Source organism: Chiloscyllium punctatum, chromosome 17, assembly GCF_047496795.1.
Source record: "Chiloscyllium punctatum isolate Juve2018m chromosome 17, sChiPun1.3, whole genome shotgun sequence".
Taxonomy (NCBI): domain Eukaryota; kingdom Metazoa; phylum Chordata; class Chondrichthyes; order Orectolobiformes; family Hemiscylliidae; genus Chiloscyllium; species Chiloscyllium punctatum.
Genome location: NC_092755.1, coordinates 99,570,732 through 99,642,820, shown reverse-complemented (window position 1 = coordinate 99,642,820; position 72,089 = coordinate 99,570,732). Strand labels below are relative to the sequence as shown.

Genomic DNA, 72,089 nt, shown 5'->3' with positions numbered 1-72,089 from the left:
TCAAAGGTTTTCTGGAAATCCAAAACGATCATGTCCACTGAGAATCGAGTGGAATAGGATAGCCTTTATTGTCATGTGCACTTGACTCAGTGCAGTGCAGTGAAAAGTTTGTAATGTCGCCTCTCGATGCAATCTTAGGTACAGAATACCTAGGTACAGATACTTTAAGTGTTGTTACAGAATTGAAATAGTAGAAAAAATAGACTCGTGTGGGAATACAGTGTTTAAAAAGTCCAGAATGAGAATAAAAAGTATCTTTAAATTACTCAAGCTGTTGTCCTTTCCACTTGAGTGCATGCTCGCTTGACTTCAGAACATGAGACCTTGCTGTCTCTTCTCACTGCTCTGTCTGGGACTCATCCCTCCAGCTGGCCTGGGATTGCTCCATTCCTTCTCTGATCTTTGGCCCGGGACTCATCCCCCTGACCAGCCTGGGCTTGCTCTGCTGTGTCTCCGGGCTCCAGCTCATAACTTGCTTCCCGGACTCGGCCCAGGCTTGCTCTGCTCCCGCTCCAGGCTCCAGGTCACGACTTACTTCCCACTCCATTCTTCATTCCCTCCATGTTGGGAAGTTTAAGAAGTTAAAACTTGGAGTGGTGGGGGAAGATAAATAGCAGCAAAGAGGGAAAAGAGAAAGTAAAAGGAAAAGGGGACTGGCGAGCAGAGGAGCTCTGGCTGGAGCACCTTACTCTGCCGTCACCTTGCATACTGGATCTTGGTTGTCTAACTTGCTCATTACCTCCTCAAAGAATTCCAACAGATTTGTCAGGGCATGACTGCCCCTTGATTAAATTGTGCTGACTCAGTTCTATTCTATTTTATTTCTGACTGACAAGACAACCCCAGCCTCCTACCCAATCTGCCTGTCCTTTTGATAGGACACATATCCTTGGATATTTATTTCCCAGATCTGATCCGCTTACAGCATGTCTCTGTGACAACCATAACATCGTACCTAGCAATTTCAATCTGTGCTACAATCTCATTTACCTTGTTTCGTATATTGTATGCATTTAAGTTCAACACCCTCAGTGCTACATTGACTGCTCCCCACTTCTCATAGTTGTCCCCTTATTTGCTGTGCCTGAAGTTAGATACCTGACCTTTCCCATACTCTCTATCCCACTATTTGTTCTGGAAACTTTAATAACTTTACTGAACCTTTCTGCTGTCAATTTTTGCTGTAACTTTCCATACAACTGAGACCTCCCACCCTGCTCCTACATCCACTATTTATTTTAAAACTCTGTCCAGTTTTGGTCCATTGGTTGATTAATTGAAGTTGAATTGAGGGTAGAATAGAAACCAATTGTATCGCTTTTAGTCCTTGGACCCCACGATGGGCTGAGCAATGACCCGTGAGTATTCGCTCTTGCAGTTCTGGAACTGAATGCAGTGATCAAGATGTTGAATCCATGAAGTGAAAAATATGAATGCCATTCAGGCCTTTTGGTTTGCTTCATAGTCGACAGGTTGGTGTGGTTTAGTGCCTTGGCTCTTTGAACGTTCTAATGTGTGTTTTCAGTTCTACATACGGTTTGCGACAGCAAGAGTTCACATCTAATGTTTTGGTTGCTATGATCAACTTGGCCCTTGGTATGATAAGTGTTATCTGGTTTGCAATTGTAAAGAGGTCAGTCACATTTATGTAATGACATCCACGGGATTATAAAGTTGAATATGTTCTTGAATATGCTTATGGCCAGCCATCCAGATTTGAAACTCCTGTGGATGACCCTTACCCCAAAATCAATTTTAAACAAGATCATGTTATGCTGTAAACTGCTAGGACTAAAACTGCCAACATCCGTTTTCTTTGCAAAGCTTTCAACATGCTCAACAAAACGTTCTTTTGTTAACGCTATGCTTGAGATGGCTTTAACTGCATTGCTCTGCCAAGTAGAGTGCCAACTCCAATCGCAGAGTTTATTGGAGTCACATCTTTTTGATATTAGTTTTCCATTCTTCCCTCTCATATTCTTCTTTAATCTTTTTCAGCGTTTTTTTATCCAACCGCTCCATGTGTTATGTTTAGTATTGAATTCAACTTGAATTTCTTTGACATTCACCCTTCCTCCAGTGCCTTCAATGCACTGTATTAGATTTTTAAGTTCTTCAAAGTTAAATTTTCATTTTTGGCATGGTTATCCATGACTTTAATCCACACTTTGCAGGCTAAACATGTAAGAGGCCTGGATTCAAATCCCACCTACCCCAAAGGTGTGTAATAACATCTCTGAACAGGTTGATTAGGAATATATATGTAAAGTGAATACAAACTAAAATAGTAAAAGAAACAGCAAATAGAAACAGGAGTAGGCCATTCAGCCCTTTGAGCCTGCTCTGCTATTAAATCAGATCATGGCTGATCATCCTCCAAAATACCCTGATCCTGTTTTCGCCCAGACCCTTTAGTACAAAGATCCATGTTTAACTCCTGCTTGAAAAGATGCAACGTTTTGGCCTCAAATGCTTTCTGTGGCAGACAATACCACAGGTTCACCACTGTTTGGGTAGAGAAAGTTGTCCTCATCTCAGTCCTAAATGACCTACCCTGTATCCTTAGAGTGTGATGCCTTGTTCTGGACTCCCTGGTCATGGGAAACATTCTTTTTACGTTTACTCAGTTTAATCCTGTTAGAATGATATAAATCTTTTTGAGATCCCACCTCATTTTCCTAAACTCCATAGTCCAAACCAATTCAGTTTAACACAAGCCCACTCCAATGTGCATCTTCAGTGCATCTTGTTTTGCCTCTAACTACAGCAATAATCCAAACTTCTATTTCCCAAACCTAACCAACACAGGATTAACTTTCAATAGGCTCAGACATTTTATTCCTTAGTAATTTTTATTTGAAACATTAAACACCAAGGATGTTGAAATATGTGCATTGTTTCAAATCAAAGAGATTGGTGTGGGGACAAAGATTGTTGTTGACTTATCAAGTTATCCCTCTCTGTCAGCATTGAGACTATGAGGTGCAAATTGCAAAGGCAAAGAGCAAAATGGATCAGGAGTTTGTATTGTTGATGAAGGCACAGTATTGGCTTATGTGGAATCAAAGTAAGTGAACAGTCTCCTATTGCACACTCTACATAATACAAAGTAGCCTCAATCCTTTCCATAATTTGTCCTCTCTGTTTATGGTTCCTTCTGCAGCCTGAATAGTGGCCCTTAAAGGGACCATATTTATAAGTTTGCTTTCTCCTACAAACTTTGCCCCTATAGCCTTCTAGGGCCTTCCTGAGGACTGCTTCTGTCATCATAATGATCTCCATTTGGTCCAGAGTAAGCTCGTAAGCTGTTTTAGGAATTACAAGAGGGACCTTCAACTTGGCAGATACTGAGATGAGATATCAAGCTCAATTTGTACAAGTCTCGTTTGTTTAGCTTCTGGTACATGTGAATACAGTAAACAGTTAAGGCCTGAAAAGGACCCTGAGGAATTTGTGCTTCCACATGAATAGATTCATATCCTGCATTTAAATTGTTCTGACATTATGCAAAACTAGTGCTACTGGTGCTAGTTTTTGACACATGGATGCCATGTAATTGCTGTAATATGGATGTTCTGGGTTTGAATGAGGCATGCAGCCATGTCGAATGTGTCTTCCTAGACAGTGGACCGGTAAATTCAAATAAAGACAATATCCGATTGTAGTGAGTGCAGGAAACTGTTTCGTGGAGTCTGGCAGAAGCGTGAATGTTATTCATTATCAATGCAGCTACACCCTGCATCTAACTTGTAGCAGAGATAGTTTTGGATTGTTTGATGAAGCAAATGAAAGAAGCATTAATCTTCATCTAGTCTATGTTGTGCCACATCTGGAAGCCATATTGGATTGTAAAGACAATTTGAAATTTTAACTTTGCTAACTGGTTAAAATCTACTAAAAGCCGTAGAGATCGAAAACATATCCCTGTAGTCATGGCCAGCACATGCATATCATATTATAAAATTTTATACGTGCTTTTAAAAATTGGAGACAACAAGCTGCAAAAATGCCTGTCACAAATAATGTGGCTTTTATCATTTGGTCTATAGACAGTACCAAATCTCTGACAAAAAAAAGCAATAAAAAGATGGACATAGTTGAGAGATTCTCAACTCATCTGATTGGTTATGGATGCATCTACACCTAAAGACTGGAGTTTCTTGACAGCCTATCTCCATGTTTCACACTTGACAAAAGGGAAGGTCAAAACTCTTTAGCCACTGTTAGCTTTCCGTTGTATTATGTTAACCTTCCCACCCAAACTAGACTGGGTGTTCCCCAAAAAATGTTAACCACATGGACATGTGATCAAACCACATTTAGGAACTGCACCCTAATTATTTCAGGATCTAGCAGATCCACCAGAACTATTAGTCATCAGCCTGTCTGAGAATCAGGTTCTGGAACTAGATACAAGTCATTGAGCAGCCAAAATACTTACCTTTTCCAATTTTATAGTTCATTTGCAAACCAACAACTACATTCAACTACAAGAAATCCCACAACCTGCTGTGATTTGTTTTGCTTTACTAGACCCTCATTGTAACTTTAGAGAATCAGGTCCTTTCAAGGAACTACAGGTCTATCATGTAGGAGACCAGAGATCATAAATCAGGGGTGAAAGAATCTGTAATCTGTAAAAGTGCCCTATTTATCTGCATCTAGTCTTTGTGAGTGAGTGAGTGAGAGAATGAGTAAGAGAGTGAGAGAGAGTGAGAAAATGAGTGAGAGAGTGAGAGAATGAGTGAGACAGTGAGAGAGAGAGTGAGAGATCAAGTATGTGACATTGTGTGGACATGAAGGGCAAGGGTGTAACAATGACTTTCCTTTGATTTTAAATTTACACAAGGTTGTTGCTGAATACGGGAAAGGCACAGGTCTTTCCATGCAAAACACACTGATTTTGGACAGTAATTGAGAATGAGCATTCAGTCCCTGATAATATAGGGCTGGCTATATTCTTGAAGGTATCAGACACAATTTTAATCTTTGCATACATTTCAGAGTGATTGTTATAACTTGTGTTGAATATTGTAATTTTCGTTGGTGTTGCATTGTCAAAACATTAAGAACTGACAAGGCTTGTACCATACACAGTGTAGGATGCTGATGCCCGCTATTTCAAAATAATTATTTGATGGAAGTGATGTCATGCTGGCTTCAAACTGTCTATTGTGGTTTTGCTAAGACCTTATGGATTGAATTTTGTTTGGTAAGAAGATTTAATTTTTTTTAAATGTTTTCCATTTGATAATTGCATTTTGCACAACCATAATGAAGTATTTTACATACTTATTTACATTTTTCTTGAACTCAGTTTGTAAAGCAGAATCATATTTGGAAATTGCCGGTAATACTTGTGGTTCCCAGATAGAGCAGACACATAAGTTATAGATCGAATAAGCTCAAATCCATTGTAGCTTGCACTATTTACCATATATACTCCAGAGATTCAAGGCCTGGTCCTCCTCATTCAGACAAAGTAATGGCAGATCTAAATCAATTGATCATCCCTCCAACTCTACCCTCACCTTAACATATTTCCTTCAGAAAGCAGTGAGTCATAGTCATAGCCACTTTGTGGTAGAGTCAAAGGTCAGTGTCTCCTCATTCGCTACGATGTCATCAAACATGTCTGTGGGTCTTAGTGTAAACACCTGTCAATGATTGTGGAGTTTTCTCTCCTCAGGGTCAGAGAGTCAGAATTGTGCCGACTGTTGCTGGGACACTTGCTGCTCCCTGATAGCATGGGGGAGAAATGGCCACCTTGGCATGAAACTCAGCTTTCTTTCCACATGCAGTGGGGTGATGCTACAGAATGAAAGTTCACAAGAGGTGGCATGGTGGCTCAGTGGTTAGCACTGCTGCCTCACAGCACCAGAGTTCCAGGTTCAATTCCAGCCTCGGGTGACTGTGTGGAGTTTGCACATTCTCCCCATGTCTGCGTGGGTTTTCTCCGGGTGCTCCGGTTTCCTCCCACAGTCCAAAGATGTGCAGGTCAGGTGAATTGGCCATCCTAAATTGCCCACAGTGTTAGGGTCATTAGTGAGAGGGAAATGGGTCTGGGTGGGTTACTCTTTGGAGGGTCGGTGTGGACTGGATGGGCCGAAGGGCCTGATTCCACATTAGGGAATCCAATATAAATATAAGCAGATGTGCAGCATTATTTCTAAATGCATAGCCATCAAACAGGAGGGTTGACTCCAAAACCAATTCCCAGTGTTACATCAGGGAAGACAGGTGTAGCTTGAGCCTGGTATGATTTTTGACACCGCTGTAGTGATTGTAATGAGGTCAGCAGGTGGACCTCATACAATATGAGTTCCCTGATTGGGCTGATAATCTGGTCCAATCAGGGAGCCCTGACTAACAGGTAAGAACAAGAGTGACAGACATTCTGATGCTCTGAGAGCTGGCCCTGAGCAAGCTGCACCACTGTGAAGGACTTTCCACATGTAAATAATGGGAGCCTTGGTGATGGTATATCAGCCTCTGTGGAATTAATTCAGTGGCAATGAAAATAAAGCACACTCCTGAAGAAATTTGCTCATAACTGTCATCTTTGGGATGAGGTACTTCTGGCATTATGTTGCCATTTGGGAAGCTTGACTCATTTGTCTCTTACCATCGAAGACTGGGACCACTATGTGCAAAGAATGTGTCATTTTGTTTCTGGGAAAATGACGTTGGGACAGAGAAATTCTCCAGAACAGCTTGTGGATCTGTAGCTTTTCTCATTGTTAGGAACATGACTTTCCCGGAGGCAGCAGATAGTAAAACCTTTCAAGAATTATTGGATTTAGTTAAGGAATATAATGAACCCTAGCCTCCTCTAATTCTGAGACATTGTCATTTTTATTCAGCAGTTTGAGAACCAGGGGAATCTGTATCTGGATTTTTGTCTAGGTTAAGATGACAGGCAGAGGCATGTGACTTTGGTTTAACATTAAATTAAATGCTTAGAGACCAGTTGATAGGTGGGATAAATGCTGTAATGATGCAAAATCACCTACTAGCTGAAACCCAACTGGATGTCAACCAGCATTATCAATGGAAAATGAGGCAAGTGGAGCACATGAGTTGCAGGGTATTCCAATGGAAGTGGACACTGATGCCACTCTGACTGAGCTTGGGGAACACCACTTGAATGATGGCAACTGCAGAACCTCACTCTGAACATACTGTGAGCAGAGGGACACTAGGTCAGCCCATAGCAAAACACCAAAACAAAGCCAAGCCTGGGCCAAACAGTTAAATTGTTCTTCAGGATCTGGGCTAGCAAGCTATTGTAGTTGCTGTCAGTATGCAGACTCAAGACAGCAGAACAGACCCAAACTGAGGAAGAGAACACATAGGTCGTATCCAGGAGATTGCACAGCATGGGAAGTCCATCAACATTTGATTTAGGACATATAAATTGCTTAGCGACATCCTAACCAGAACCAGTAAAAAAAAAATTCTGATTAAATAGTCATCTGGTTCTAATGGAGGTTAATACTGGCGTGGCCATTTCAGTGACTGCAGAAGCAATCTTTAACAAAGACTGAACTCCAACCCTTAACATTGTGCAAGATATGAGACTGCCATTTGGAGCATTGTCAGTCTGTGCAATTTTTCAGTGAACAATGAAAACATTTGACAAGGTCTACCTGAGGTTGTCATTAATCTAGCTGAAGTGCTAATAACAGAGAAGGCCAATAAGGAGTGCTTAGAAAACTTGGATATGGGCCTTAGATGTTTCTCCCAGGTGGGTGCGTGCCAAAGAAGGGAAAAATTAGTTCCAGACACCCCAAGTAACCTACATGGGCTACAAAGTTCACAAGACCAGGCTACACCTGTTGGAAGATAAAGTGAGGGTGATCAAAGATGCCCTTGCTATTGCATCTGTACCAGACCTTAGGTGTTTCCTTGGGCTGATCATGTGGCAAGTTCATACATAACTTGGCCTTCATTCTGACACCTTTGCATTATTTCCTAAAAAAGGGTCAGCTTTGGAAACGGTTGTGTAACTTTCAGAGAAGTGAATTAATAGCTACCTTCCTCTAAAGTGCTGGCACAGAATGATCCCAATCCAGATCTGGTATTGGCATGAGATGCCTCCCCGTCCAGCATCGGGATGGAATAGCTCATGGGTGGCCGAATGGAGAGGAATGCTCAATAGTGCATGCATCCAGGATTTTAGCTAATGTAGACCGTAAATATGACCGGATAGAGAAGGAAGGTTTGGCAGTCATATTTGGAGGCAGGTAGTTCCACCAATACCTTTATGTCTGTACGTTCATGATAATAATGGACTACAAACTAGGTCGACTTAAAGAAACAAAGTTAAAAATCACAAAACACCAAGTTATAGTCCAACAGGTTTATTTGGAAGCACTAGTTTCAAAAGTTGTTCTTCCAAATAAACCTGTTGGGATATAACCTGGTGTTGTGTGATTTTTAACTTATTTCTGATTAAGGGTTTTTGCCCGAAACGTCAATTTTCCTGCTCCTCGGGTGCTGCCTGACCTGCTGTGCTTTTCCAGCACCACTCTAATCTAGACTCTGGTTTCCAGCATCTGCAGTCTTTGTTTTCACCTGATTTTCAACTTTGCTCACCCCAGTCCAACTCGGGCTCCTCCACATCATAAAGAGGTCAAAGCAGCGCCGCTCATAGCTTCTGGTCGAATTCAGCGCTGGGCACTAATACTAAATGCAACACTGTCTGGGAGATCAAGTATGCATGTGGGTGCATTAAACCACCTCCCACTGGCAGATACACAACTGTGGTGGTCCTGCCACGGGAAAAGTCCATCATGATTTTACATTTTCTAGATACATTTCCAGTCATAGCTGACAATATCAGACTTTGGACGCAGAAAGTTCCGGTCCTGGCAAAACTGAATCAGTTGGAGGTGATGGGGAAACCAAAGTGCTGTCACAACGAGAATTGAAACCTTTTTGGACCTAGTGAAACCAGATCACAGTCGAGGATGGCATATTATGGGGAGCAGGAGTGATCGTCCCAAACAAAGGTCGCTGCCAGATACTGGCTGAACTCTTCCAGGGTCATCCAGGAGTTTGCAAAATGAAGATGTTGGTGAGAGGTTATGTCAGGTGGTTCGGATTGAATGCAGACATGGCCATGTTGGTGGGGCAGGACCCAGAGTGCCCACAAACCTGGCATCGGTTGCACGTATCTATGCAGGTCCTTTCATGGGTTCAATGTTCTTAGTCATTTTGGACGCCCACTCAAAGTGGCTGTAAATGCCTATAGTTCATTTCTCAAACACGGGGACAATGGTAGAATAACTGCGAGCATCTTTTGCAATACACAGGCTCCCGGATATGTTGGTCACAGAAACCAGGCCATCGTTTACCAGCAGGGAATCTGAGTATTTCCTAAAGTCAAATGGCATTCGATTGTTATGGACAGCTCCATACCTTCCATTATCCAATGGTCTGGCAGAAAGACCAGTCCAAGCATTGAAGGCAGGCTTGAAGATTCAGCCTATAGCTTCACTTGATACTGAACGGTACTGGATCCTATTTGATTATTGGACTACCCCGACAGGGATATTTCCAACAGAGTTGCTGATGGGAAGAAGACTCTGCACCAGGTTAAATCTGACCTTCCTGGACCTGGGTGGAAGATGAAGATCAGGAATGCTAATGCCAGACTCTGCCAAGTGAGAGGAACAGTTTACTACAGCAGATAAGTTTTGGTGCAGCAACAATGGAAGTGGCCCTGCAGGGGTAAGAGGCATGGTTGATGCGAGGTCAGGGGCAGTGACACATAAAGCTCAGGTCAGTGCGACAGTTCTGAAGAAACACGTGGACCACGTGAAAGCTGCAAACTCACAAACCATACAGGAACAAAACCTCCCTGGCTCCTTCAGTTTTCTCAAACCCATAAGTTCTCCCTCCCCACCATTGAAGAGACCTTTAAATCTGATATGGACATGATGGATATTGCTGCAAGGGTGCCTTTGCTGCTGGAAAAGGAGAGGGAATTTCCCCTGAGGCACTCTGTGCACAAGAGGCGAGATCCTGTGCATTACATATCACTCATATCAGAGGAACTGACCCGGTGCTAAAACACCCCAGGAGGAGCTATAAATAAAAGGGGAACTGGCCTATGTCCTTGAACACAGTTGGGGAGGGATGTACTGATTTTAACTCGGTACTGGATTAGTGGTGCTAGAAGAGCACAGCAGTTCAGGCAGCATCCAACGAGCAGCGAAATCGACGTTTCGGGCAAAAGCCCTTCATCAGGAATAAAGGCAGTGAGCCTGAAGCATGGAGAGATAAGCTAGAGGAGGGTGGGGTTGGGGAGAGTGTAGCATAGAGTACAATGGGTGAGTGGGGGAGGAGATGAAGGTGATAGGTCAGGGAGGAGAGGGTGGAGTGGATAGGTGGAAAAGGAGATAGGCAGGTCGGACAAGTCAAGGAGACAGTAACTGAGCTGGAAGTTTGAAACTAGGATGAGGTGGGGGAAGGGGAAATGAGGAAACTGTTGAAGTCCACATTGATGCCCTGGGGTTGAAGTGTTCCTACCCTGATTTTAACTCGGTCAGCCAGGAGGACCTTATAGAAAATGAATTCATTAGGGCTGTTAACCTGCTCCAATCAGGGAACCCTGGCTGACAGATATAAACAGAAGTGTCAGACATCCTGGAGAAAGTGAGGACTGCAGATGTTGGAGATCAGAGCTGAAATATGTGCTGCTGGAAAAGCGCAGCAGGTCAGGCAACATCCAAGGAGCAGGAGAATCGACGTTTCGGGAATAAGCCCTTCTTCAGGAATCCTGAAGAAGGGCTTATGCCCGAAACATTGATTCTCCTGCTGCTTGGATGCTGCCTGACCTGCTGCGCTTTTTCAGCAGCACATTTTTTAGCAGTGTCAGACATCCTGTTCACTTTGAGAGCTGACTCTGAGGGAGCTGGACCTGAGTCAAGGACATTCCATGTGTAAATCAAGGGGGACTTGGTGATAATATTACGGCCTCTGTGGAGGCATTTCAATAGGTTATGCTTCTCGACAGGTGACGCACCCCTTAGTGCAGCAGCAAACCTAACATGGGCATTAGTAACTGCTCCATTTTGATTGGCATGCAGGCACCAAGTACAAGGGCCAGTGCACAGAGAACAAAACAGCGAATAATAAGCACAGAATCTGATGCAGTGAAAGTAACACAAAGATCTCAGTCAGGAATTTGTTAACACAGGAATGACCTGGAAAATGCCTGAGACTGGCTTCAAATACCATAATCCCCTTCAGTCTTTGTATGCACACTGAACGCCAGTATACAGATGGCAATTGTACAAACAAAATATTAACAGTGAATTGGCTCATTTTTGTGGAGGCGGTTTGCTGATGCTGAACTATCAGGTCAAACCTCCAGTCTCCATCAATGCAGACACATGTTAACTCAAATAACACAACTCCCAGTGTTTGAGGAGAAACCTGGAGAATGTTGGCTCTGTTCCAAGAGGCTGGCAGTGCACCAGACCACACCAGTGACTCCTCACCAAGAAAACAAAAGCTAAACAACAGGCCTAAAAGGGACATTTATACATCCACAGGATTTTGTGTTAGAATATATTGAAGCCAGAGTGAGTTAATTTCTGAAGTAGAACATATTTTAGAAAATAGCCTTAATATTAGCTCTTGATTTCCATTCCTCTCTGCTAATGGTTGCAGGTCTATTGTTGCTGTTTTCCCTCCAGTCTCTCCTCATTTTGCATTAATAAGTATCAACAAGGCTATGCAAACCGTACAGCTGAGCCCAATCCAGTCTGTATGTGAGCAGTCCAATAATAGCCACTGACTAATGACCTGAAGCAAGAATGCTTTCTGGTCCTTCCTTTGCCAGCCCAGGGATACCGAAATCTATTGCAACACCTCAATTGCAAGTGACTAAGGTCAGCTAATTTGAGACAAGCGTTACACTGAGTGTAAGACTGGGCAATACACATTTTACGATGGAGCCCATTAAAATATTTATCATGTCTGTTGGAATTGTTGGTCAAAATACTAGATCCAGCTGCTCCTGGTAAATGTCACAAAGCTGTCAGTTATTGACTTGGACATCCCACACAATCGCTACCTATGATTGAAGGAGTAATGAAGGATGTTGTGATGCTGTGGCAATGTCCCTGCCTCTGAGCCAGGACGCCCGGTTTCAAGAGGTATGTAATAAGATCTCTGAACCATTTGAACGGAAAATATTGAAAAGCTTTGACAAAGTTGTGACCAATCAGCTGTTTGGTTGCTGCTCGCGTCTGGATGTATTGGCTGTTATAGCTTTACCATTACATTTTATTCATGTCTTGTACCAGATCCTTCACTCCCTATGATCAGTGTGACTCTATATGCCCAGTCTCTGATGTCATAGCATTATCCAGATTGATTCTTCACCTTTGCTAATCTTTTGGTAACTCGATAAGTCAGAAACTCACAATCTGTCATACACTGCAAGTGGTAGAATAAATATTCTTAAGCCATGATATAGGCCAAATATTTTGGCATACATTTATTACAAATGAGAGAAAAATTAGGAACAATAAGCCAGATAGCAAATAATTCACAGAGCACATCTGTCCCTGCCCAAATGCAGTAAACTAAATAGAAATCACTGCTTCAGTAATTCCATTGGCCAATATTGGGAATGTTAAATCCATATAAAGCAAAGTTAACCAATTCAAAACATCATAGCGTCATACAGCACAGAACCACACCATTCGGTCCAACCAGTCCATGCCAGCCATAATCCCAAACTAAACTAGTCCCACCTGCCTGGTCTTGGCTCATATCCCTCCAAACATTTCTTATTCATATACTTATCCAAATGTATTTTAAACATTGTAATTGTTCCTGTATCCTCCACTTCATCTGGAAGTTCATTCCATACACGATCCACTCTCTGGGTTAAAAAGGTTGCCTCTCATGTCTTTTTAAAATCTTTCTTCTCTCACCTTAAAAATATGCCCCCTTGTCTTGAACTACCCAAGGGAAAAGACACCTGCCATTCACCCTGTCTATGCCCATCATGATTTTATAAACCTCTACAAGGTCACCCCTCAACCTCTTACCATCTCAATCTATCCAGCCTCTCTTTATAACTCAACCCCTCCATTCCTGGCAACATCCTGGTAAATGTTTTCTGAACCATCTCCAGTTTAATAATATCCTTCCTATAGTAGGGCGACCAGAACTGGACATAGTACTCCAGAAGAGACCTTACCAATGTCCTCTATAACCTCAACATGACGTCTTATGCCCTATACTCAAAGGTGTGAGCATGAAAACAAGCATACCGAATGGCTTCTTAACCACCCTGGTTGCATGTGATACAAACTTCAAAGAATTATGTGCATATCTGTTCTTCAACACCATTCAAGACTCTACTTTTAATTGTGTAAGTCTTATCCTTGTTTACCAAAATGCAAACATTTATCCCAATAAAACTCCATCTGCCGCTCCTCAGTCCAGTGACCTAATTGATCAAGATCCTTTCGCAATCTTAAATGATCTTCTCTGCTGTCCACTGTACCACCAATTTTGGTATCATCTGCAAACTTACTAACCATGGGAGTTATAGGGAGAGGCTGAACAGGCTAGGGCTGTTTTCCCTGGAGCATCGGAGGCTGAGGGGTGACCTTATAGAGGTTTACAAAATTATGAGGGGCATGAATAGGATAAATAGACAAAGTCTTTTCCCTTGGGTCAGGGAGTCCAGAACTAGAGGCCATAGATTTAGGATGAAAGGGGAAAGATATAAAAGAGATCTAAGGGGCAAGTTTTTCACACAGGGGGTGGTATGTGTATGGAATGAGCTGCCAGAGGAAGTGGTGGAGGCTAGTACAATTGCAAATTTAAAAGGCATTTGGGTGGGTATATGAATAGGAAGGGTTTGGAGGGGTATGGGCCAGGTGCTGGCACGTGGGACTAGATTGGGTTGGGATATCTGGTCAGCATGGGCAAGTTGGACCGAAGGGTCTGTTTCCATGTTGTACATTTCTATGACTCTATGACTCCATGCCTTCTATATTCTCATCTAAATCATTTATATAAATAATAAACAAAAATGGACCCAGCACTGATCCTTGTGGAACACTGCTGGTACAGGCCTCCAGTCTGAAAAAGAACCCTCCACCTCTGTCTCCTGCCATGAAGCCATTTCTGTATCTAATTGGCAAGCTCACCCTGAATCCCATGTGATTTAACTTTACTAGTTAGTCTACCATTAACATTATCAAAGGCTTTATTAACTTCCAAGTTAATAATGCCCATTGCTCTTCTCTCATCAATCTACTTGGTTACTTCCTCAAAAAAGTCAATCAAGTTTGTGAGACATGATTTCCCTCGTTCGCACAAAACCATGATGAAAAACGCCATCATCTTGTGGAAGGATGGCAAGGCCTTGAAAAAAAAATGCAGACCATCCAGAGGAGATTTCTCAGGCATTGTACATTTAAGGAAGTTACATGATATCATGACATGTGATATTCCAGTAAAAAGGAAGTGCAATTATGCAGAGAGAGTGGAGAAGATGCGATCATTATCCATTAAACAGAGAAAGTTAAGAGTACATTTGTATAGAAATGTTCAACATCGTGAGGGCTCAAGGGAAAAGAAATAATAAAAATCTCTTTACACCAGAGGGTAGGTCAGTGATTGTCAAAAGATTAGATGGAAGATGGGGTGTATTGTTATGATCTGGAATATACGGCCTGAAAGGGTAGTGGATTTAGTAATAACTTTCAAAACTCAATTAGGTATGTACTTGAAATAAAATAAATCACAGTCATTGGCAAACAGCAGTAAACAGAACTAATTGAGTTGCTCTTTTCTAGGAGTTGCAAAAGACATGATGGGCTGAATAGCCTCCATCAATGCTGTATCACACTGTGTGGCATTTTCTTTTAACATTTGCAATATATGAACCTCTTTGTCTCTTCTTACGACCTATGTGTAATTTTTATGTTGATGGTCTCAGAAGAGTTGATGATCTGGGAACATGTTCCCTGAGATTTATCTTCTGAAGATAGACCCTATGATGTAAAACAAATCAAACTGTCAATCATGTCATAATTACAGCGACAGGAAAAGATCTGCAGTTTTTTGCTCTACTTTCTGGAGCATTAACATTGCTTATTCAATTGAGGTTGAGGATGAATTCATTCATTTGTGACTCAGTTGTAAAACCCATTTAGCTTAATTGACCATTTACTTGAACAAAGCAGTACAGATTGAAATATGAGAATATTAAAATCCTTCCAGATCATCTAAATGTCAGTTAAACTCTGATTCTTTCTATCTATTATGTAACTCGCCAAAGTAGCTTTCGGAGTAAGTAAATAACTAGAATGGACAAGTTATGTTTTATAGATGAGTGAGGGATTATTTGGTAGCCATGTATACAATCAAAGGACAAACAACCTTCCTGTGGTATCCCCTGATGCACAGCAAGAAGGTGGGTTTAATTTGTAGAAAAACTCTTTTAAACTGGTTCTCAAAGAGAGAAAATAGTTGCATCAAAATTTAAATTGGAATGGGTTTTCTCTGCTGTGAAATTTGATGAGATTCATTATTCACCACTGTATCTGAGTAGCTATCTGCACATTTATGAGAGGGATGGAGATGTTACCAGCCAAAATGAGACTTCCCAGCTGTAAGGAAGGTAATCCTGCTGTAGCACAGCATAGTGTTCTAGCATTTTGCTGCATTGCTGTAGTTCACAGAATCATATAGCCTGAAAAAGGCCATTTGACCCATTGTGCCTGTGCTGTCTTGGTGAAAGCTTTATTGATTAGTCCTGTTGTTGCATCTTTAGTCTTTTTCCTTAGTCCTTTAATGTTGTTTTATGGCATAAATTCAAAGCACTTTTAAAGAAGTTACATGATATTATGAGGTGCGATACTCCAGTAAAAAGGTACCCACCTTTAATCTCTCCCTCTTGAAAAAGCATAGTGACATCAGTCAGTCAGTTTTACATACATAATGTACAGTAATATCAGTAAACAAAGAACCAAGATAATGTGTGTAAATATGTGATATTGTAACCTTTTAAATAGTTAGTAGTACAAATAAACATAAGATATCTGACTCACCAAGAACCAGACTGTGTATTTGTACATAGATTAACATATCAAAAACTCACAAACTGCATAATGGTGGCAGTAAGTGGACATGAAAAGCTTGTGATGACAGCTAATTAGTGGCAGAAATGGATGCTCAAGGCTGTTAGGGAACAACAGAGTAGCCATTGAGAAGTCTTTTTTTCCTAACAATCATCCATCAATCTGAGTTTAGACCAGATATTAAAACTAAAACAAAGATTAAATGCTACAACCAAAACTAAAACTATAAACCCTACACTGAAGCACAATAAGTACTTTACCTTATTTGTCTCTTTTAAAAAGGGTGCCTTTAAAGTGCTGAAGTATTCAAACCAAAGAAAGTGCTGTTGGATAAAATACAGATGGAAACACTGAAAAAAAATTCTACACGAGAGAGGCCTTCCTCTCTCCGAATAGTAAATTCTACCATTTCCCTTTCACAAATAGTGAAATGGTTTTACTGGGCGGTGGTGGTGGGGTGGGGGAGGGAGCGTAGGGAGGCAAACTCCACTTCCAGGCTCAAGCTTGCCATTTGTATAGACACAACAAAATATAATAAAAGAGTGAGAAACCAGCAAATAAAAACAGAGAAAGTACCACAGTGCAATAAATACTTGGTATGCAATTTTTAAAGAGCATGAAGCTTGAGAAGCAAACATCTCACCACAGATTGGCAATCCATTGACATCCTGTCAGAAATGCAATTATTTTGAGAAGAAAATAAACTCTAATGTAATGAGAGATACATCAAATTCCAAGGGATCGATTGTGTTAGGGAACTCTCTAGTCCGAGGTACAGACAGACGTTTCTGTGGCCCGCAGTGAAAAAGCAGAATGGTGTGCTGCTTCCCTGGTGCCAGGATCAAGGATGTCTCAGAGAGGGTGCAGAATGTTCTCATGGGGGAGGCAGACCAGCAGGAGGTCATTGTACAAATTGGAACCAACGACATAGGAAGGGAAAAGAATGAGATTCTGAAGGGAGATTACAGAGAGTTAGGCAGGAAGTTAAAAAGGAAGTCCTCAAGAGTAGTTATATCTGGATTACTCACAGTGCTACGAGCTAGTGAGGGCAGGAATAGGAGGATAGAGCAGATGAATGCATGGCTGAGGAGCTGGTGTACGGGGGAAGGATTCACATTTTTGGATCATTGGAAGTTGCTTTTGGGTAGAGATGACCTGTACAAGAAGGACAGATTGCACCAAAATTGGAAGGGGACTAATATAGTGGCAGGGAGATTTGCTAGAGCTGCTCGGGAGAATTTAAACTAGTAAGGTGGGGGTGGGAGGGAATCCCAGGGAGATAGTGAGGAAAGATTTCAATCTGAGACTGAAACATTTGAGAACAAAGGCGAGTCAAACAGTCAGGGCAGGCAGGAACAAAGCAGAGAACAAGGTAGGACTGATAAATTAAACTGCATTTATTCCAATGCAAGGGTCCTAACAGGGAAGGCAGATGAACTGAGGACATGGTTAGGAACATAGGACAGAGATATAGCAATTACAGAAACATGGCTCAGGAATGGACAGGACTGGCAGCTTAATGTTCCAGGATACATATGCTACAGGAAGGACAGAAAGGGAGGCAAGAGAGGAGGGGGAGTGGCGTTTTTGATAAGGGATAGCATTACAGCTGTGCTGAGGGAGGATATTCCCAGAAATACATCCAGGGAAGTTATTTGGATGGAACTGAGAAATAAGAAAGGGATGATCACTTTATTGGGATTGTATTACAGACCCCCTAATCATCAGAGGGAAATTGAGAAACAAATTTGTAAGGAGATCTCAGTTATCTGTAAGAATAATCTGTAAGGGTAGTTATGGTAAGGGCTTTTAACTTTCCAAATATAGACTGGGACTGCCATATTGTTAAGGGTTTAAATGGAGAGGAATTTGTTAAATGTGTCCAAGAACATTTTCTGATTCAGTATGTTGATGTACCTACTAGAGAAGATGCAAAACTTGACCTACTCTTGGGAAATAAGGCAGGGCAGGTGACTGAGGAGCACTTTGGGGCCAGTGACCATAATTCTATTAGTTCTAAAATAGTGATGGACCAGGATAGACCAGATATAAAAGTTGAAGTTCTAAATTGGAGGAAGGCCAATTTTGACGGTATTAGGTAAGAACTTTCAAAAGCTGTTTGGGCGCTGATGTTTGCAGGTAAAGGAACGGCTAGAAAATGGGAAGCCTTCAGAAATGAGATAACGAGAATCCAGAGAAAGTATATTCCTGTCAGGGTGAGAGGGAAGGCTGGTAGGTATAGGGAATGCTGGATGACTAAAGAAATTGAGGGTTTGGTTAAGAAAAAGAAGGAAGCATATCTGCAATATAGACAGGATAGATCGAGTGAATCCTTAGAAGAGTATAAAGGCAGTAAGAGTATACTTAAGAGAGAAATCAGGAGAGCAAAAAGGGGATGTGAGTGAGCTTTGGCAAATAGAATTAAGGAGAATCCAAAGGGTTTTTACAAATACATTAAGGACAAAAGAATAACTAGTGCCCCTCAAAGATCAGCAAGGCGGCCTTTGTGTGGAGCCACAAGAAATGAGGCAGATACTAAATGAGTATTTTGCATCAGTATTTACTGTGAAAAAGGTTATGGAAGATATAGACTGTAGGGAAATCGATGGTGACATTTTGAAAATGTCCATATTACAGAGGAGGAAGTGCTGGATGTCTTGAAATGCATAAAAGTGGATAAATCCCCAGGACCTGATCAGGTGTACCCTAGAACTCTGTGGGAAGCTAGAGAAGTGATTGCTGGGCCTCTTACTGAGATATTTGGATCATTGATAGTCACAGATGAGGTGCCGGAAGACTGGAGGTTGGCTAAGTGGTGCCACTGTTTAGGAAAAGTGATAAGGACAAGTCAGGGAACTATAGACCAGTGAGCCTGACATCGATGGTGGGCAAGTTTTTGGAGGGAATCCTGAGGGACAGGATGTACATGTATTTGGAAAGGCAAGGACTGATTAGGGATAGTCAACATGGCTATGTGTGTGGGAAATCATGTCTCACAAATTTGATTGAGTTTTTTTGAAGAAGTAACAAAGAGAATTGATGACGGCAGAGTGGTAGATGTGATCAATATGGACTTCAGTAAGGCGTTCAACAAGGTTCCCAATGGGAGACTGGTTAAACAGGTTAAATCTCAGGGAATACAGGGAGAACTAGCCATTTGGATACAGAACTGGCTCAAAGGTAGAAGACAGAGGATGGTGGTGGAGGGTTGTTTTTCAGACTGGAGGCCTGTAACCAGTGGAGTGCCACAAGGATTGGTACTGGCTCTACTACTTTTCATCATTTATATAAATGGTTTGGATATGAGCATAAGAGGTATCGTTAGTAAGTTTGCTGATGACATCAAAATTGGAGGTGTAGTGCACAGCGAAGAAGGTTACCTTAGATTACAGCAGGGTCTTGATCAGATGAGCCAATGGGCTGAGAAGTGGCTGATGGAGTGGCAGGTAAATGTGAGGTGCTGAATTTTGGGAAAGCAAATCTTAGCAGGACTTATACACTTAATTGTAAGGTCCTAGGGAGTGTTGCTGAGCAAAGAGACTTGGAGTGCAGGTTCATAGCTCCTTGAAAGTGGAGTCGCAGGTAAATAGGATCGTGAAGAAGGTGTTTGGTTTGCTTTCCTTTATTGGTCAGAGTATTGAGTACAGGAGTTGGGAGGTCATGTTGCGGCTGTACAGGATATTGGTTAGGCCATTTTTGGAATATTGTGTGCAGTTCTGGAATCCTTCCTATCAGAAAGATGTTGTGAAACTTGAAAGGGTTCAGAAAAGATTTACAAGGATGCTGCCAGGGTTGGAGGATTTGAGCTATAGGGAGAGTTTGAATAGACTAGAGTTGTTTTCCCTGGAGCATCAGAGGCTGAGGGGTGACCTTATAGAGGTTTATAAAATTATGAGGGACATAGATAGGGTAAATAGACAAAGTCTTTTCCCTGGGCTGGGGGAGTCCAGAATTAGAGAGCATAGGTTTAGGGTGAGAGGGGAAAGATATGAAAGAGACCTAAGAGGCAACTTTTTCGTGCATGGAATAAGCTGCCAGAGGAAGTGGTGGAGGCTGGTACAAATGCAACATTTAAAAGGCATCTGGATGGGTATATGAATAGGAAGGGTTTGGAAGGATATGGGCCAAGTGCTGCCAGGTGGGACTAGATTGGGTTGGGATATCTGGTTGGCATGGACAGGTTGGACCGAAGGGTTTGTTTTCTATACATCTCTATGACTCTAAGCCTTGCTTCATGGACCAGCAGATCCCTCACCCAGAGTGACAGGTATCAAACCACTTCTTGTTATGAAAAAACTGAAGGGTTAAAAGAATAAAATCTTCTGGTCTTGCTGATGTTTATACAAAATTTCGAGAAGGCTTTTAGATTCTAAAAGATCAGCTTAAAATTTGAGTCAATTTCAGGATGCAGAGGCTTGAGTTCATGCCATAACTCCAACAACCAGGGTCACCTTTAAATACAGGATGTTCTCTGGCGGGTTTTGTGGAGGCAGAAATTTCATTCAAAAATCTCAATTAATGGCCAACATTCCTCTATGTCCTGTGTATATTCCTCTAGCATGCCAGTTGGCTGACAAGGTTATATTTTGCAACTTTAGGTATTGGCACTATGACTCTGGGTACAAAACAACAGGAAGCCTGGTGTGTGATTTGTGAGTGCTATTGTGGTTGTGCTGTTTTTTGTTTATCAGTTTAGGGGTACATTGCCATTGTCAAAAGGCATTCACAGCAACACTGCGATGTTTAAGACTGGTTGGAATTTTCAGTCTGTCCCATGATCCCAGTGCTGAACACCTGTGCCATCGACCTCAAAAGGAAATTAACTTGGCCAATGCAAACTTCCAACAGGATCACCAAAACAAGCCTGAAATTTTAACTTTTACTCCCTCTGGTATTTAGTAATGACCAGAGATATTGCCTCCTGCCTTCCTGTTCCTTTGACCTCACTTGTTAGCTTTTGGGAGGAAGAGGTTTGTGAAATTTTAATAGAGAAAACAGAGCAATGTCCTCTGAAAAAGCAGACAATAATTATTTTACATTAAATGTTTTCTTGACAATTTTTTTTCTTACTGCTGATCTCCCCTGCCATTTTCTGAACAAAGAAGTAAACTGACGAGCGGATGTGGCCTTCTTGAGTAGTTCTTAGGCCAACAGTGTTGTAAAATGAATCCTCACAAATATAGTTTGATGTATGAGCTATTGGGCAGATTTCCTTCCAATGTCCTGGGGGTTATATAGAAGGCCAATATCAGAAATGCCATTACAATAAAAACATGTCAGGCCCAAAGTTGCTCTCCCATCAAGTTTATGTGATGTCTTCATAGTGGGTGGTACTTAAGGCACTCCTCAGTATTAACCGTTTCAGGCCGTTACACAACAAGCCTCAGTCAGACTGATTAGAACTTGTTGCATTAAAGAATGTGCCTTTGCCCATGCTAGTGGCTTCACAATCTGCACACCGACCATATAACCTATGGGCAGTAACTTACTGGGGTCTGAATATCATAGGTAATGATGAGACTTGTGGTCGAACCAGATGAGAAGTTTGATGAAGCAGACTGGAGAGTCTTACTCCTTTTTTCACACTTTACAGAAGTGGCATGGCTAGGTTCTCAATTAAAGGGCACTATTGTTGGTTAAATGAGTTGTTGATGACCCAACTCACCTCATTAATATCCAAATTTCTATATAGTCAAAATTTCCAAAAAGAGTTAAGAAGCAAACAAGAAAACAACATCAATACCGGGCAATATGAGCTTGCTGCTGGGTCTGACGGGCACCAACAGCTTAAGTCATGCTTCATGGGCACCAGCCACATGCACCTAGCATCCATGGACATTAGCATCAGATATGTGCCAGTCTCTAAGAACCTCCATGGTACATCTCCAATGGATGCTTCTACACTTCAATGCTGCACCTGAGGTTGCACTGGCAACTCTCATTGTAATGCTACAGCAAGGACATTGTGCGCTCAGGAACACTCACCCAGCTCACGGACGGGACCAGGCTGTATCTCTGGGATCTTCAATCATCATTCAATGCACTCTCTCACTTTGAGCCTACTTGGGTGCTCACAGCATTTCTGCTTTGCCTTTTTTGTGCCTTACCTTCTGAGTACTCATGACATTTAGCTCAGACGCAAAAGAAAGAAGCATGTGACAATTGTCAGCAGATCTCAGTCAAGCTTAGGGCAAGAGTTTTTGTTCAGGAGGGCAAAACTAAACCAAGGTCAGTTACTGGGATTGGGCATGGTCAGTTAGGGATGGTCAGAGTCAGGATTCTACCCAGGTAGGGGGTGAGGGGCAGAATGATGGGCAGCACACCACCTATTGTGGGCTGTTTTCCTCCTGGAATGAGACAGAGGCATATATTAAAGGAGGTGAAAGTTGATGGCACTGCTGTTACATTTGGGGATGCAGGTGGGGAGTTGTCGCAAGTTAGTGATTAGGCAGCACAGAAGGTTAATGGGGTTAGAGGTTGGGGTGGATGACAGAGATGAGGAAAGATGTTGCAGATTATAGTGAAAGTTGTAGATAATGAGAATTGGGGATAAGAAGATGCTGCAGCAGAGATGCAGTGTGTGCATGGTATCATCAGAAAGTGGTGACATTGACCTTGGCAGAGTGGACAAGATCATTGACCTTCTTCTTACATTGCTGTGTATTCTTCCAGATGGCTAAGACTGGCAACCTCAGAGCAGGCTGGCATGGTCTGTTTTTTGGGTCTCCATCGGGGAAAGAGGAAATCCCATGACTGTCCCAACCCATCAAGTAGACCCTCCAGGATCCTCTCTTCAAATTGAGGTGAAATTCCCTCTGTCTGTCATGACTGGGGCAAATGATAGGAGCCACACAAGGCAATTTCAGATCAGCAGTGCTCATTCAAGTGCACAATGGACCTTTAAAGATGGTGGGGGCAATTGGGTTGTTAGGGAATTCTGGGATAGCTGCCAAATGGCCAGTTGTTTGGGGTAAGGCAGGTAGTAAGATGGGACTGGATTGGATGTGACAGATCCCATGAGGCAGGCCAAATGGTTATTAAGGCTAGTTTGGTAAGAAACAGGGAGAAAACCCAATTGGTTATGCGTTGGAAATTACTCCAAAAAACTTTGACAAAACTTGGACTTAGCCAATAAACCACCAGATTCAGCGCACTCAGCCTGCTGAAACTTTCATTTCTAATCTTATTTCACTTTCTTATCCTTTCACATCCTTCTTGTTTAAACATTTCTGTTTTAACATTTGTACCTTTATAGTCATTTGTGGTAAACAATTGTCACGTTCTAACCTCCAGTACAGAGTTTAGGAGGGATGTGTGTTTTCACAAAGCCTGCCTGACTACATTGAACACCAACAAATAAACATGTCAGAGTGAATTTAAAGCCAGCAACATCCAAGGACGATATAAGGGTCCAATTTCCTCATGTTGGCCTATATTTATTTAAGTGATGCAGAATGAGAGGCAGAGGATTAATCAAATGTGCACTTTTTAAGAAAACATTTCCAAGTAATAAAGAGAGTGAAATGGATTTGTTCTCTGAGAATACGTTAAATCCTCTCAGTTGAAATTTAGCATTTTTCATAAGAACAATAAGGTTGCATTTCTGTAGCTTCTTTAATGTAGCAAGTCCAAGTTACATCACAGCTGCGTAATTAAAATAAATTTAACACGAAGACCTTTGCGAAGTTAATGAGAAAGGGCCAATGGACTCAAAATGATGACCCTGCTTTCTCTCCACACATGCTGCCAGACCTGCTGAGTTTTTCCAGCAATTTCTGTTTTTGTTTGTTTTAGACCTCCAGCATCTGCAATTCTTTGTTTGATTTTAGTGTTTAATTCAGTGCCACATTTCTTCCAGGTATGCCCACCTTGAAGAAGTTATATTCCTCCCTCAGCATTTCCATTTAAATCTTTCTTTCATTCACCATCATTAGGTTTGTTTTCCCTTCTAGTATTCGGCAAGGTGCTCACCAAAGACTCATTCCACTTTCACATGTCATTTCTGGAGAAGGGTCAAAGGACCTACAATGTTAACTTTCCATCAGATCTGCTGAGTTTTTCCAGAAATTTCTATTTTAGTTTGCCAAGGTCTTACTGGGAGATGTTGATCAAAACCTGGGTAAAAGGGGTCTGCTTTTGGGAGCAACTTAAAGTAGGATATATAAATATAATAACCAACTTCTGGATATTTTAGAAAATAACGCAAATGAATGAACTTTTATGAACTATTTACAGAATCCATTAGAATCTTCTTAACTCTGGTCTCAGTTCAATGTGATCTAACACTATCTGTATCACTGATGATGCATTGTAGTTATTAGCGTAGCAATTATTAGTTACAGAGGAGACCTAAAGATGTGAGAGATTTCCAGAGGAATTTCCAGAGCTTAGGACATGTAAGGCCACTTCCTCCTTCGGCTTTTCCCTCTCAGGATTACAGTTCCAATAAACTGCATATCTATGTCTGATGTTGCCCAGCCTTGGGATGGTTTGAAATTTGAAACAGCCTTTTTCAATCTGCAATTTGGTTATGTTATCGTTGTGCAAAAATTTCATTGCAGACAATATCATTCCAGCAATATCTGTGGGACTTAAAATGAAATGAAATGCAATTGCAGCTTTTCTTCAAACATGGAGAATGTTAATTATGACATTTTCATTCAAAACAGATTTTACAGCCTGCAGGCACAGTTAATACTGTATATATTGGAATGAATTGAGACAGACAGGCGGAAAGGGAGGGAAAGAATGAGAGACACAGACATATAAAGACAAAGAGCTGAACCATAAGTTTTTGTGGCTAAGTGTGTGTCACATTGAGTTTGTCGGAGGGATTCTTGGTGTGGGTATTCTCACCATATCTTACCAAACTTGACATGTTGATTGCTGTTTCTGCTCCTGTGATGTTTATGACCCCTAATTTCTGCTCCCTCCTCCTACGCGGTGTTCCCAGAAGAACTTGCCACGCAGCTGACAAGCAAATATTGTGACCGCACCACCTTTGATAGTTGGTCGCTCAGCTGGAAAAACACTGGCAATTGGCAGCTGTCCTACCTGGTCCTACAAACAGTGAGAAGAGATAGCAGAAAATGAGAGGCTGGCACCACGTTTCTCCCGGAGGGATTTGGTGATCCTGGTGGACGGGGTGGTACAGCAAAAGTGTGTTCCCTTTCTGAAAGTCTGTCACAAGAGCCCACACCACCAGGTAATGCCAGTCTAGGTCAGAGATCACTACCTGGGTCAGTACCATTTTCACGTTGCGGAGGACTGGGCATCAGTGCCGAAAGCAGGTCAATGACCTTCTCCATTCTGCCTAGGTAAGTGCTACATTCTGTTCTCCCGTAGCTCACATTCACTCTATCCTCATCAGTGCACCCAGATCGCATCACAGGTCATGTTCCAACACATCCTCTGCTGTATGAGATACGTACCCTCAGTCACTTGCCTGACGGACCCATACTCTCACACCGATAACTCTCTACGCTGCCTCCTCATTCTCTTGGAACACCTTGTCCTGACATATACTAGAATTAACAGCAATATCATCCACTTGCATCTTGCTCATTCCTTCCCTTTATGTCATTGCAGGAGGATACCTCCCATAACCGGCTAGAATGATGCTAGGTGGCTGTCAGATATCCATGTCCGAACCTCATACAAGGAGAGAATTGTCATTCTCAGGAACCCTGTATGCAATGTTCCCACTATTTTTTGTGTCTCCTGGTGCATCTCTGAGGCCTGTGCGTGGCAGTGACCTCCACAAGAGGAAAGTGTGCAGCTTCGAGACAACGTCGCCTCCATGCCTGTGTTGCTCATATACCATGTGTTCATAGCCAAGGTTCTTCCCCCGTCGACTCTCCATGTTGCCATCCAGGCCCTCACTCACACATTGGCTCACTTATCCTGCCCACGCCGAGATACTCATGGCCATTTTCCACAATGTTGAGTAATAGCCATGTGCTTCACAATGGGAAAATAACCATTGGCTCTCAACCTCAGCATGAAGGTGGTGCCAAACACCACCCTCTCCTTCCAAGGTGCCCATTCTCTAAACCCAAGGGCTTCAAACCTCCCTGGGTCATCAGGCAACCCATATACATTAGCCTACAGCTGTCTGCTTCCTCACCTTCCCTAACATCCACCCTCCCCTTTCCCCATTAATTTCCATGAATGGAGGTGAAGGGATGGCTTTTGATCCTCTCAATTGGCCAGCACCAGCTCATACACCATGGCCACACATGAGCCCAACCATACCCACTCCCTCCCCAGATTGGTGACTATGGGGGCAAAGGACTAACCATGACCTGACCCTGGAGCACAGAGGCATGGCAATCCTTCCCCATGCAGCATCATCCTGACTGGCACATAACCATGCCCGAAGCCTGAGACTGATATGAGAGGCTGTCCTCGATTAACTGTGCTGAGCCTTCCTGACGGATAGGTAACCCCCATGGGCCTCAGTACTCCTCTGAGATGTGCAGACCTATCTTATTGCCTGCTGCAGGTGCCTGGTATTTGGTGTAAATATTGCTGCCGCATGGTAAGTTACAAATCTAGCTTGGCATACAGATGTACGACAAGACATACTGACCCTGGACGGCAGTCTGTGAGACAGCACACCAACTGCCTCATTGTGTGACTGCTTTGCCAATTCCCATTGCAAAGCACAGCGAAGCAAGGCTGGTATCAGCTTAATACTGGTGGACTGGGAGCCTATACCCTTTTACGTAACTTCACCCAGTGCAGGCATAGACTGTTGGTTGCCGACATGACCTGTTGGGCAACTCTAAGCTTCAAGTAAGGCCTGGCATGGCATTGCAGAGGTGCCAGGATGATGGTGAAGGTTCCCGGAATATCAGGTGCCAATGTCGGCGGTGGAAGGGTACACATGGTTGGTGCTTATGTACTGTACTCTGGAATGCAAGTTGTCCATAGACAAAATGGGGGCTGCTCAGAGAAGAAAAAGAGCTGACTCTGCCAAATAACTGCCCTGGTTCCCTTGATGTCTTCTCCTGATGGCTGATTGGTTGGGCGGGTTTGGCAAGATGGCAATCAGAATATTAATGAGGTGAGTGTGACCGTGACAAGTAACTTGACAAGCATTAAATGCCATCCATTGGCAAATCACTGATGACCGATAAGCATCTCGCCACGCTGCTCGTGAAAAGTGTCAAAGATGGAGCAAGATGACCTCAATGTCAAGAGGGTCTTTGTCAAGCATCCATTTCTGCCACAAATCTCACCATAGCCCATATCGCTCAGACCCTTATAAGATTTCACCTGGTGAAATGTAGACAAATAGAGGTACATGGAAGACATGGAGCCAGAGAAAGAAATCAAGAGAGGCAGAAAAGCAGAGACACACAAACACAGGATGGAATATTACTACCTAATAGACTGATAGAGAAATGTTGCATGGAGACATATTTTATTGCATGTGCTAGATTTAGAGACAGACAGATTTCCAAAGGGAAAGGCACCACCACAGAGTGAGTGAGTGAGAGAGACGCAAGCAGAGAAACAGCCTGAAACAGAAAATGAGCAACCGAGGCAAAGTGTAACAGAAATGCAAACAAAAGACGAGGCAACAGACTGAGGCAGAAAGCAACAGGAGTGTCATACATTCTTTACTGTCTGACTGGAATTCAGGCTGTGCATACGTGTGGTTTTGTTGCTCAGTTACACTGACCATACTCTCTCAGTCCAAAATCTACAGAGACCCTAACGGTTGCTTTTGTTCTGTCAAGAAGCAGTGCAGAGAGTCACCGTGATTAGAACATAGAGCTAACAACAAGCCCGATTGTTAAATATAACATTCTAATCCCCCTGAGAGGAAATCGAGGTGCACCACGGGAGAGGTTGCTGTCAGGAGTAAAACCACAGCTGTTGTAGGGAGACTTGGCAGCTCTTTGGTTCCCATCCTGCTGGGGGTTTGAATTCTCATCAATCTATTCCTGTTTGTGTAAACACACTGAGTCTCAGCTACTCAGCTGAAAAAAAAAAATTCCTGAAGCCAGGAATTTGTTCCAGAATGATCCCAATCAATTAGTGGATCACACTAGAAAAGTGTGATGGACTCGTATAATGTGCATAGCTTGAAGTCCTGTCTGCAGAGGATAATGAAAACTCTTCAGCACTCCCTGTTGCTTTGAACAGGGATAAATTCAAGAGCATCTGAACTAATATCATTCAGCAGCAAAGATATGGACAGGCAGCTACAGATTTGAGGAAGCCATTTGAAAAGGCCAAATACAAGTGGACACAGGCAGCTTTAATGCAGCAACCAACTAACAAAATTGGTGGGATGTTAAGAGTCTCTGCCTAACGGTGTTTGGAGTGGGATAGAGGGCCTAAAATAGGGAGGCATCATGTCAGTAAAGCCTCTGATACAATTCCACTACTGGGAACTTTGCCAGGAGCTGCTGGTGCTTTTCCAAGCTGCCCCTTACTGGGGATGAGGTCACGGTCAGGCCTTCAGTTCCATGGCAGTCAAGACTCTGTAGGGTTGGGCTAATGTTGTTGCAATGTTTGGTGAGATAAGGCAAGAAAACCTGTTTGGCTGTCATGATGGAAATCCCTCCAGAAAATATGATGTCACTTGGACTTGGCCAAGGAAACACAAGGCTCAGCCCAATGACTCTGCTTCCATCACCTCTGCAGGGTCAAAGCGCTGAAAACTCTCAAATCTCAGAGAGAAAGTGTTTGCCTAATCTCTGTTATAAATTGGTGGCCTCTGATTTTTAAACAGTGGCCTCTAACTCTAGATTCACCCATAAGCGGAAGCAAGCGCTGCACACTTATCCTGTAAACGCCGCCACAATTTTACATGTTTCAATCAAGTCACTACTTTACACTTCTGAATACCAGTGTACACACACCTAACTTTCACAACCCTCGTTCAGAAGGCAACTTTCCTATTCCAGGAATGAATCTAACAAAACTTCTCTGACATGTCTCCAATGCATTTACATCCTTTCTTAAATAAGGAGATCAATACAATGCACAATACTCCAGATGTGGTCTCACTACAGCCCTGTGGAACTGACTCATAGCCACAAGCTTGCCTCTTAAAGGAAAACACACATATTGTGCCTTTTACTGATATACAGACATAACACAACATCCCCTTTTTACCTAAGAAAACCTTAGCCAAGCAGATTTACATGGCTGTAAGTAGGCATGTGTTAATTTCAATAATTATATACAGGTAAGGCATAATACGTTATTAACATTTCAAATGTCACTGTAACTTTTGGGAGGTTTTACAACTTGCCCTGATCCAGTGACCAGACTCTTATCTGGAGAGGTCCATAGTGTTCTTTTTTTTGCATTCATTTGACAGCTTGTTTGTTTTTCTGCTGCTTGCTGTTACTGAAGACCACCACACAAGCATCAACATCAACATCAGCGTGTTCCTCTTCACCCCATTCGTGTATGATTATTGTGTCGTACATTGATCTGAGCTGGCTTAGGTTCCTTTGTAGTGTAATGCCATATTCAGTAATGGCTTCATATGATCTGGACCAGCTGCATACTTTAGAAGCATTTGCTGCTCATCAAGTATTTGTAATTGCATTTCGAACTGACCTTCTCTGCCCAGTACTCAGTTTTAGTAATTCTTTCCCTGGTCATGTACTTCTCCTCCTGTTTTTCTACAATACATTCTACATATGAGCATGATGGGGTGGTGATGGGTTATGGGTCACTCCTCACTTAATACTCCTCACTTTAAATGGTTTACCAGCATAATCCAGTCCAATGGCAGGCACCATCCCTTCTAGGTTATGGAATAAACTGAAGAGAGTGCTCAGTGTATCAGTGATGGTTATGATTGCTGTGTTGCTAGGTCAGTGAACAGTGAGAAACTGAGAGATGTAATCTGTCACAGGATTAAAATCTTTCCTGCGCACTGAGAATGGGTTTGTTGCTAGCTCCATTGAAGGGGTGAAATGAAATATTGTGTGGGTGTTGAAGCTCACTCCGCTGCTTGGTTTGGTATATTTGGTATGCTTCATATGTATTTATGAGATTTTGAATATCCTGATGTATCCATGGCCAGTAAGTAGATTCACTTGTTAGTTGTCTTGTGCATTCAAACCCCATGTGTCCCTGGTGTAACGTGGATATGACATCTTGAAAGGTTGCTTTTGGCATTAGAATTTGTTTGCTGTTGAAAATGACTTTTCATAGTATACCAACTTTTCTTTGTAAGACCAAGATAAAAAAATCTTTTCAAATACTCCTTTAATAGACCCGGGTTCAATTCCCGCATCAGGCGACTGACTATGTGGAGTTTGCACATTCTCCCCGTGTCTGCGTGGGTTTCCTCCGGGTGCTCCGGTTTCCTCCCACAGTCCAAAGATGTGCAGGGCAGGTGAATTGGCCATGCTAGACTGTCCATAGCGTTAGGTAAGGGGTAGATGTAGGGGTATGGGTGGGTTGCGCTTCGGCGGGGCGGTGTGGACTTGTTGGGCCGAAGGGCCTGTTTCCACACTGTAAGTAATCTAATCTAATCTAATCTAATCTAATCTAATCATCCCTAAATAATGACTTCCTTTTCAATTCATGAAGTTGATTACCTTCAGCAGTTGCTAATATCAACTATTCACACTCGCTCTAGCTGAAGTGAATCTTGAGAATGTCCTCACATTCATGGTCAAGAGCACCAATGTGCAGAGCAATCAGAGTATCTGGGCTTTTGTGCGGGTACCACTGTGTCAGACATAATCATTCTGGTACATAGCTTACAGCTCAATTCAAAATCATATCCTTGCACCTTGACAAGTAGATATGACAAGATTAGTGTGGTGCTGGAAAAGCACAGCAGGTCAGGCAGCATCCAAGGAGCAGGAAGATTGACGTTTCGGGCAAAAGCCCATCAAAGCACCACTCGAATCCAGACTCTGATTTCCAGCATCTGCAGTCCTCACATTTGCCAAGTAGATGTGACAATGCACTCCTTGGCAATTTCAAGCCAATTATTTGTATAGACTTGATGTTTCAATCTTAAATTTCTTAACAAACAAGTGTGTCAAGCCGCAGGATGCCAAATGCTGATGAGCTAATGTCTCCCACTATATGCTGGAATAGGGCTTTCAAACCAAAAGCAATTTTTTTTGTCTGGGAAAAGTTGCAACCAAGATTTTTTTGTGATGCATCCACTTTGAGAATCATGTCTTTCTTGAGGTCATAGTTTAGCAGCAGGCATGATTTTACTGACATGAACTGATAGAGAGAATCAAAACCATATTGAAAGTCATCCTGCCACAAAGTGGGGACATCCTTGTTGAGTAAATCTTTCAGAAGAGCTATCTTGAGAATATATGGAGAGAGGAAGTTAAAAATTCTGAAGCAATGTTGCAGATCTTCTTTATACTGTGGGGTTGATACTTGTTGAGTGCCCTTGATCTTATCGAGATCAGGATGGTCACCATGGATGGAGAAAATGAACTTAAAGTAGTTTATCTGGCTGATGGTTATCTGGCACTTCTTGGTGCTAAATAGCCAACCATGTTTTTGGACTATGGTGATCAACAAGTGAGGGTTATGGTGTTGCAACCCAGGGGTACCAAGCCTAACCAAATCAGCCATATTATTCCTGGATTCTCAACATAGTGAAATTAAAATGTTCAGTGACCCTCAAATTTGCCCAATTGTTCTTCATCAGACTTTAAAAATAACAGATCATGGACACCAAGTTTATAACTTGAACAAAAATTAACAATTTATTATTAATGTAGTAACATTAACTTATTGTTTAGCATTTTCCAGCTTATCTAATAAATATCTATGATTAAAACTAAATTTTGTTTGAGTCAGAACTCTAACTCACACACAGATAAATAGCCAGACAGATGCAGTTAAGGGATAAATTAAAAGAAAACAAAATAATTGGAATTTGTCATTTCAATAAGCAGTTTTGAACAATGGATGCCAAACCTTCATGCAATTCTTGGACAATGTGCTGTTCCCAGACATGTATGATTTCAGAGTCACTGGTGAATGTAAACAACTTCCAGAATTACTTATTAATTTCTTACAGACTGGGATTCGTTTGTCAGAACATTCAACAATTATTTAACAGGACAGAAAATGAGTGTAAAAACAATGCAGGCAGTTTCAAAGCTTCCAAAAAAATCACTCTGCACCTGTCAAGACTAGTTAGAAAAAATTCCCTCCCTCCTTTTGTTTTCTTTAATCAGTATCCTCTGTGGTTGGCTGGTTAGCATCTGTTCACTCTTGATTGACCAACTCAATGTCCAACCAACTGTCAGCCCTGGGCATGGCAACACAGAGCCGAACACTCCACAGTGTTGCCTAGAGTAATGGCAATGGCCTCAATAGTGGTCTTGTTCTGTCTTTATCTTCCCCATGACTGAGGTATCGTCAGATATGCAAATAGCTATCTACATTCTCAACAATCATATCCATGTGCTACTGGGATAGGTCTTGGTGAACTGAGAGACCAAATGCTAACCTACATCAACAATACTGTGCAAATGGCATCCTGGATATGTGAGCTCCTGGTATTCTTCTGCTAAGCAGACAGGCTTCCATGCTTCACATCAGGCTTGGAAAAAAGACATGTTGTGGAAAATTTAACATTCGATTCTTCCAGACCTTGGATCTAGGCATTCTCTTATGGTTCAATCTTTCTTTATAACATATGCGATTGAGATACTTCAAGCTGTGTGGTCATTGATGTTCTGAATTAAATCATTTTGTTCCATCTCATTCATTTCTGCTCAAAGTTTCTCCTGAGTGTGTGTACATTGCCCATCCTTGGAGGATCAATAAATGGGGTTAAGGACCTTTGATGTGAGTTCCAACTTTAAACTGTGGCTGTGTTTCCTGTCTCCCTGCGCTATGCATCCCAGTTAACATTGTTGGGCATATTGAATTGATCCGGGGAGAGATGTTTGAGATCATTCACAGGTTCAGTTGTATCACATGCTGTCTGTTCTATCACAGTGAGTATGGTTGGAATCGCATGAATTGCCACTATACTGAGGTCTATGCATACCTATAGTCTTGCCTTTGCTGAACTGTTGATATTGAGAATAATTGGCAAAACCAATATGAGCTTGCATTTTGGGATTATCGTGTGATTCTGAGACTGTGTGGAATCGGTTAAAAGCTGTGAACTGGCCTTTCACAGGCTGTACCATGAGCACCACTTGTTAAAGTACATATCTTTCAGGATGTGTGGTGGCAATATGTTGTTGCAGCTCATGTAAATTTTAACTTTCTGTGTTACTTTTCTGAAAGAGTCATATATGAGTTGAAAGGCTAACTCTCTCTATGGATGCTGCCAGACCTGCTGGGTTTCTTCAGCATTCTCTGTGCTTGTTTCAGATTCCCAGCATCCTCAGTAGTTTGCTTTTAATAGCTTTTAATGTGTTTTATCCTTCCTTATCAGGAGATATAATAGTAATGTTTGAAAATGTTTCTGATCACATTATACCATCGACAGCTCAACAATAAGGAAAATAATTATCCAGAAATATATGATTCACAATTCATGGCTTCCCTTGCTTACCACAAATACTTGTGTTATTTGTAGATTATTAAAGGCATGTGGATTAGAAATGTTGGTATTCTTCCTGAAATCTGGGTCAGTTTGAACTTCTTGAGCGGTGCCAAATAGTGATGTGCAGACAGCGGCAATCACAGCTATGTCAGGTTAGTGGGAATATATGAGGCTCTCATTGAGCACTTCTCCAGTGGCACAATCTATAGCAACTATGAAACCCAAGCTTCATTTCCTGAGGGAATTTCACCAACACTTAGCTGGAGACAGGAAACACAGCAGTAATTTAAAGTTGGAACTCACATCATACGTCACTACCACAGCCTCACACAAGAACCAATGTGGAGTAGGAAGGGAAAACAAGGAGAATTCCCCAGTGCCTGACTGGGTAAATAGAGTGGGGCAGGATCCATTCCCCACTCATGCCGTGTTAGCTATCAACAGCTAGACATTCGGCCAGAAAGGATCTACTGGGCTGGAGAGTAAACAAAATCAGCTGAGGAAGGTTTCCTGCATATCCTAATGATTTCTACTGAAAGAGCGCAGGTTAGAGTTAAGACTGCATTTGATGTCCGTCGTGGTAAAAATCACCTTCTTGGACAATCAGTGCCAGACGGTATCTGTGGATGTGTGCACCTTGCATCCTCACCAATAATCAGGACAGATGAGATGCTGAGACAAAGAAAAATACACAGATGACAGGGAAAAGGTCAGAGAGTTCTATGCCAGAACAGTGTCTCTGTCAGTTGCAAGATTTCTGAGGGAGAAATTGGTTAAATTAGCAGGAGTGGAGAACGGCTTACTTCTGTCTTCAGACACACAAACCTAACTGTGGAGCCAAGAGGATCTTGCACAGATTGAGATCTCTGCCTGATTTCCTGATGCTATACATAGTTTAAAATCGGCTGCCTGTCATGTATCTGAGCTGCCCTGTGCCTGTGGAGCCACAAGCCTTCAGCACACATGGCTTCGGTTACTGGGAGGCCTGCTTAGGGAAGAAATAGCATCGGCTCCTTGCTTTCTTGTTGCTCAGAGCGTTCAGGCACTTTAACAGCTCCCAAAAAAGACTGCACTTAACTTATTTTAAGAAAAAGAACAGCAAGTATTCCCAGATTGAGAAATTTAGTGGCTGTTGCTTTGCCCAACACAGATCAAGCTTGTTTCACCAGGTTTAAATTTTCAGATTATTGCCCATGCACCAATCTCACATTCGTGACTTGAGCTCCATATGATACAGTGACCTCAGTTGTGACCTCTTTCACTGTAACCACCAGGAATGCTTTCAGATTAAATCTGCATCCAATCGAGAGAAGTTCCACCCTCTCATCGCCCAATGGTTACCCAGTTAGTTACAGAGGCTGACAGATCGAGAAGGGTCAATTCCTGACTTGTAGTGAATTAATTGATCTCATATTGGAATAGAAGTACAGTTTCAACAATTACCCTCAATGCTTCTGCTCTCCCTGGTCCCTGAACATTGACTGATGCCTGAATTGGGCCTGCACTAAACCCCTAAAATTGCCACTTACCCTGATAGTAACTAACCAGGCTGACAGAAAGAATAGCCACCGGACTGAGATATAGGAGATTGGACTATGCCCAAAACTATCCCTCAGCAACAGTCATCACCTTTGGCGGAGAGATTCGGTAAAAGTCACAGTGCATGGGAAAGCAGCTGTAGGGTGGGATCGTGACTAGAATGCTCCTTAAGTTCAAGGGAAACCTCCATTCTACCAGACCAAAATGTAAATAGAAGAAATACTTTGATTATATAGTATTTAGCTTTCCAACTTCCATTTTATAACTGCCCAGTAGGTTACAACCTGACAGGAACAACCTCAGTCTGCCATCTACTGTTGAGAGAGTACATCATAGATCATTTGATAATTAAACTGAACTCTGAACATTCAATGCAGCTCTTAAATTTGTCATGAAAAAAGATTTTAATTTAGTTTTTACTTTTGGTCTAAAAATCAGTGGGATTTCAGCATTGGGCATAAAATTCATGTCAGCATCCAGTATTAAAAAAAGGTCAAGTTGCCACAGTCCCAGAGGACTGGAGGGGTCATTAGAGAGTGGGAGACAGTTGGTGGTGGTTTAACCTGAGATTCACCACACTACAAGTGAGGGGCAAGCTAAAGGAAGTGGGATTTTCATGGGACACTCAGCTAGTATGGGAATTCAATTTGCATTGTTTGGCATCACTCTTCCAAACCAGATGTCCAGCCAGTACTCCCAGGAGATACAGAAAAGGTTCAAGGCAAATTAAAGCTCCTTCTATTTTGTACCCACTAATATTTCCAGGTCAGGTGCAACATGGGTTATAGTTGCAGAGTAATACTCACCCGACAATGTCGCAATCATTAACCTCAATCATAATAAAGGAAAGCACACCCACTCCATTATTCCTGTGATGTCCTGATTGGGTGGACTTTCTCAGACTGCTGAAATATGTTGTTGACTTTGGATCTGGGTTGAAACTGTAGCAGCTCACTTTCATCAGCACAGAAGGAAACCACTTGTTGCATCCAAATTAAATTCAAGCGGTTTCTAGAAATGGAAAGACAGGTTTATAACCCACTGCTCATTAAGTGCAGCATTCTGTGGAGCTCGCTGATGTTGGTGTTTGTTGCTCATGTTGCTGTATCAGCAATGGACTTCCTATTGCTGAGCTATACAGTCTGATTTTGTGAGCACTGTAGCCACTCATCCCCACATTCTGCTGACACGCAGGGGCAGAGTTCATGTAGCAATGAACACATTGATGCCTGGCGCACATTGGTCATAGTGTAGATGGAATGGGTCAGATTCCTAGCTCTGTGCGCAGGAAGAAACATGAAACAGGAAGGATGTAGTGTGTGCGTGTGTGTCTCTCTGTGTGTGTATGGTAGAATGGCAGGGAGAAATTATAATCTGATGGAATTACTGATCATGTGCTGGAGGAATTTCAGATCTCCCCATGGCAGTTTTGAGTGCTCCGTGGTGAACTGGCTCCATGTATAAGGTTCTGTATCTAACATATCATGTGGGACCACTTCCAGACTTCATTCTATGTACCACACTCAGACCTATAACAGCTCGCCTTGCTCTACTGACAGCTTCTCCTCCAGTGAGGATGTAAACCCACAACATAAACACAAATAACACTGTCAGAGTCACACACAAGCTGCACATTAGGCATTCTTCCTCATATTCCACCTTGGGACCCTGTTACCACATGGAATAAATGTGGATTTCAACAGTTTCCTCATTTCCCCTCCCCCACATTATCCCAGTCCCAAGCCTCCAACTCGGCACCGCCCTCCAGACCTGTCCATCACCTTCTGACCTATCACCATCTCCCTCACCTTCACCCATCTATCGCTTTCTCAGCTACCTTCCCCCCAACCCCACCCCCCTCCCATTTATCTCTCAGCCCCCAGCCCACAAGCCTCATTCCTGAAGAAGGGCTTATGCCTGAAACGTCAATTCTCCTGCTCCTAGGATGTTGCCTAACCTGCTGTGCTTTCTCAGCAAATCTCTCCACAAACCAACCCTCTTGGTGCTGTGCAGGAATGGATTCATTCACTCCCATTTACACATTGTATCTGGCCCTGAATTTGCTCTGGGCTCCTTCAAATGTGAGCACATCCAGGCAGGCACATCCATTACTGTCCTGTCAGGGTAGCTGTATTATATTTTACAATAAATCTATCTTTTGCTGACCTTACTTTGTGTTCCAAGGACATTGGGGAGTGTTCCTGAACAAAGAGACCTTGGAGTGCAGGTTCATTGATCCTTGAAAGTGGAGTCGCATGTAGGCAGGGTAGTTTGGTATGCTTTCCTTTATTGGTCAGAGCATTGAGTATTGGAGTTGGGAGGTCATTTTGTGGCTGTACAGGACATTGGTTTGGCCACTTTTGGAATATTGCGTGCAATTCTGGTCTCTTTCCTATCAGAAGGATATTGTGAAACTTGAAAAGGTTCAGAAAAGATTTACAAGGATGTTGTCAGGGTTGGAGGGTTTGAGCTATAGGGAGGGGTTGAATAGACTGGGGCTGTTTTCCATGGATTTCGGAGGCTGAGGGGTGACCATATAGGGGTTTATAAAATCATGAGGGGCATGGATAGGATAAATAGACAAAGTCTTTTCCCTCGGGTGGGGGAGTCCAGAACTAGAGGGCATAGATTTAAGGTGAGAAGGTAAAGATATAAAAGGGACATAAGGGGGCAACCTCTTCATGCGGAGGGTGGTGTGCATATGGAATGAGCTGCCAGAGGAAGTGGTGGAGACTAGTACAATAACAGCATTTAAAAGGCATCTGGATGGGTTATGAATAGGAAGGGTTTAGAGGGATATGGGCCAAGTGCTGACAAATGGGACTAGATTAGGTTGGGATATCTGGTTAGCACGGATGAGTTGGACCAAAGTGTCTGTTTCTGTGCTGTACATCTCTATGACTCTATGATGTAAGCCTGCAACTCACTCACTGCAGTCAAATGAAGAGGCCAACCAGCTGTATACGAAGGGGATATGTCTGGACCTTAATGGGACACCAAGCAATGCTGCAGCAAAGAGCTGTATGAAAGGACATGTAAGAGTAGTTCAACACTGTGTCCATAGTTCAGGGAAGCTCTCAAGCATCTGCGAAATTTTCAAGATTCCCTATAACCCCCCTTTAATAATTCCTCCTCAGTTTTTATCCACATTACACACTATTGTATTTATACCTTTGTATTTATCCATGAAAAACACTTCTTAATGCAGTGCCAGGCTTTCTAGTTGGAATATATTTTGTTAGTACGGTGGCACAGTGGTTAGCACTGCTGCCTCACAGCGCCAGAGACCCGGGTTCAATCCCCGACTCGGGCGACTGACTGTGTGGAGTTTGCACATTCTCCCCGTGTCTGCGTGGGTTTTCTCCGGGTGCTCCAGTTTCCTCCCACAGTCCAAAGATGTGCAGGTCAGGTGAATTGACCAAGCTAAATTGCCCGTAGTGTTAGGTAAAGGGGTAAATGTAGGGTAATGGGTGGGTTGCGCTTCGGCGGGTCGGTGTGGACTGGTTGGGCCGAAGGGCCTGTTTCTACACTGTAAGCAATCTAATCCAATCTAATCTAATCTAATCTACTTCACCCCTCTCTTATTCAAGTACTTATGACTGCTGGTCACTGCTTGATATTCTATTTTTCTAGTGAGTGAGAATGATCTTTTGACCTATTTCGTCCAACTGGAATGGATCTTCTTGTTCCTATCTGTTTTCAATATAAATCTAATTCGGTTTTGGGAAAAGTGATTCTATATTCTGGTGCATGCACAGTGGGCTGAAGGGCCTCCATTGTTTTTTGCATTACCCATTTAATAAGTGTGCTCTCCTCCTTTGTATCTGCTGCACCTTTGTCTATGAAATATGTCCCACAATGAGCTTTCTAAGTAGTTCTGAAGGCAGATCCACACAGTAAAGGTGAGCAGATACTGATTCTGACAGATGATTAGAATAGATTACTTACAGTGTGGAAACAGGCCTTTCGGCCCAACAAGTCCACACCGACCCGCCCCCACCCAGACCCATTCCCCTACACCTAACACTACGGGCAAATTAGCATGGCCAATTCGCCTGACCTGCACATTTTATTTTGGACTGTGGGAGGAAACCGGAGCACCTGGAGGAAACCCACGCAGACACGGGGAGAATGTGCAAACTCCACACAGTCAGTCAGTCGCCTGAAGTGGGAATAGAACATAGAACATAGAAAAATACAGCGCAGTACAGGCCCTTCGGCCCTTGATGTTGCGCCAACCGAAGCCTACCTAACCTACACTAGCCCAATAACCTCCATGTGCTTGTCCAATGCCCACCTAAATGACCATAAAGAGGGAGAGTCCACCACTGATACTGGCAGGGCATTCCATGAACTCACAACCCGCTGAGTAAAAAATCTACCCCTAACATCTGTCCTATACAGATGTTCCCTGTCCTAACCAGAGTCTCTAGCGCTGTGAGGCAGCAGTGCTAACCACTGTGCCATCGTGCCTCCCATATGCGTGAATATCAAACAGAAATGAATCACAGCACTTTAACCAGTATACACTGTACAGAGATATGAAAATACTGTACACACATCTTTCCCTTTGCGGCAGCTGGAGAGTTCAAATGTTCCCTTTTACTGATATGTATGCATTGGACAGGAGCTAAAATTGAGGCACAAGCCGTAGGGAAGCAAGTGAGAGTCCCTCATCATTTTGTTTTACTCAGTGTTGTAGCTAAGTTTTGATAGCTTGAGGCAAACACTGAGAAGGCTCAAAGTCAATCTCTTTAAATCAGTTAGTTCAGAGTCAGAGTTCAGAATCACTCAGGAACAAAGCACTTTCCAGCACTCAAAAGTATTTTTCCATTTTTGTTTTAGCCCTGAATCCTGTGAAGGGAAGACAGTCAGACAGTTAATTCCAGTGGGACCAATCGATGTCGATCTGCCAAGGCCCTGCCCTGCTCTGTACTATTGCTTTCCCAGCTGTGGAATGCTAATGTTATTATTTCTGCTGGATTTCAGACCTCAGATCTCTACTCGGAATTTTATTATAGATAAACAACAGCACGAAAACTGCCTACTGCTTAGTTCAACAAGACCCAGTTTCTCACGTTGTCCCTTTCAACTGTATCTCAGTTGGAAACATGCTTACCTCTCAGTCAGAGGGTTCCCAGTTCAGTTCCTATCTCAGGCGTTCAGCATAAAAATCAAGGCTAAAACTCCAGTCCAGTACTGAGGGAATGCTACACCATCACGGCTGCCGTCTTTCAGATGCAATGTACCCTCTCAGTCAGAGATAAATTTTCCTATAAAGGGCAGCAATATTATTTCTATAGTGTTTGGCAATCAAATAAATTCTTTAATTAATATCAGAGAGAAAAAAACAAGAAATTACCTGGTCACTATCACATAACAGTTTATGGAAATTTGCTGTGCACAAATTAGCAACTTTTTTAAAAAATGTTTTAAAATTCATTGTAAAGTGCTTTCAGACATCTCTTGGTCATGAGATATGAACTATAACTGCAAGAAGATTCCTCCCCCTATCTTCGTAACCACTTCCAGGCCGACAATTCTTTTAGAAACTCATTGCAGCTACTGGGAAAACCTAATGTCGAAACCAGAATGGGTTCAACTTGTCACTTGCTCCAAAAGGTTCCTATTGAGCACCAACATCTTGGGCAGGATAGAAAATACTGTACATACATATCTTTCCCTTTGCGGTGGCTGGAGAGTTCAAATGTTCCCTGTGTTTTAAAGGCAACCATGGCTATTAGGATCCAATATGTGCCAGTCTGTAATAGCCCAGATGGCACATTACCAAACCACTTACAGGACACATCAATGGTGTGCCTTGAGCCACACCAGCAACTTTGATAGTAATACTGCTGTAAAGACGCTTTGTGCTCAGGGACATTCACCCAACTCTTGGACTATGCCAGGCTGCAGCTCCAGGCTCTTCACTCACGCTGAACCAACCTGGATTCTCACAGCCTCCCTGCCTTGCCTTTTTGTGCACTGCCTCCTCAGTCAGAGATAAAAAGCTCCTACTAGTTTTGTCTTGGCATGTCATTTAGTGCAGACACAAAGCCAAGGTTGATCCTGTGACTGGACTGAGACCTGCTGACAGTCAAGGGGTTGAGTCTTTGACCAGGGTTCCCAACACATTAAGTCAAGGGCAGCCTCCCATTCCTGTCCAGACTTTGCTTGTGGCAGTTGCAGCAATTAACGCAGTGACTTTGGAAGCAGATAGTCACATTAGAAGTTCCAGAAGCCTCAGACCTAATACTTTCTGTTGGATCGCAATGAACACTCAGAAGATTAAACTACAGCAAGAACTTGTATTTATATAGAACCTGACATGTCCTCTAACTCGAAAGAGGACATTTTACTCAGAGAGCATGTAGTCTGCCTACTACCCGGTTAATGTTATCTCCAGCTCTGTACTCACAATGGCTGATGCTGCTGACTGTCTGAACTTTTCAATGCCCAGGGTTTTTGTCCAATTGATCTTCATTTCAATTTTGAAGGATTTGCCACCAAGTCCTCAGTCACATTTTATAGACAACCACCACTGCTAACCATGAAGCATATTTTATCTCCCGCAGGATATCTTTAGCTGATGTTGCAATGGTTATGTCATACCTTCTACCATTAAAAATTAGATGTGGGTCACATAGTGCTGAAAGATCCAAGAGACGATTATTGCAACTCATTAATACATACCAATATGACATTTATAGGCTCATCAGTGTCTAGGCAAACATTAAACTACAGTTTAAAGAGTAGAATCTATGTGTCATACTTCAAGTGGACTGGGGCTAAGATGGAGTCTGAAATCTTTATTCCCTCAGGTCACATGCTCCGATACAGTGATGATCTCATGAGCATGTTTCTTAAAGGCATACCTGACATATTGTGTCCCTTAAAGGGATACTGCTGTACTGACCATGAGACATAATGCTATTTCTGTTCATGGATGTTGGTGCCACTGGCTGGTCCAGCATTTATTGCCTGACACTACATCATAGAATCACAGAATCCCTACAGCATGAATCAGGCCATTCAGACCATCGAGTCCACACTGAACCTCCAAGAGCATCCCACCCAGATCGACGTTAATCCTGTAACCCTACATTTCCCATGGCCAATTCACCTAACCTGCACATCTTTGGACTGTGGGAAGAAACCAGAGCACACAGAAGAAACCCACGCAGACACGGGGAGGATGTGCAAACTCTACACAGACAGTTACCCAAGGGTGGAATCAAACCCTGGTCCATGGTGCTGTGTGCCAGCAGTGTTAACCACTGAGCCACTATGCTACCATTGGGAAAGTAATGGTGAGGTGCCTCCTTGAACTGCTGCAGTCTGTACGCTGTAAGTAGACCCACAATGCTGCTAGGGAGTGAGTTCCTGGACTTTGACACAGTGATAATGAAGAATCAGTGATATATTTCCAAGTCAGAATGGTGAGTGGTTTGGAGAGGAAATTGTAAATGGTGGTATCTACTGCCTCTGCCCTTCCAGACTGATGTGGTTATGCGTTTGGAAGGCACTGTCTAAGGATCTTAGGTAAATTTGCAGTGTATCTTGTAGATAGTACACACTGCTGCTACTGAGTGTTGCTGGTGGAGGGAGTGGATGTTTGTGTCAGTCAAGTGGACTGGATGGTGTCAAGCTTCTTGAATGTTGTCGGAGCTGCACCTGTGCAGACAAGTAGGGAGTATTCCATCACATTCCTGAATGCAGCCTTGCTGTCAAGGGCTGTTACTCTTAACCACACCTCTGGAAATCAGCTCTTTGGCCATGTTGGAACCAAGACTGTAACGAGGTCAGGAACTGAATGGCCCTGGTGGAACCCAAATGGGCCATCACTGAGCAGATGCTGCTTGATAGCACTGTTGATGATACCTTCATTCACTTTACCGATGATCGAGAATAGACTGATGGCACGATAATTGGCTGGTTTGGATTTGTTCTGCTTTCTCTGTATAGGACATACCTGGGCAATTTACACCATTGTCGTGTAGATGCCAGTGTTGTAACTGTACTGGAACAGCTTGGCTAGGGCTTCAGCAAGGTCTGGAGCATACGTCTTTAGTACCAATGCTAGACCGTTGTCAGGGCCCTTGGCCTTTATAGAAAGCAGTACCTTCATTCTGAGGAGGTGGTGATATAATGGCCTCTGGGGAATAAAAACCAGAAAAAAAAAAGCAACAAGGTAAAAGAATGATGAGAATCTGAGAATAAATTCTCACCCAGGTTGCAGATATTATTGAAGGCGAGGAACGTGTGGATTTAAGCAATAACCCGATAGGAAAACCCTTAATTGTGTGGAGATCATTGTCCAATCTCACTATGACTTTAGAGCCTTACTCTTCAAGTCTTCCTCCTGATCTTATTATGTGACAAAGCTTCAGAGTCCAGGGATTTCTCTCAAGGGAGACTCTGGGACGAGAGTGTCAGTCAAGGGTAAGATGTGATTAAAAACGAGCTATGTAACTGAGGAACCAGAGCCTTGAAAACAATACTTGACTCCTCCCACAAGCTCTCATCTACAGGGTGACCTGTTAGTGTGCAATTGAATCACAGGATTGTTACACCACCTAATACAAGATGTGTCACGTTCTGTGTTAGGATTCCGGTTTATAAATGATTGCGGTAAACACCGGGAATACAACCCAGTCAACAAAGATTTGACCTCGCCAATGACCAATTAGAGGGAATGTTGGACATATTCTGAGTGTTCACACTGAGTGCTATGAGGCACAGAGCTAACTGTCTTTCAAGCATTCCCAACAGGTCGTGTGTATCACTGTATTTCGTCTGGTATGCTTTCCTTTATTGGTCAGAGTATTGAGTACAGGAGTTGGGAGGTCATGCTGCGGCTGCACAGGACGTTGTTTTGGCCACTTTGGAATATTGCATGCAGTTCTGGTCTCCTTCAAATTGGAAGAATGTTGTGAAACTTGAAACGTTTCAGAAAAGATTTACAAGGATGTTGCCAGGGTTGGAGGATTTGAGCGATAAGGAGAGACTGAACAGGCTGGGGCTGTTTTCCCTGGAGTGTAGGAGGCTGAGGGGTGACCTTATAGAGGTTTATAAATCATGAGGGGCACGGATAGGATAAATAGACAAAGTCTTTTGCCTGGGGTTGGGGAGTCCAGAACTAGAGGGCATAGGTTTAGGGTGAGAGGGGAAAGATATAAAAGGGACCTAAAGGGCAACTTTTTCATGCAGAGGGTGGTACGTATATGGAATGAGCTGCCAGAGGAAGTGGTGGAGGCTGGTACAAACTCCAGCATTTAAAAGGTACCTGGATGGGTACTGAATAGGAAGGGTTTGGAGGGATATGGGCCGGGTGCTGGCAGGAGGGACTAGATTGGATTGGGATATCTCGTCGGTATGGAATAGTTGGACTGAAGGGTCTGTTTCCGTGCTGCACATCTCTATGATTCTATGACTCAGTAATTAGGCAAGTGTGTGAACACAATTTTATCATTGATACATCACCAAAAACAGAAAATCTTTGCAATAATCCAACTTGGCCCAGAATCCTGGGTGGTCTACGAATGGGCCACAGGTTGAACAATTTTCAAGACAGGGGTCTGGATTAGAGTGATGCTGGAAAAGCACAGCAGGTCAGGCTGCATCCGAGGAGCAGGGTTGAGAGGTCTGCAGGATCCCTGCCTCCATTCCTGATGAAGGACTTTGGCCCGAAATGTCGATTTTCCTGCTCTTCGGATGCTGCCTGACCTGCTGTACTTTTCCAACACCACTCTAATCCAGACTCTGGTTTCCAGCATCTGCAGTCCTCACTTTTGCCTCGTTGATTTTCATTACGGGCAGTTTTGAAGGAGCCATGTTGTTGCTTCTGAAGATATTTCCCTCATGGTTAAACTGGTATTGACTGTGAAAGCTCCATCTAGTGGTTATGCACAGTGGTTGCAAGTCGTGCAGTGGAATTTTCCACAGTGGAAATATATTGATGCCAGGCAGGGTAGAACAACAAAGCCAGAAAATTTTGACCAATGCATTGCGTTCCGCTCACAGTAATATTGCACGGAGTATCTCCAGCTCACTGTAATTGCTGAGATTGGAGCTACATCGTTGGAGGCAGCAGATGAGTGGACAAACAAAACTAGGTTGGAAAGTTCAATTCCAGAGACAGGTATGTTATCAAGGTGGTAAGGCTGCCTGAAAGTTTAGAAAGGCAACACTGAGTCTGATTTTAACTCTATCAAAAACTACTCAATCTCAGTGTTAACATTGAGTGGGTCCACTGATTTCTTTCAAAGAGCAGTATAAAGAATTCACTTTATTATTGTGGTGTTCTGATCTTATTCATAACATCAGACTAGATATCAAGAAATAATTAAAGAGATGCCAAACACAATTTTCCCAAGAAGACAGTGTTGCAAACCTCTATCACACAGAGCAGAATCTGAACAATGTGGGCCCCAATAAGAATTGTGGCAGAATTGGATGAGAGGTTCCATCAAGAACATTGAGAGCAAATCAGTGTCACACCTGCGAGTTTCCAATTAAGGGGAATTATAGCTTGTTACATTTCTTCTTAATGTTGCATCTCACTTCATTAATATTCACTTGTGTATCTTACCGAACTTGCTAAAAATGTTAGACGTGGAGGTCAGAGCAGGTACGTGATGCCTTCAGCTCCCTGCTGGCTATGAACAAACTCCATGTTGATCAGCATCTTAGGGCACAATCATTGGCCCCTCATTCATGGCCATAGGCATCTGACATTTGTTTACCTCTCATAAACACCATGCCACCTCTGCGATCCAGTTGCAGGAAGCATAGAATTGTATCGCAGCGTGTGCCAGGACCTAGCAGTGAAAGGCAGCAGCAGGAAGACTTTGTCCGCAGGGAGAGGAATTGAACTTGTGGATTGGACCAGGCTCTGTCTCAGTGCTGCTCGCTTGCTTTCTTCACCCTTACTCACATGGTGTCCACCTGCATGCATGCACCATCCATGTCTTGTCTTGCCTAAGAGTGCATTGGTGCTTCAGTACTGCTGTATTGATGTGTTCTTTAGTGCAACCACAAAGACACACTGCTTGTCTCTAAGATGTGTCCCGTGTTGAGGGGGTCACCAAGTTGATGTCAATCCAACACCTACAGCATGTGCCAGGTGACTGCGTGGCAAATACACTGCACATTTATTCAACCAACTAGCCACATCAGTAAAAGAGGTGGGGTCTAGTCCTCAGTTTAGCCAAGAGAAAACACACTGTTGGTCAAGGGGTCCTAGTGCCATCAAACATTGACACAGCACCTTAGCAGGTCTGGCAACTTCTGTGGACAGAAATGGAATTAACAGTTCTTCTGAAGAAATTCATAAACATGCATTCACATGTAAACACTGGTATAGACAGGTACTCACGTACAAGTATTCACAGAGCCATTCAAACATACATACATAGATATACAAATATACACAATCACACTCACATACAAACTAACTCTCCCAGAGACATGCAAAAAGACAGACAAACATGCAAACACACACATGCACATAGACATTCAGACACATGCTCACAATTGCACAGTCACACATGTACATTGAATAGACATGCACAAATGTACGTGTGGATGTAAATACATGTACAGACATACATTCAAACAGCAAGCTTGCTCTTGCCTGAGAACTTACAAAGATATATTTAAAGTGAGTTTTTTTTGTCATTTCACCCATGATCAAACAAAAGTTTTTCTTCTTTCAACTTCCAGTCTTATGCAGCAATGAAAAAAGCATTGACAAAAGGGACAGTGTTCCTTACTGTTATAATAATCTGATAGAAGGATCCCCTGATAATCACTCACCTCCACAAAAACATATCATGATCAAGGGTGTCTCAGAGAGGGTGCAGAATGTTCTCAAGGGGGAAAGGGGCCAGCAGGAGGTCATTGTACGCATTGGAACCAACGACATAGGAAGGGAAAAGGATGAGATTCTGAAGGGAGATTACAGAGGATTAGGCATATATTTAAAAAGGAGGTCCTCAAGAGTAGTAATGTCTGGATTACTTCAGGTGGTATGAGCTAGTGAGGGGAGGAATAGGACGATAGAGCAGATGAATGCATGGCTGAGGAGCTGGTGTATGGGAGAAGGATTCACATTTTTGGATCATTGGAAGCCGTTTTGAGGTAGAAGTGACTTGTATAAGAAGGACGGATTGCACCTAAATTGGAAGGGGACTATTATACGGGCAGGGAGATTTGCGAGAGCTGTTCGGGAGGATTTAAACTTGAAAGTTGGGGTTGGTGGGGTTGGTGAGAGAGGGGGGTGTGTGTGGAGGTGTGAGCAGTGGGACCCCGGGAGATAGTGAAGAAAGATTTCAATCTGAGACTGGTACAGTTGAGAACAAAGGCGAATCAAACAGTCAGGGCAGCCTGGGACAAAGCAGAGAACAAGGTAGGACTGACAAATTAAACTGCATTTATTTCAATGCAAGAGGCCTAACAGGGAAGGCAGATGAACACAGGGCATGGTTTAGGAACATGGGATTGGGATATCATAGCAATTACAGAAACATGGCTCAGGGATAGCTCAGGGATGGGCAGCTTAATGTTCCAGGATACAAAGGAGGCAAGAGAGGAGGGGGAGTGGTGTTTTTGATAAGGGATAACACAACAGCTGTACTGAGGGAGGATATTCCCAGAAACACATCCAGGGAAGTTATTTGGGTGGAATTGTGAAATAAGAAAGGGATGATCACCTTATTGGAATTGTATTATAGACTCCCTAATAGTCAGATGGAAATTGAGAAACAAACTTGGAAGGAGATCTCAGTTATCTGTAAGAATAATAGGGTGGTTATGGTAGGGGATTTTAACTTTCCAAACAGAGACTGGGACTGCCATAGTGTTAAGGGTTTAGATGGAGAGGGAGTCCGTACAAGATAATTTTCTGATTCAGTATGTGGATGTATTTACTAGAGAAGGTGCAAAACTAGACCTACTCTTGGGAAATAAGGCAGGGCAGGTGATTGAGGTGTCAATGGGGGAGCACTTTGGGGCCAGCGACCATAAATCTATTCGTTTTAAAATAGTGATGGAAAAGGATAGACCAGATCTAAAAGTTGAAGTTCTAAATTGGAGAAAGGCCAATTTTGATGGTATTAGGCAAGAACTTTCAAAAGCTGATGGGGGCAGATGTTTGCAGGTAAAAGGACGGCTGGAAAATGAGAAGCCTTCAGAAATAAGATAACGAGAATCCAGAGAAAATATATTCCTGTCAGGGTGAAAGGGAAGGCTGCTAGGTATAGGGAATGCTGGATGATAAAAGAAATTGAGGGTTTGATTAAGAAAAAGAAGGAAGCATATGTGCGGTATAGACAGGATAGTTAGAGTGAATCCTTAGAAAGGTATAAAGGCAGTAAGAGTATACTTAAGAGGGAAATCAGGAGGGCAAAAAGGGGACATGAGATAGCTTTGGCAAATAGAATTAAGGAGAATCCAAAATAATTTTATAATTACATTAAGAACAACAGGGTAACTAAGAAGAGTAGGACCCCTCAAAGATTAGCAAGGCAGCCTATGTGTGAAACCGCAGGAAATGGGGTAGATACTAAATATATTAAGGACAAAAGGGTATCTAGTGATAGAATAGGGCCCCTCAAAGTTCAGCACGAGAGCCTTTGTGTGGAGCTGCAGGAGATGAGGGAGATACTAAGCAAGTATTTTGCATCAGTATTTACTGTGGAAAAGGACATGGATGGTATAGAATGTTGGGAAATAGAGGTGACATCTTGAAAAACGTCCATATTACAGAGGAGGAAGTGCTGGATAAATGTGCTGTCTTGAAATGCATAAAAGTGGATAAATGCCCAGGACCTGTTCAGGAGTACCCTAGAACTCTGTGGGAAGCAAGGGAAGTGATTACTGGGCCTCTTACTGAGATATTTGGATCATCGATAGTCACAGGTGAGGTGCCAGAAGACTGGAGGTTGGCTAACGTGCTGCCACTGTTTAAGAAGGGTGGTAAGGACAAGTCAGGGAACTATAGACCAGTGAGCCTGACCTCAGTGGTGAGCAAATTGTTGGAGGGAATCTTGAGGGACAGGGTGTACATGTATTTGGAAAGGCAAGAACTGATTAGGGATAGTCAACATGGCTTTGTACATGGGAAATCGTATCTCTCAAACTTGATTGAGGTTTTTGAAGAAGTAACAAAGAAGAGTGATGAGGGCAGAGCCGGAGATGTGATCTATATGGACTTCAGTAAGGTGTTCGATGAGGTTCTGCATGGGAGACTGGTTAGCAAGGTTAGATCTCATGGAATACAAGGAGAACTAGCCATTTGGATACAGAACTGGCTCAAAGGTAGAAGACAGAGGATGGTGATGGAGGGTTGTTTTTCAGACTGGAGGCCTGTGACCAGTGGAGTGTCACAAGGATCGATGCTGGGTCCTCTACTTTTCATCATTTATATAAATGATTTGGATGTGAACATAAGAGGTATACTTAGTAAGTTTGCTGATGACACCAAAATTGGAGGTGTAGTGGACAGTGAAGAAGGTTACCTCAGATTGAAATGGGATCTTGATCAGATGGGCCAATGGGCTGAGAAGTGGCAGATGGAGTTTAATTCAGATAAATGCGAGGTGCTGCATTTTGGGAAAGCAAATCTTAGCAGGACTTATGCACTTAATGTTAAGGTCCTAGGGAGTGTTGCTGAACAAAGAGACCTTGGAGTGCAAGTTCATAGCTACTTAAAAGTGGAGTCGCAGGTAGATAGGATAGTGAAGAAGGCATTTGGTATACTTTCTATTATTGGTCAGAGTATTGAGTACAGGAGTTAGGAGGTCATGTTGCGGCTGTACAGGACATTGATTAGGCCACTATTGGAATATTGTGTGCAATTCTGGTCTCCTTTCTATCAGAAAGATGTTGTGAAACTTGAAAAGGTTCAGAAAAGATTTACAAGGATGTTGCCAGGGTTGGAGGATTTGAGCTACAGGGAGAGGCTGAACAGGCTGGGGCTGTTTTCCCTGGAGCGTCGGAGTCTGAGGGGTGACCTTATAGAGGTTTATAAAATCATGAGGAGCATGGATAGGATAAATAGACGAAGTCTTTTACCTGGGGTGGGGGAGTCCAGAACTTGAGGGCATAGGTTTAAGGTGAGAGGGGAAAGACATAAAGAGACCTAAGGGGCAATATTTTTTCACACAGAGGGTGGTACATGTATGGAATGAGCTGCCAGAGGAAGTAGTGGAGGCTGGTACAATTGCAACATTGAAAAGGCATCTGGATGGGTATATGAATACGGATATGGGCCAGGTGGGACTAGATTGGGTTGGGATATCTGGTCGGCATGGACAAGTTGGACAGAAGGGTCTGTTTCCATGCTGTACATCCCTATGACTCTATAAATACTCACACACTCAAACACATTCATTCACACACACATACTCTCACAGAAATACTCACACATAGACACACACATGCACAAATGTGCATACACTAATGAATACACCCACAGACACTCGTTCATACAAACATACGCACACAAACACTCACTCCACATAGATAGTCACACAAAATACACACATAAACATCACTCACTTACTCACACACATACATCACAGGTGAAAGAAGTGATCAGAATGCTCTGCAATAGATACTTGTTGTTGAATCTGTGTTTTTTTTTAAATCTAAGTGCAAGTTGCATCGGAGTTTTTGGAAGGTTTCTTGCTGTGAGTCCTGTTGGGATTCTTGGCCATGTCTCAGCAGACTCACCGCTAACTACCCATCCTGCCTCTGTGGCATCTTTCACATCCAATTCCATCTTCATCTTACCACAGACTGTTCCCAGAACAACTCATCACTCACCGAATATCCATCAGAAGACCCTTGTGACTGTGCCATTTTTCAAAGGCTGCTGTACACCCAGGCATGAATCAGCAATCCAGAATTGCTCCTCATTGGCAACATCATGGCACGGCAGTCACAAAGCTGCATTGCCCATGGCACGTAGCTGGCATGGCTGACACTCCCTGATACCTACATCCCAATTCTCTCACTCTAGTCACTGTTAAACCACTGGTCCACACAATGCACCTGTCTGTAACTATGTTCCATTTAAGCATCTTCCTCTAAGTCACCACTCCAAAGGATCTCCAAAGCCCCTTGGACACCCACATTATGCCATTGTCCAGTAGGGGATCATCACACACAGGCAAGCAACTGGACAATTCCAAACATTATTAATGCCAGTGACAGAGAAAACAAACAAAACCAATAGAGGCTGAAATTCACCCGCACAATGCAAGCCAAATGATGTCCTAATGACCGAAGATGTCTTTATATTCCATGATGGCCTGCTGTACCCAGCTAACACCTACTGAAACCGGGTGTGAGTCGGGTCCTTTCTGGCTTGTAGTGGCTGAGTTCTGGATAAGGAAGGCTTCCTCCACTCTAATATCCTCCTCCTCCTCCTCCTCCCTCTCAGAAGATTGGACAAGTTCCTCAGCATCCAGTGGATCATCTCATTGCTTGCTCCAATCGTGCAGAGGACAGCACACCAGGATGGTGTGGCACACTCTGTCTGGAGCGTACGGGGCGGAGGGTAGGGTGGGGCGGGGGGGCCTTCCCAACCCAGACTGCCCGAGCAGTAGAAGCACATTGGCAGAAACCCCAAAGTCTGCTCCACCATGACCGTGTGGAAAATATTCTGAAGCAACTTTCCTCACTGTCCACCACACCTCCAAATTTTGTGTCATTTGCAAACTTACTAACCAGAGTGATGATTGATCTTTTTGATTACAAGAAAAAAAATTACCCTTTAGACATTGAGTTCTATAACCCTAGTGTATCAAACTGCTCCCTCTCAGTCTGAGTGAAACTGAATGCAGAATGGAGGATATTCACACTTGTAAGAAAATCATTACATGTAGCTGCAGAATCAAACATTGTGAACCTATCTTCCACATTTCAGAAATACACATGCAGCAGAAGGTCAGAGATCATTCCATCAAAAAGATACTTTTCGTAGCAACAAATGAAAATTCTAGCACAGACGGGAGCTGGAGGAGAGTATTGCCACTTTCTGCTGAAGGTCAGAGACCTTTGAGCGGACTCAGCTCGATATTTTTGTGTAAGGCCAGCAGGCCAGTTAAACTGCTAAAGTGTGGGCTTCATAATTCAACAGAGGGTGTGCAGGGTGCTGGAACCTGTAGCCTTTACTAAAGGTGCATTGAGAAAATGTTAGGGCAAACCTTTCTAAACTAGTTTAGTGAGTTGCTGTGTCAGAGCTGCAGTAGTAGCTTTAATATTGGATCCCAATTGACTGGCAACAAGTGAAGCTCCTGAAGTGAATGGCAATAGGACACAGTTCTGGCCCATTTTGATTTGCAGCTTTGCCAATGTGACTTGATACAAGCTGTCACACATTACTGTGCTATGTCCTTCTGCACTTTATTGTGGCATGTTAAATTTAAGTCTCTCTCTGCTCCTCCCTGTAGATAAACTGTCCTCTGAAACTCCTTGACCTTCAGATAAGCCAAATGCTTCACTAGATGTTTACCCTGAATGGGACGGTGCTTTGGTCCTTGGCTGGCAGTTCTCATAAGACTAGTCTCAACACTCAAAACATCCTCTTGTGTCATACTTCAAGCTGTTTAGTATAGTTTTCATTTAGATTGCGGAGTTCTTTCGGAATAGACTGATTCTTTCTCTTTGCTGTGAAAACACATGTAAATAAGTAAACTCACATGAAGATTATTAACATACTTAGCTCCCTGGTCCTTATCTCCTGTTTTGATTTCCACTTTCCGAGTGCTGATAAATTGTTTGGGCTTTTGGGTTCTTAGACATGGGAGAAGTGATGCTCCTCCCAGCTGCCTTACAGACAAAGACCTTATAAACTTCATCAGAATCAGCCTGCAAACAGCATTGAAACTGTACAAAATATGACATAATACCAAACTCGGTGGGCACTAACTTACCTGTGCCTCCATTCCCCTCCTCAGCCCAATCCTCATCTTGCTTGTTTATGGTAATTAAGTGACAGCTCAGTCTGGTAGGAATCAAAATGCTATCTCCACTGCCACTCTGTGTGTCAATGCATTGCCCTCTCATCACGGTTTAAACCCCACTCCAGACACCTTAGCCCAGACTCTAAACTCTACTATACTGAGGGAGGACTGCACCCACTGGGCTGGGACTATGGTGGGTGGGGGGGGGGGGGGGGAATGCTTTGGATGAAGCAATTTTTTGAGGCCCATCTTCCCCTCTCAGCAGATTAGTACAGGTCTAATGGCATTATTTTGAAGATAAACAGAAAAGTTATCCCTGGTGTCAAGTCCAATATTTATCTCTAAACCAAAACAGTGAGATTGATGTACCCACAGTCCGCTAGGTGAAAGAAAATCTTCGGATCATCTGTAACCATCCTCACTTTACTCAAAACTGAGCCCTTTGTTTGTTGTCCCCTCCGCTAAAGGAAAAAGTTTCTCCTTATCTACCCTTTCAACACCCCTCTTAACTTTGTAGACCTCAATCAGAAGCACACCTCCCCCCCCTCCCCCACCACCTCCCCCTCCAACCTCCTCTGGTCTGAGGAAAACAATACTAGATTATCCAGACTTACTTCATAACTGAAAGACTCCATCCTGGTGAATCTCCTCTGCTCTTCAGTGCTGTCTTTTCTCAATGTACTTGATAAAAAAATGAATCAGCTAATGGGTTAACCGCTGTTGCCTGGAGCAAGCCTGCTTTCACTGGCCAATACACAACTTGGGATTTGTCCACCTGGATGGGCTACTCGATTGGTTTTATCAACAATCCTGTAAATAAAGACCTCGTCATTTCCTCAGCCTTGTGAGTTTGATGCTGAATCAAAGCACATCGAAGCAATCCTGTAGGACAATAGCCTTTCCTACATATTGAGCAAACTCACAAATGGTCCAAGGACCACCATTTTCTCCACCTGAGATGTGCTCAGTCTACTGCAAGTTACCTTGGAAAGGTAAAATAGGCCAAATAATTTTGAACAACAGGTTAAGTAAACAATTTCATGCTGCTACGTGCAGTAATCATTCTACTCATAGGAAATGCAAACATTCTGCTAATGTTGTATCTGAATCTCAGGGTGTGCAAGTGTGAGATTGATTGATTTAATTGTTTGCAATAGGCAGAATGCACACTTATAGAATCCCTACAGCGTGAAAACAGGCCATTTGGCCTGACATGTCCACACCAACGCTCTGAATAGCATCCCATCCAGACTCATCCCCTCCCCTCCCATATCCTTGTAAGCCTGCATTTCCCATGGCTAATGCATCTAACTTCCCATGGCCATTTCACCTAACCTGGATATCAGGAGGGGACACAGGGAGACTGCGCGAACTCCACACAGACAGTCACTCGAGGCTGGAATCGAACCCCGGTTCCTGGTGCTGTGAGGCAACAGTGCGAACCACTGAACCACTGTGCTGCTTCCTGTACTCACACAATGCACAACATGCAACACTCAAAACAAAATGTTTCTAGTCAGATATGATTTTGCAGTTGAGCAGCACTAGATGAACCACTCTGAGTGTGCTGATAGCCACTTGAATAACCAATTAAAGATGATCAGTCAGGCTTGTGATATGGCCCATTTATACATCACATGAGTGACAAGGACACAAGGAATGTTCTATCCAAGCAAAAGGAATACATTCAAGCCTTGTGCATTTTTGATTTATCTGGGGACGCGAGGAGGCTATAGTTCCCCATTGCTGTTTCAATAACAATACCTCAATCAATCACAGTCAACTTGTCAATTAATCTGCATCTTTTTCTCCTCTAATATAAATTGGGCAGCATGGTGGCTCAGTGGCTAGCACCACTGCCTAACAGCGCCAGGAACCCAGGTTCAATTGTCGCCTTTGGCGGCTGTCTGTGTGGAGTTTGCACGTTCTCCCAGTGGGTGTGCTTCAGTTTCCTCCCGCAATCCAAAGATGTGCCATTCAGGTGAATTGGCCATGCTAAATTGCCCATAGTGTTAGGTGCATTAGTCGGAGTTAAATATAGGGTAGGGGAATGGGTCTCGGTGGGTTCCTTTTTGGAGGGTCGGTGTGGATCCATAGTGAATCTAATCTAAAAATTGTTGGGACTGTTTGAAATTTGGCGTTTGTGTGTTTGTCCTGACGTGAACAAGGTAACAGCAGTATGACTGACTTTTCAGCAAGATCCAAGTTCTGTACCACGAAGTAACATGTTATGTTAACATATGGGGGTGACACAGTGGCTCAGTGGTTAGCACTGCTGCCTCACAGCACCAGGGTCCCAGGTTCAATTCTAGCCTCAGACGACTGGCTGTGTGGAATTTGCACATTCTCCCCGTGTCTGCGTGGGTTTCCTTTGGGTGCCCTGTTTTCCTCCCACAGTTCAAAGATGTGCAGGTCAGATGAATTGGCCATGCTAAACTGCCCATAGTATTAGGTGCATAAGTCAGGGGGAAATGGGTCTGGGCGGGTTACTCTTCGGAGGGTCAGTGTGGACTTGTTGGGTCAAAGGGCCTGTTTCCACACTGTAGGGAATCGAATCTAATTATAGTGAACATTTTCTTCAAATCATGTGAGTTTCTGCTGACACCACTGATGTGGTTTATCTTTTCCATCAGTACCTAAAGATAATACCCTTTAAGGCACCAAGTGATTGCAGGATTGAATCAAACCACATATGGGGCGTTAACTCAATAATTGCAATTGCAGAGTTGGGATGTCTCTGTTCTGCTGGAGTGTCCTTGTTAATAGCTGGTGCACTTGTGAGTGAACAAAGGAACATATGCATTAAAGGTGTGATTGTATGGACAACGATTGGCTGGATCTGAAGTTGCCAGCTGAGTATTTAGACTGCTACACTGTAGGCAACATTTCAACAATGGAGAGTCTGCATAGTGTAGATTCGATTCTTTTGTGTTTGTTTATTTGAGTTTGGTAACTGATCTGTGCTCAGTTGGTTAAGCCTGGGCATTTACTCAGAGCAAAGAGTCAACCACAGAAGATATTCAGATGCTAAGCTGTAATTGCATTTCCTGACTGCAGAAATATTTAAAAATTCTTGTAAGTAAACAATCTGCACACTGCTATCTCAGTATTATCTAAAACATGCATACACTGTACTGACAGTCAGGTTCATTCAAGGTCAACATCTTCATGAGTAAATAGTCGGTCACTCCACTTAGTAGGTCCATGTTGTCAGCTATAGTCAAGGAATTGCTCAATGAAGAAACTTTAATTAAGGATCAATTATAGTGCAAAGGATATATTATCAAAGCTGGAGAGAACATAAAAGTAAATCAAGAGCAATGAATTTCTAGGGGAAAAAAAGATAGATTTGTGGTTCTGGGAAATGTGGGCCATGCTGATTTTTCTGTTAACAGACATGAGTCATGAAGATTTCTCTTCCATACTATAGGAAAACTGAGTCTGGAACTTTAATAATCTTGCTATAAATGTGTTGTAAAATGTTTCACAAGGTTTCTGTTAATGTCAAGGGTGTCCCTGATATGAGTGCTGGATCTGGGAGAGTTCTGTGGCGTTATGATTCAGGTTGCATTTGATTGATGGTGATCTCCCTGTTACAGAAGTTTTTCTCTTGTGGTTTGAGTTTGCCACTTGATGTTTGGTTCATGGGTAGACAGCACCATCCAATGGACATTTGTTGCAATTGTTCATGACTTAAGATTTGGAGGTGCTGGTGTTGGACTGGGGCGTACAAAGTTAAAAATCTCACAACACCAGGTTATAGTCCAACAGGTTTAATTGGAAATACTAGCTTTTGGAGCGCCGCTCCTTCATCAGGTGGTTGTGCACCTGATGAAGGAGCGTCACTCCGAAAGCTATGTGCTTCCAATTAAACCTGTTGGACTATAACCTGGTGTTGTGAGATTTTTAACTTTGTACACCCCAGTCCAACACCGGCATCTCCAAATCATTACAGTCAGAAAGGTTGGCACAACCAGTCAATCCGAAAATGATAGCTATAGAGTCCAGACCTGATCTGAATAAACAGTGTCTTATAAATAGAGAAATAAACTTCATAAGTGAACAAATAGTTTGAACAAGTAGCTCATATTGAACAAAAAAAATGATGCAGAACATCTAGACCTCATTCTGAATGACTGTTTGGTCTGTATCTCAGTCTCTCACATCCATGATTCCACATGTAAACCATATTCAAACCCTTTAGTTAGATTCCAGATTTTAAATGACACCCACATCTTCACAATCTTACATATGAATTATTGTTGATCCTTCCAGCATGTGACTCACTCCTGATATCTGTTATTCAAACATGAACCTTCCTGATTATTTGATTAGACTGCATCCTCTAACATACATCTGGGAATTGAAGTTAAAGCAATGTGAATATTTCATTGTGAAATTTGTAATTAATATTATATTGCCATGTAGCACATTTTGGAGCGGTGAGTTGTATTAATTATTTAAAGTACACGGCTGGATTTGTCCTCTGGGACTTATCTTACACTTTCAGACTTCACTCCCAAATCAAACAGAGTTTGATAAATGAATTGTAAAATATGCTGGTCTATTAAAAGTATTACAGCATCACAGGGAAAGAGGAACCTCGGTCTTGGACCAGGACTACAAGCCTTCTCCACTTTTCAATGAGTTTGTGGTTAATCTGACTGTGACTGCACCATCATTTTTCTGTCTGTCACCTGTAACTCATGACTCCCTTGTCTATCAAAAATCTATTGAACTATGCTTTGAATAAGTTCAAAGACACAGCATGCACTTTTTTTCAGGGGAAGAGAATTCCAAACACTAATTTCTCCCCATCTACATCTTGAAAGTGAGACCTGTTTTCCTTACATTGTCTCCACTAGTGCCAGAGTGCCCTCAAGGAGGAAATATCCTCTTGGCTCTGTGGAGTGCCCATCCTGTGCCATCTGGGAAGTGTTAGTTTCTCCATGTATCTCAGATGATCGCATATGCAGGGAGTCTCTGCAGCTGCAAAAATGTGAGATCAGCGTTCTGTAATTGGCGCAGTGTCTGGTGTTACTCTGGTGCACCCACTGAAGCTGAGAGGTAACTAGGTAACACATTTAACAAAGTGGTCACTGAAATAACTCCACAGAGGCTGGTGTCCCATTACCAAGTCCCCCTTTATTTATTCATGTGGAGAGTCTTTGATACTGATCCAGCTCCCTCAGAGCCAGCACTCAGAATAACAAAAACCTGACACTCCTGTTTATATCTGTCAGCCAGGGCTTCCTGAGTAGACCAGGTTAACAGCCCCAATCAGGGAACTCGTATTCTATGAGTGCCATTTGGCTGATCTCATTACAATTACTGTATCCCTCCCCCTCTGAGTCTGAGGACATAGACCGGATCTCTATTTTTGTAGCGCTGGGTCAGGTTCCTCCCATCCTGCCTCTGATATGGGTGGTGCGTACCCGTTAGTTGTTGTCCTCTTGCACCTGGAGCATCTTGGAAGAAATTCATTCTCATCTTCAGGTGGCAAAAACATTGAGGCAGCCACATCTAACATGTCACTCTCAGATTCAGAGGTATTTTCAATGCTTGATGGAGAGGGAGAACCCACAGGTTCCAATAGCTGTTCCGACTGTTCTGAGGGGTTGGGCAGGTTTTGCGCCTGCACTGTTTGTGAGTTTGCAGCTTTCATATGGTCCGTGTGCTTGTTCAGGACCATCGAACCAATCTGAACTTTATACATCACGAGACCTGACCTGGCGTTGATCACACCTCTTACCCATGCAGGGCCAATCCCATGGTTCCCACAACAAACTTCATCCCCTGAAATAAACTGTCTCCCTCGCTTCTCTTTCACTTACTAGAGTCTTGTGTCCAGCATGAGCATTCCTGATGCTGTTTCACATCTCCCCCAGAAAGATCAGATTTAACCTGGTGCAGAGTCTATGCCTCAGGAGTAAATCTGCTGGAGCTATCCCTGGAGTTGCATGAGCTAACCCTGTCCTATAGTCAAATAGGAACCAGGACAGTTTGGTATCTAGAGAAGCTGTAGGCTCTTTCTGTAAGCCTGCCTTCAAGATTTGGACTGCTCTTTTCCCCATTGGATGATGGTGGGTCTGGAGCTGTCCTTATATGACAAATACCATTCAACTTTAGGAAATACTCAAATTCTATGCTGGTAAACAATGACCTGTTATCTGTGGAGTCCATGTATTGCAAAAGATACTCACAGTTTTTCTATTGCCGTCCCCATGTTTGAGAAATTAACTTTATGCATGTACAACCACTTTGAATGGGTGTCCACAATGACTAAAAACATTGTGCCCATTAAAGAACCTGCACAGACACGTGTAGCAAATTCCAGGGTATACCCAGCTATCCCATGAATTTAGCAGAGGTGCTGGCGGTAATCTCTGTCCTGGTTGGCATGCTGGGCACTGTCTGCCAATGTGACTATGTCTGCATCCAAGACTGGCCACCTGACATAACCTCTCACCATTTTGGAAACCCCTGGATGATCCTGATGGAGTTCAGTCAGTATCTGGCAGCGACCTTTGTTCAACTGAATCACTCTTGATCCCCATGATAGACCGTCCTCCACCGTGTTCTCTCTGGGTCCAAAAAGGGTTTCAGTTCTGGTTGTGATGGCCCTTTGCTTTCCCCCATTGCCACCAGGTATTTCAGTTTTGCCAGGACCGGATCTTTCTGCATCCAAAGTCTGATATCATCAGCTGTGACTGGAAGTGTGGCCAGAATTGTAAAACAATTATGGACTCTTCCCGTGGCAGTACCACCACAGTTGTGTACCTTTCAGCGGGAGGCAGCTCAATGCATCCACATTCATTAATTGGCCTCTCAGACAATGTCCCAACTTGCAATTACACAAATTTAGTATTCGAGTCCACCACTGAATCAACCTGAAGCCCTGGGCAGCACTGCCTTGTCCTCTTTAAGCAGACATAACAGGGGTTTGTGGTCCGTTATTAGTATAAATTTACCTCTGTAAAGGTATTGGTGAAACTTCCTAATTCTGAATATGAGAGCCAAACCTCCTTTCTTTATCTGGGTGTATTTTCACTCTGCATTAGCTAACATCCTGGATTCATATGTAACTGAGAGTTCCTCTCCAATGGGCCACCCGTGAGCTAATACTACGCCAATATCATATGAGGAGACATCGCATATCAACACCAGATCTCGCTTGGGACCATAGTGTGCCAACACCTTAGAGAATGATAGGTGTTTTGTCACTTCCCTGAAAGCTATGGTGTGGTTATGTGACCATTTCCAAAGCTGATCCAGTTTTAGGAGTTGTTGCAAAGGTGCCAGGATGGAGGCAAGATTATGTATGAACTTCCCACAATAATTCACCAGCCCAAGAAAAGACCTAAGCTCCAGTACAGACATGGGAGCCAGGGCACCTTTGACCACTCTCACTTTATCTTCCAATGGGTATAACCTGGCATTGTTGACTCTGTAGTGAGGTAGATCACTTCGGCTCTAGATTAGAGTGGTGCTGGAAAATATTATTCCTAATTCCTTCACCTCTGCCGTATCTGGTCCCAGGAGGACCAGTTCCACCACAGAACACACCAGATGGCCTCCTTCTTTCGAGACCGCAATTTCCCTTCCCACGTGGTTGAAGATGCCCTCCAACGCATCTCATCCACATCCCGCACCTCCGCCCTCAAACCCCACCCCTCCAACTGTAACAAGGATAGAACCCCCCCCCCCCACCCCCCGTGCACACCTTCTACCCTACCAACCTTCGCATCAACCACATCATCCGCTGACATTTCCGCCTCCTCCAAACGGACCCCACCACCAGGGATATATTTCCCTCCCCACCCCTTTCCACCTTCTGCAAAGACCGTTCCCTCTGTGACTACCTGGTCAGGTCCACGCCCTCCAACAACCCACCCTCCCGAGCAGGCACCTTCCCCTGCCACCGCAGGAATTGCAAATATTGCGCCCACACCTCCCCCCTCACCTCCATCCAAGGCCCTAAAGGAGCCTTCCACATCCTTCAAAGTTTCACCTGCACATCCACTAATATTATTTATTGTATCCGTTGCTCCCGATGCGGTCTCCTCTACATTGGGGAGACTGGACGCCTCCTAGCAGAGCACTTTAGGGAACATCTCCGGGACACCCGCACCAATCAACCCCACCACCTGGTGGCCCAACATTTCAACTCCCCCTCCCACTCAGCTGAGGACATGGAGGTCCTGGGCCTCCTTCACCGCCGCTCCCTCACCACCAGACGCCTGGAGGAAGAACGCCTCATCTTCCGCCTCGGAACACTTCAACCCCAGGGCATCAATGTGGATTTCACCAGTTTCCTCATTTCCCTTCCCCCCACCTTACCCCAGCTCCAAACTTCCAGCTCAGCACCGCCCTCATGACCTGTCCTACCGGCCTATCTTCCTTTCCATCTATCTGCTCCACCCTCCTCTCTGACCTATCACCTCCATCCTCTCCCCCATTCACCCATTGTACTCTTTGCTACCTTTCCCCACCCTCCCCCCTGATCTATCATCTCCATCCCCACCCCCGTTCACCTATTGTACTCTATGCTACTTTCTCCCCACCCCCAAGCCCCTCTCATTTATCTCTCCACCCTGCAGGCACTCTGCCTCTATTCCTAATGAAGGGCTTTTGCCCGAAACATCGATTTTCCTGCTCATCGGATACTGCCTGACCTGCTGTGCTTTTCCAGCACCACTCTAATCTAGACTCTGGTTTCCAGCACCTGCAGTCCCTGTTTTTATCTAGATCACTTTGGGTGCCTGGAACAAATGTATCCTCCTTTGGTGAACAGCCACTTGAAAGAAACATCTAAGGACTACGTTCAGCTTCTCAAATTGCTCCATATTGGTCTTCTCGGTTATTAGCATGTTGGCTCGATAAATGACAACCTGGGTAAAGGCTGACGATACCCCAAATGGCAGTCTTATATATTGATACAAATCCTTAGGAGTATTAATTGAGAGTTCACTTCTGAGAATCCTCATCCCACCACAATAGCAAGTACACATGTCCAGTGTTGTGAGGGACAACCCCCCCCCCCCCCCCCCCCCACCCCCCACTGGCTTTGTGTAGAAATCCTCTCTGTGAGGGACTTGCTATTTATCCAACTGCAGAAAGTGGTTTACCATTTGTTTAAAATTCCTACAAAGGTGAACTGACCCACCGGTCTTTACAATCAATATGACTGGTGCTGCACATCCGGCAAACTGGACTGGTTAAGTGGTCACCCAGTTCAAATGGAGGACAATACCAGGGGGCAGCTGGTATGATGATTCCTTCACTTTACCACCTCCTGATTTCTGCCTCTACTTTTGCCCGTAAGGCAAGTGGCACTGACCTTGCACAATCGTGTAATTGTTTCCTGGTCAACATGCAAGGTGGCCTTGGCTCCTTTGATAGTTCCTAGACCTTCCTGAGAAACCTCCGGGTATTTAATTAAGACTTCACTCAGGAAGCCATTGTCTAATCAAAAAAGATGGAGCCAATCCAGGTGAATCTTTCTCAAGCTATTTCACCCCATCAATCTTACAGTCAGTGGTAACTCAACCAACTGCTTCTCATAAGAGACTGGAACCGAAGTTAGTCAGTAACAGTTCCCCAGTGTAGGTTTACAGTCCAGCTGAGGTCTTGTGCAAACCTAAGGATAGGCATCCACAGTGAATTCTGTTAAACGTTGGTTCTGCAATCACTGAAACAGCTGCTCTGGTATTGTCCTCTATTTGAACTGGGTGACTGCTTAACCAGACATTTATTTTGATTAGTTCTGATTTGGATGTTGCTCAGTAATATAACTTTCTCAAAATCGGAGGTAAGGGGGCTTTCCAGGAATGCAATCTCCTGGACATCAGCCGATGAGTTTTCTTGCTCAGTTTGGGTCTAGTGGGACTATTTTGCCATTCAGTACCGGCAGCAACTACAATGGCTTGCCAGCCTGCACTCTGAAGAAAGTTTTAAGTGTTTGGCTGAGGCGTGGCTTTGTTTTTGGGTTTTGCTGTGGGCTGGCCTAGAGTCCCTCTGTTCAGGATGTGTCTTGAATGAGGCCATGCAATTGGCTTCACTCATCTTGTGTTCCCCAAGCTCAGTCGGACTGGCGAGGGTGTCTACTTTCATCGGAATACCCTGTAACTCATATACTCCAATTGCTGCATTTTCCAATCATCAAGCCAGTTGTGGTGCCTGTTTCAAGTCCAGTTGGGCTTCACCTATAAGGCATTTTTATATGGTCATATCATTAATCTCACATATCAAACAGTCTCTTAGCATCTCTATAAGGGTTAAGCCAATATCACATGCCTCTGCCAGTCATCGTAACCACATCAAAAATCCCAACATGGTTCTTAACTTGCCGAGTAAAACTGATCGTGTCTCAGAATTAGGTGCCAGCATGGACTGGGTTGGAAGGACTGTTGTTCTGAAGATTTTATTACTCTATTTTCTAATTTATCTCTATGTTCCTTTTATTTATTTTTATTTGGACTTTTATTTCTTTAACTTTCTATTTTTTTTCTGAGAACTGTACTGAAGAATTTGTACCTAGGTACCTTGTAACTAAGATGGCGCAGTAATGGTGGCTTATAAACTTTTCACTGTACTCATTTGAGTAGATGTGACAATAAAGTGAATTCTAATTCAATTTAATTCAATTCGATAATCACCCAACGCCCACTTGGGTGCCTCAACTGAACCTGCCTCCCCACGTCTCTGGCTAATGCATTCCATGTCCGAACTACCTGAGAAAGATAGTTTGAGAAAGCGTTTCCTCACATCATGCCTTGTTTCATTTGCACATCACTTTAAACTTATGCCTTCTTATTCCTTTTACCTCCTTCCAATCTATTCTACAAACACGCTTGATCATGATTTTGAAAACCTCTAGCAATCTCCTCTGAGCCTTCGTCACTGCAAAGCGAACAGTCCCAACTTTTCCAATCTCTCTTCATAACTGATTCCTGGAATCAGTCTTATAATTGTCTTCTGCAATGTCCCCAACGCATTTACACTTTTCCTGTAATGTTGCCCCTGAAATTGTATTCACTACTCCAGCTGAGGTCGGACAAGTGTCTAGTACAAGTTCAACATGACCTTCTTCCTCTTGAACTCTCCGCCCCTGCTAACAAAGCTGAGAACACTACATACTTTGTAACTACCTTTCCACCAGTCATAGAATCATAGTCATACAGTCCTGCCACCTTTAATGACCTGTGTGCACTTACACCCAGGCCCCTCTGCTAAGGCATCTCCTTTATTCAGAGACAGGAAGTGGCATTCCCAGTGTAGGAGAGATGATGGCCTATTATTAATCTGGGGACCCAGTCGCAAGTCCTATTGTGGCAGATGGTGGAATTTGAATCAAGAAGAAAAACATTGAGATCTGATGTAATGACCATGAAATTGTTACTGAGTGTCAGGAAAACCCCATCTGGCTCACTAATATCCTTCAGGAAAGGAAGTCTGCTGTTCTTACTTGGTTTGGCAGATATGTGACTCTAGACTCCCAGCAATGTGGTTGACTCTGAACTGCCCTCTGCGAAAATTAGGGATGGGTAATGTCCCATGAAAGAACAAAAATAAAGTCAAAGGTTTCTCATGGTAGACAGGTTAGCAAGGTTAGATCACATGGAATACAGGGAGAACTAGCCATTGGATACAGAACTGGCTCGAAGGTACAAGACAGAGGATGGTGGTGGAGGGTTGCTTTTCAGACTGGAGGCCTGTGACCTGTGGAGTGCCACAAGGATCGGTGCTGGGTCCACTACTTTTTGTCATTTATATAAATGTTTTGGATGTCAACATAGGAAGTATAGTTAGTAAATTTGCAGATGAATCCAAATAGTTGGGGTTGTGGATAACAAAGAAGGTACAACAGCACCTTGATCAGATGGGACAATAGGCCAAGGAGTGGCAGATGGAGTTTAATTTACATACTGGGTAAATGCTAGGTGTTCGCATTTTGGAAAGGCAAATCAAGGTAGGACCTCTACACTTAATGGTAAGGCCTGGGGAGTGTTGCTGAACAAAGAAACCATGGAGTGCAGGTTCATAGTTCCTTGAAAGTGGAGTCACAGGAAGATAGAACAGTGAATAAGGAATTTGATATGCTTGTCTTTATTGGTCAATGCATTGAGTATAGAAGTTGGGAGGTCATAGTGTGGCTGTACAGGATATTGGTTAGGTCATTTTTGAAATACTGCGTGCAATTCTGGTCTCCTTCCTATCAGAAGGATGTTGTGAAACTTGAAAGGGTTCAGAAAAGATTTACAAGGATGTTGCTGGGATTGGGAATTTCAGCTATAGGGAGAGGCTGAATTGACTGGAGTTACTTTCCCTGGAGCATTGGAGGCTGAGGGATAACATTATAGAGGTTTATAAAATCATGAGGAGCATGGATAGGATAAATGGACAAGGTCTTCTCCCTGGGGTGGGGAGAGCAAAACTAGAGGGCATTGGGTAAATATTTAAGAGGGACCAAAGGGGCACCTTTTTCACACAGAGGATGGTGCATGTATGGAATGAGCTGCCAGAGGAAGTGGTGGAGCTGGTACAATAACATAATTTAAAAGGCAATTGGATGGGTATATGAATAGGAAGGTTAGAGTGATATGGGCCAAGTGCTGTCAAATGGGAGTAGATGAGTTTAGGACATTTAGTCAGCATGGACAAGTTGGACCGAAGGGTCTGTTTCTGCGCTGTGTCTGTTTCTATGACTCTACCTTAACAGCTGTTGGGTGAAAAGGGATGGAGATTTTGGGGATAATTTTCTGGAAGTCAATAATAGGTTTTCCATATCACTGAATTTGCAAGCTTATAAACTTGCATCCATAGGCTTTACATTTCTGATGTGTGCTGGCCTAATGGTGAAAATAAAACTCCAGCTTCTCTTTAAGCTGGTCCTTGGCAGGGTGTCTGGGGCCTGACTGAGGTCTGAAGTATGGAGCAGCTTTCTGCTGTCAGCTTGGCAACCTCTCATCAGGCGTTCTGCTGACGTGTGGTTATTGCCTTGATTAAACATTAATACCTACATGGGAAAGAAAGTGGGCTGACACCTGGTGCAGGCTGAACAAGGACTAGACCATCTTCATACAGATATATTGCAGAAAGCACAGGCCAAGTGAAACACGGTACTCATTAATGAACTCAGTGCAACAGTTAATTTGTTTCTGCATACCAGTTACAGGAGTCTGAGTAATGTAAATTTGTATCAGTGCTCACTGGGTCTTCTCCCTCTGGACAATGGTTGAGCCTTCAGTTGGTTATAAGTCATGAATGTGCCACGTGGTCCTCAGTCGATCTCTTTGGGAAGATGTCACTGGCATTGCTTTTGTGTGCTGTGGCATTGACCATCCATCATGCCAATGGACAGAAGGCAGCAGAAGAGGTGAATCGTGATGAAATGGAGATAGCTCACGCGACACTGGCTGTAAGTACCCTCTTTCACCACTAAGCAGCTGAGAGAAAGGCAAAGCCCACATTGCAGGACATTGCCAAGTCCAGAAAAAGCATGAAATAATGAAGGGGGAAGCCTTCTTCCTTAAAATAAAAACCTGTATGTTGTAGAAGAATGGGGAGGTAGGATTCCCCAACTCTGAGTCTCAGATAGAAGCTGAGACTGAGGGGGATATCTTGGCTTTTATCTGGTGTGAGCTCAGGGAGGAGAACAGGAGTGAATTTCATGCTTACAATAATGGTCATAGAGTCTTACAACGTAGGCCCTTCGGTCCATCATGTTTATGCTGGTCATCAAGCACCTATCCACTCTAGTCCCAAGTCCAGCACTTGGCCAGTAGCCTTGCATGTTACATCAAATTAAGAATCACCCAATGTTGTGAGAGTTCCCATCTCTACCACCTTTTCATGCAGTGTGTTACAGATACCTGCCCCAACCCAATTCTTCCCTAAAACCTCTCTAAACTTCCTGTCCTTTGCCTTAAACCTATGCCCCCTGATTATTGATCCTTTTACTAAGGAGGGTTTCCTCCTATTTACCCTGCATATCCACACAGGATTTTATACATCTTAACCGGGTCCTGCCTCAGCTTCCTTTGCTCTAAGGACAAGAAGCTAACCATGTGCAAGTTAGGTAAATTGGCCAAACAAAATTGCCCGTAGTGTTAGGGGTAAATGTAGGGGAATGTGCCTGGGTGGATTGCTCTTCGGAGGGTCGGTGTGGACTTGTTGGGCTGAAGGGCCTGTTTCCACACTTTAGGGAATCTAATCTAATCTAATCTAATCTAGCCTTTCTCTGTAGCTGCAATTCACCAGCTCAGGCAATACCCTGGAGAATCTCCTCTGCACTGTCTCCAGTGCAATAGCCTGTTGATCAATTTCCATCAGTTCACGTTCAATCATCAATAAACTGATTGAAAGGTTATCAACAGTGTCATCAACACTAACTCAGCAATAATTTGCTCAGTGATGCTTGGTTTGGCTTCCATTCAGCTCCTGACTACATTACAGCATTAGTTCAAGCATGGACATAAGTGCTGAATTTCAGAGGGAGGGTGAGAATGACTTGTGCCTTGTAGATAGTGGACACCAAGTAGACCCTTGACACCAAGTTGCATTTGATTGAGTGTGGTATCAAGGAACCCTAGCAAAACTGGAGTCAGTAGGAATCGGGGGTAATATCTCCACAGTCTGGAGTCTTACCTGGCCCACAGTAAGATGGTTGAAGTTGTAGCAGGTCTGTCTCAGCTCCAGGTCAGCTCCCACCATCTTCAACCACTTCCTTAATGACTCTCCTCCATCATAAGGTCAGAATACAACTGCATAATTTTCAGCACCGTTCATGATTTCTCAGATGCTGAAGTAGTTTATGTCCAAACACAGCAAGGCCTAGACAACATCCAGTCTTGTGCTGACAAGTGGTGAGTAACCTTCATGTCACAACACATGACAGGTAATAACCATCCCAAGCATGAGGGAATCCAACTATTATCCAATTGAGATTCAATGGAATTACTATTGCTGATTTCCCCCATTATCAACTTGCTAGGCATTATTATTGGTCAGATACTGAACTGGATTAGCCAAATAAATGCTGTGGTGACAAGAGCTGGTTACAGATCAGGAGTGGATCACTTCCTGTCCACTATCTACAAGGCACAAGTCAAGAGTGTGATGGAATACTCTCCACTTGTTTGAATGGGTGCAGTTCCAGCAACACTCAAGATGCTTGATATCATTCAGGACAAAGCAGCCCACTTATTGGCACTTCATCAACAAACATTCTCTCCTACAATCACTGACACGTAGTAGCAGCAGTGACCGCTATCTACAGAATGCACTGCAGAAATTCAACAAGATTCCTGAGACAGCATCTTCCTCCATACAGAAAGACAAGGGGTCCAGCTATATGGGAACTTCACCATCTGCAAATGTCCCTTCAAACCACTCTCCATCCTGACTTGGAAATATATCGCCGTTCTTCAGCATCACTGGGTTAAAATCCTAGAACACCATCTGTAAAAGCATTGTGGGTGTAACAACAACAAAGTGGTCAGTGGGTCAGGAAGGCAGCACCTTATGAAGGTCAGCTAGAGATGGGAGTAGTCAGCAAAGCCCACGTCCTTTGTCTAACCTTAATACTGATGAGTTGATATGGAGTGTGCAGGGCCAAGTGATAGCAGGCAGGGAATCATGTATTGGTATGTTTTGTATTAAGGTGAAGTTGGGATGTAGGTAGCAATGGGAATCAGTAGAGGACATAAGTTGACATAGGGGCCATAATATATCATGGGTTGAATATACATGGATGGTACAAGAGGCCATGGGGTTCAGTCGAGGGGAATCTGTTGGCACGGAGGGTATGAGGGACATAGATTTTATTGTAAGTATGAGGGGAAGTAGGTGATAGACAGAGGGCTTCACTGGGAGAAGGGCCATATGAGGAGAGTGTGTGCCCAATGTGCAGTGGTGAGATTCAAAACACAACTGAGACAAAGCTCCAGAGCACCAAGGCATCAGAATGTCAGCACAGCAGCCCACAGTTACCCCCCCCCCAAGACTGTTTCCAGCTTTGACTCCAGTAAGTACCCACATTCCCTCCCCCAAATCCCACCCATTGCTCAGGACACTTCTCCAGTGCTGGGTGAAGTGCGTTAGGAAGTTTCCCTGCTCTGTGTGCCTGCTTTGACTGTGTAAACCAGGCCTTAATGTAAGACCTTAATGTAAGACAGTGGAGCAGACCAGCAGCTAAAGCTCAACTTAAATGATACACCAGGTTTTGGTTCCAATGCTGCTGTCTGATATTGATTCTAAGAATGGAAGAACCTGGAGTAGAATTGGCTTGTATTTGTGTGCACAGTGAAATGCATATTAAAGGCACCAACCAGAGGCATGGGTTACAGTAACTGACCCAATAACTGATTCAGATCATTTCACCCACTCTGCACCCAGTTAATCCTGCATTTTGCTTTTGTTTTTTTAGGCTCCTAGTTTGGTTGGATGATCAATTAAGAAGATGCCAGAGTTGTATGAGTTTCTTCTGAACCGATTGGCATTGTAGTATCCTTTAGTATGACCTTAATGAGGAGACAAGTGTTGTGCACTTTCATTCCTGTTCTTTCTTTCACATGTGGGATTCACTGGAGCTGTAAACACGCTATATGTAATCTTCTGGATTTAAGGCTTCCAAATTTTGGAGTAAGTGCGAACAGGTTAAGTAATATCCTTACAATTCTGTGTGCCCTTCTATATTTCTGATATTCAACATTACTCAAGCAGCAATGGATAGTTCCTACATAATTGGTTGGTAGAGTCATTGGTTTTCTAGTCGAATGTAAGATTGCATAGTGAGCAACGACCTCTCAAGAATTGGCAAACAATCCCATGCTCTCCAGCAGTGGATCTCTTAGACAGTTTCCTTAACTCTATCCTTCAGTCACAATCTGCAGTATGATTTACAGGATGATAAGGAACCTGAGCTCCTCTTCTACAACCTGAAGGATGAAGTTGTTCAGGTCAGTTTTTGCTTCGATTTGGTTTGTTATGCAAATCTTTAAAAGAAAGGATTCAGACTTACCTACTCAATACTTTTGAGTCTTTCTTGTGTCTAATGACCTGTTCAGTCAGACAGCAGCACACAGAACAAACAAGTATGGATTAAGGAACAAGGGTGTACTAAACATGCTACACTAAACCAGGAGAGGGAAAGACATGCAGACATGCAAACGTTCGCATGAGGAAAGAAAAACAAAGGAAGTCTGCAAAGAAAAGGATGAATAATACAGATGGGGAAAGAGATGGACAGAGACACTGAGAAATATGCACAAAGGATGCTGCTCAATAAATGCTTTCGCTCATTATCGCTAAGAAAGAAAAGGGAGCAGGAACTGCAGCTGAATGGTTTGTCATTGATACACTGACCTCCTGTGTCAGGACAGGTCTTGCAGTGAGTAATTAGAGTCAGCACTTAACAAAGAATGATTTAATAGAGGCTAACAAATTCTCCGTTGATCTCAGAAGTAGGCTAGGGATCTGATCTTTGGTTTTCTAGTGATACAATAAAAACCCATTTCTCATGTTTATGTCACTCAGTTGACTAATGCAAGAGCATCCACACCTGACCCTTGTTGTGCAGAGTGTCTCTCATCCCATGTAAAAATAAAAGATTATTGTGCAGCATTTCACTCTGCTGATGGCCTCAGACCACAAGCTAACAGTTACAAATAATAGTATCTTCCAGCACAGAGGGAGGCCAATTGGCCCATTGTGCATGTGTCATCACTTTGAAAGAGCTCTCTAATTAATCTTGCTCTCCTACTCTTTACCCATAGCATTGCAATCCAATTCCTTGTTTGAAAGGTACTACTGAATCTGCTCGACGGATCATAATGACTCACTAGACAGTATTTATCCCCGTATTGTTTTTGATTCATTTGCCAATACGTCCTCTAGCTATTGACTGACCTGGAAATGGAAACAATTTCTATCAAAACCCCTCATGTGTTTGAACACTTTTATTAAATCCCCTCTTGCAATCCCAACTTCTCTAGGAAATGACAATTAGTGATCAGTTGATTTTTTCTTTTACTTTCTCCATGTAATTTTATCAAAAGTAGTTGTTAGCAGTTGAAGATAATTGTTCCAACTCATGTCTTATAGAGATGTCTTTCCACTGAGCTCCTTCTGCTCTCCTTCCTTCAGCATTACCTGGTAAGGGATATGACGGCCGACCAGCTTTCAGCTCTCCTTGAATCATTGGGATTCTACAAAAAGTCAGCGAAGGGAGAAGAAGTCCCAAAGGAATTCCAGCATTTTCCACTAAAAGCTCCACGAGATGAGCTGTAAGTCAGTGAATGTCAGTGTGTGGAGATGACTTCCAAAATGCACGGATGATGTTCGAGTCTAAAAGGCAGTCAACAGTCAGGGCTCGAGCTGAATGTCTGCTTCTTGGTGTGGGAAATGCTTCAAGAATAAAAAAAACAAGCACTCATCCTTAACCTTTGCAATCTGTTCTATTTTGGCGTTGCATGAAGAATCATTCAGTGCAGAAAAATGCTCCCTTTACAATTTTCATGAAGTACACCCAGGTCAAACATAGCACAGGTCAGATACAGAGTGTCGATCACTTGATGCTGCCCTATTAATCCAGGAGAATATTTCCTTAGTTTACTAATGCAAGAAAAGTCATACTTTTTTCCTGAACAGAATGATTTAACAATTCACTGGCATGATGCATTTGGGAAATCGTCACGGTATGTTTTAGTTGATTGAGAATATCATTTCCCACGATCATCTCCATCTGCAGGTTTCCTTTCAAGCCATTCATCACGACTTGGAATGACATCACTGTTCCTTCACTGTCGCCAGGTCAAAATCTTGGAATGGTCTTCCTAACAGCACTACACCCTCAGTGTTGCAATGATTCACAAAGGCTGCTCGCCAGCCACCTTCTCCAGGATAATTAGAGATGGACAGTGA

General features: G+C 43.2%; 1 protein-coding gene across 2 annotated transcripts; it reads left to right on the top strand.

Moving 5' to 3' along the window:
• Positions 1-12,024: 12,024 nt before the first annotated feature.
• Positions 12,025-71,608, top strand: selenoe (selenoprotein e). 2 transcript variants are annotated; one of them, XM_072586974.1, is made up of 4 exons: positions 12,025-12,170; positions 69,595-69,671; positions 70,048-70,126; positions 71,313-71,608. In XM_072586974.1, the coding sequence occupies exons 1-4, from the start codon at positions 12,132-12,134 to the stop codon at positions 71,454-71,456; spliced, it is 339 nt and encodes a 112-aa protein (XP_072443075.1). In that variant the 5' UTR covers positions 12,025-12,131; the 3' UTR covers positions 71,457-71,608. The 2 variants fall into 2 exon arrangements, with proteins under 2 accessions (XP_072443075.1, XP_072443074.1); XM_072586973.1 differs by lacking the exon at positions 12,025-12,170 and adding an exon at positions 45,258-45,334.
• Positions 71,609-72,089: the final 481 nt, after the last annotated feature.